Source organism: Rhinatrema bivittatum, chromosome 8 (assembly GCF_901001135.1).
Source record: "Rhinatrema bivittatum chromosome 8, aRhiBiv1.1, whole genome shotgun sequence".
In the NCBI taxonomy this organism is placed as follows: Eukaryota; Metazoa; Chordata; class Amphibia; order Gymnophiona; family Rhinatrematidae; genus Rhinatrema; species Rhinatrema bivittatum.
The window spans coordinates 135,282,972-135,340,656 of NC_042622.1; the positions used below are offsets into that span (position 1 = coordinate 135,282,972).

Here is a 57,685-nt window from a genome sequence, read left to right on the forward strand (position 1 = left end):
TTCCATTTACCCTGACTCATCCCCGATTTGTAATAGCCTTGATGATTAATTGATGATCCCTAAATGCCAATAAATTATGCGAGTTGTCTTAGCCTTCGTTTGTCAGCAAATGCCCCATGCAATAACCCAGAGAACCGGGGGGCACCGCTGTCCCAATCCGTAACCATTTTCTAGCAATAAATGAGGGAGGTCGCTGAGCTGGAAGGCGTCGCCCCCCACCAGACCCCCCAAAAAAAAAAAAGCCTGAAGTGGGTATCAAGTTCATTTACTATGGGGTGGCACCAACTGATGTGTAGGGGCCAATGGCCGAGAAGGCCAATTACCATAACTGCTCCCAAGCTGCGGTCTCCTCGGCAGGTGGGAGGGTCTCGCCCCCAGATAACCCCTAATCGCTTGGCAGAGGGACAGCTGCGGCCAGATTGGGGGGCACTTGAAGCGCAGGATGAGCTCTCTGGGCAGGTCGGCAGCCTGAGACTAGGCCCGGGGCCGCCTTTAGGAAACAATTATGGAACAGTTGGAAACGTGGCCTCATCCGATGTCTTCCTAAAGGTGCGATCGCCAAAGAAGGGGGCACAAGGGGGAGTCTCTCAAGCCAGGCTTCTTCTTGCAGAACCGGAGGTGCAAGAGATGGAAGGACGTTCCCAAGGGGTCTGAGATCTGCCAGCTTCGCTCTCTCTTGCCTCCTTCCATCTGTGTCTTCTCGCCGGGGGCTTGGAGTATCCCCCCCCCCCCAATCCCATCATGTACAACCCCGAAAGCCTGAGCAGCGGCCTCCTGCCGGACGGTGACTGCCAGTTCAGCTCCGCCGGCTACGGCGGGCTCGGCTACCCGCCCTCCTTCTTCGCCATCCCGGCCGTGAAAAGCGAGTACGGCCACCCGGATCCTCCGGCAGGCGGCGGCGGCGGCGACTGCTCCGTCCGTCCCAAGCCCTGGCATCCTTTCTGCGTCCCGGAGCAGGGCAGCCAGCTGGGCTGCTCCCCGGGCCCCCATCCCGGTGGCCACCGCAAGGCCCTGAAGGAGGAGCCCAGCCAAGACCAGGACTGCAGAGGGGGCTCTCCCGAAGCGAAGTATCCCCCCGGGCACCCGCCGGCACCCAGCCTGGCCCATGCGCCCTACTACGGGCCCGCCTGGAGCCCCACTTTCTGGCCCGCCCTGACCGCAGGGGGCCCCCCACCTCCCGGCGGTGCCCCCCCCGGCGCGGCTTTCCCGGGCATCGGGGTCTTTTCTTCGGCCCACGCCACCTACCCTAGCCCTGGGACGCAGCCCTCCAGCGGGGTGGCCAGCCTGGCCAGCAGCAGCAGCAGCTCCAGCGGGGCGGCCAGCGAGGGAGGCCAGTCCAGTGACAGCGGGGAAGAGGTAAGGGCAGCCCGCTGAGGCCTCGCCTCCCGGCTCGGTTTCAGTGACACTTTTTATTTAAAGTAACTTGTAAGCTTTAAAACGATGTTCAGGCTTCTTATTACTACTTAACGGCCCCCATAAATCTGTGGGGGCGAAAACTGGGAGGTGGTATAAAAAGGCTGGCGCCTCGGAAGTCTCTAGCGTTTGGTTCTTAACACATACGGTAGGTGTCTTAGGAGAGATCATAGTTATTAAACGAGAGAGCGCTGGTAAAGATTCTGAATGCTCCTGGCCCCACCCAGATTAAAACGGGTTGTCAGTAATAGCACATGGGTTGTGGCTTCAAAAGCTTCCTTTTTTTTATTATTTTTTTAAGGCCTTTCCTCGTTTAAAATATAACTTGTGTTCCACGATCTTGTATTTTCCTTATTATAAGCAAATCTCCCAGCCTTGGCTGATCTTCCACAGCAATAATTGGGTATGAACGTGTCTGACTCGGGGCACATCTGTACCAAGCAAGTCCAAGTTACTGTCTTCTGTTTTGGAGACAGAAGGAAGTACCTGAAGTAAGTCTCTTTACTGGCTAAAGCTTGCTTTGATTTGTTATACTTTTCAGGCACTGCAGGCTTTTCCCTATCCCCTGAGGCAATGGATTGACTTGCCCAAGGGCACAAGGAGCTGCAGTGCCATTTGAACCCTGGCTTCCCTGGTCTGTCTGTAGCCTGCTGCTCCTCCACTTGGGACAGTGTTATGGGGAAAAATAGATACTGTAGTACTAACTTCTTCTCAGTCTTAATTGGCCTGTTGGCTTGATTCTCGTCCTGCCCATCTCTTTACACAAGATGCCAGTTCACTAATGCATGCAATAGCTGTAGCTGATGCTGGCACAGGTAGGATTAAGTGCAATCTTATTACTACTTTCTGTGATGGGTCACAGGAGCTTTGGAAACAATGAGTGTTAAGGGACTATACTTGATCTAAGACTATCCTTTTAAAGTGGAAAATTAACTTTAGTCACTTCCTTTGTTTAAGTAATCAAACTTGGGTAGGTGCTAGTTTCAGCTTCTGAATTGAGGGAGATTCACATCTTTATTTTGAAGTCTTCATTCCTCTAGAATGACAGGGTTTGGCCTTTGTATTACTTTCTGTTTGACTGGTCACTTTCTTGGGGTATCACATATGGTGGGGGGGACTATAAACTTGATAAGTGGCAATAGGCCAGATTTAACAAAGCTTCGCCCAGCTTAAAAGCTGTTTGTTTGCCATCTTCAAGGATAGCACACTATACAGAAAAATAGTCTAACAAACTTCTTCATCTTGTACACACAATAGCAAAGCCTGGATGAATTTGGTCCCATATGACTTGCCTTCATGGATTTTAATTGTTGGTGGAATCAATTAGCTTTATGAAGAGTAAAGACACATCAATGAATTGGGCTTAAAGGTATAAATGCCCACATTTTGAATTGGAAGGTGTATACGGAGAGAGAATAAGTACTAAGACCCCATTGTCTGCTTAAAAGTAAGTGTACTACTAGCACTAATAGAGGAAAGGATAACTAATACCTCTTCTATGTCTCAATGTTCAAACTTAAGCTCAGGTAGTACTTTGGCTGCCTGGCCAGCTGATACTTGAGCTTCAGTTTGAAATACACTTCAAATGCCTGAAATCGGTACCTGAGCAAATGGAGGAAAAACAAACCAATTTCTGAAAACCTTTCTGTTCCTCTCTTCCTCTTAGTGGCTCTGCAGTATGGGAGAGGCTTGAGCCTATTCAAATATGGAAATAACTTGCCCAGGTCTTTGTTTTTAATTTGAGATCCAAATCACCTGGGTGCCTAAAATTCAGAAAAGCAAAAAGTTAAAGTAAACTAATTGTTAGTCTCTTTTTTTTTTTTTTTTAACACTTCCCCCTGCCCCCACTACCTATTTTCTAAACGTTTCTTTCCATAGAAGGAAAAGAGGGGGAATAGGGCTCTGACCTTGATCTAGTGAGTGAATATTTTTAGTTAATCACATATTCAGATATTGAATGTGGGGCTCTATCTGAACTAAAAGACCTTCTATATTTGCTTCATGGTATGAGAAGTGCAACTACCTCTCCTCTGGCTGCTTTCCAGTTATGAGTAACTTGGAGATGAGCACAGAGGCAATGACTGAGGCCAGTTGATGGGGTGGGGGTTCAGTTTTCTAGAACTGACCGCAGAGAGTGAATTGTCTTTTTCACAGGAAATGAGGCTTTTTAAAGCATCTGCAACAGGCTTTGTTTCTGCTCAGTAAGGAGCAGTTAGTCCTCTCAAGACAATGGCGAGAGCTGAAATGTGCAGCTACCTGTCAACCTCTTGTCCAGTGTGTGTGTGTGTGTATGTATGTATGTGTGTATATATATATATATATATATATATATATATATATATATATATATATATATAAAAAATATGAGACACTTTGGATATGCAGACCAATAAGATGAGCCATTGAGTCAGAATAGTATGCTATTTCTTGTATGTAGTTGAAAATTCATAAAAAAAAGTATGCTAATGTGGAACTCTTGCACAAGATTACAGGAATAGCATGTAGGTATAGGTAAAGCAGGTCTGTCCGAGCTACTAGAAATTGCATTTCTTAAATCCCCGTGTCACAACCTCACTTGGGCTACATGGATTAGCTGTGTGGAAATGGGCATGCCCCAAGAGTCATCTGCAGTACAAAAATACACAAAGGAAAGTTAGAAATCACTTTCCAGAGCCAATTTGATTAGCTATTGATGTACAGTTTTCTAGTAACTTATGTTCTGTTTGCTGCCTTGGCATTGGTGGGTGTACAAACAAGTAACTCTACAACTCTCTTGCTTTAGCCCTGAGATAGCAGGCATGCTACCTGTGCTCCTCCAACCTTGTACAGTCAGGAACAGAGCAAATACAACTAGGGGTATCCTTTAATTTTAAGGAAATTGCATTATTTCTTAATTTTGAGTCCAAACTCCTCCTCCCTGTTACCTAAACATACCAGCCCAAAAGGGACTCCATCCTTTCAGTTTACCCATATCCCATGGGGCAGGAAGACTCTACCAGTGACTCCTGCCCTGCCAGTGCTGTATTTTAAAATGGAGCCAAGAGAACCGCAAGCCTGCTGTGGCTTTAATTTTAGTTCAGAAGGGGAGGGGCCTGACCAGGTTAAAAAAAAAAAAATGCAATCACCCCTTACGGTTTAAAATTGCAGGGTTTTTTCCAGTGCTTGCGTATTCTGTATTTGTTAAGAGTAAAAGCTCTGCACCTTTGTGGCTGCCTTTATTTTATGTTGTAGTGAAATACTTACTTGGACAAGGTGTTGCAAGCTTTTGATGGGTCACCCAGCCTGGATTTAGGCATAGGTAACACAGACATGGGCCAAACTATGGAGGTGGTGAGTATCTCCCCCCCCTCCCCCCACTCTCTGCTTTCTAGGGGAAATAATGGGTGGGGGGCAGCCCTTTGCCTATAGATGTCGTCTTAAATCCAGACCTGTGGTCACCACAGCACCACCTTCTGTTACACCAGTAGTGGGGATGCTTTTAACATAGGATGATTCCGAGAGTAAGGATTTTCAGCCAGGTCCTTAGCCTACCTGGCTTGCCTGTGTTTCAAGATATCTGAAATTGAATGTTTGAGAGACTTATTGGTAGTGCTTCCATTATATGAAAGCAAATCATGCATATTCATTTTGGATATTCTGAGAATGAGGACTGGTTGAGAATTGCTGCTTCTAGAATAAAAACAAAACTTGATCTTAGCTCATTTAATTTAAACTTTTGGAGACATAGGGGTTTGTGGGTTTTTGTGTTTTGTTTTTTTTAACCCAAAAGATCTGCAGACATGTCACTTCTCTGATCACTATCTCATACACTTATACCAGTATCTAATAGAAGCTTTGCACGCAGCTCTGTCAATGCACTTCAGTCCTTGCCTACAATACCCCCTGCTATTCAGTATGGAGATCTGGATGCTAGTTTTAAAGAGAGAAAACCCATCAGTCGGAGTAACTACACAACCTGCGCTTGCTCCCTCATAAGGTTGTGTTCTGTAGTATCAGTAGAACTTGAACTTTATTTGAACATTTTTACTTTAATTTTATATTCTTTTTGACACTTCAAAGCAGATTACATTCAGGTACTATAGCATTTCCCTGTTCCCCAGCAAGCTTACAAGCTGAGGGCTACACTTAACTAAGTAGCAGTGGCATAGCCATGGGTGGGCAGCTGCCCACCCAACTGGAAGTGGAGCACGGACCTGCAAGGCCATCGCAGGATACCATCTCCGTGCGGCAAAGAGGAGGACCCAGGGCCAGCGCACCATTCCATGCATCTGCACGGCACACATGGGGAAGTGATCCTGTGGCCGTATGGCCCACCAATCTTCCTATTTTTTTTTTTTGGGGGGGGAGGGAGCCAGAAGCGCTGCACACAGCTTCCGCCCCCCCCCCCCCCAAAAGCAAGAAGATCAGTGGGCCGTACGACCCAAAAATAGGAGGCCGGTGGCAGCAGGAGAGGCCAACTGATTTTCCTGCTTGGGAGGGGGAGGAAGTGGAAGCTGTGTGTGTGACAAATTACTTAGCCATTCTAGGGTGCAGTATATGGCATTTATCAATAAGAAAACTAGGTCTCAGACCTGCATGCCTACAGCCCAACCATGTTAACCTTGTACCTGCCCAAAAAAAATCAATACTGCTAAGTAGTTTTCCATTAAACACAGAATGGGATAAAAGCCTTAGTAAATCAGGCCCGGAGTCTGTACCCGAGACAATGAAGGGTGATGCGACTTGCCCAAGGAGTATTTAGTAGGGAGCAGACAAACTAAATTGACAATTGTTCATGGATATCCATAATTTGTGTTGCCTCTGCATAGTAGATTTCAGCTCCTCTAATACCTGATTTAAAGTTCTGTTCTTTAAAGACGGTATTCTTTCTGAACTACATTACTACCTTCCATGAATATCCATGTCTCCACTCACTCCATTCAAGGTCACTGGTATGTGGCTTCGTTCACTAGTTCTAATGACCTTGTGCATGTTCTCTTTCTTGTACAGGACACTCTGACCACTGAAGACCTGGGACAGTTTGCCAAGGCATTGAAACACAAACGGATTACACTGGGATTCACCCAGGCTGATGTGGGCCTTGCTCTAGGAACTCTGTATGGTAGGAACTTTTATCTCCTAAAGCTTGTTTCAATATTGAAAGGGGGGAAGCCTTTTCATACATGCAGTGCATCCTGGCCTGGCAGAAGTGATGGTGGGGTGGTTGTACCAATTCATGCAGCCCTCCCCAAGGAGATGGTGGTCACCCTGGGCTTTTTGGAAGGGGGATGAAACCAATGCAGTACAATGGGGCCAAGGGAAGCTGCCCCAGTTTGTCCTGCTGACCCTCAGGGGCAGCTGTCTACTGGTGCCTTTCAGGAATCTGGGTAGTAAATGCAGTGCTGGCTCTATCATTAGGAAAACTAAGTTTAGAGCACCAAACTTAGGGGGAGGAGATGAAAATAGAATAAATAACTCAATGAGATTTCTGGGATTTTATTTTAATGTTGTGCCTCTGAAAATTCTTGTCCTCTATTTCCTCCCCCTCACCCCTTTACAGGCTCTTGTACACTGGCACACGGACTCTGTGGAGTCAGCACAGTGGAAGTGGCTCACCCACAGCAGCAGTGAGAGCTGTTGCAAATGCTTCCACCACTTATCTCTCTCAAACTAGGCCCCCTTAGGCAGTGCTGAAATCACTCTTCCAGGTTCATGGCTGCCGTTGAGGCTATGGGCCCTTCCCATGCTTCCTTTCTCTGCCCTCTTGCGCTTTCTATCATACAGGCCAATACAGTAAAGGTTGCAGGAGAGCACCTGCTCTCCCGGCACGTGATTCAGGGGGGGACAAACATGCAAATTAGGGACACTAGCGCCTCTTTTTTGACGGAAGCAGCGGCTGTCGGTGAGCTTGACAGCCGATGCTCAATTTTGCCAGCATCAGTTCTCAAACACGCTGACAGCCACGGGTTCGGAAACCGGACGCCGGCAAAATTGCGTGTCCAGTTTTCAAGCTGCTGGCCATTTTTTTTAATTAAACTTTTTTAGGACCTCCGACTTAATATCACCATGAGATTAAGTTGGAGGGTGCACAGAAAAGCAGTACACTTCCCTGGTGCCGGCAGAAATGAATGCCTACCTTTAGGTAGGTGCTAAATTTCTGAAAGTAAAATGTGCGGCTTGGCTGCACATTTTACTTAGTGAATCGCGCGGGAATAACTAATAGGGCCATCAACATGCATTTGCATGTTGCAGGTGCTATTAGTTTTGGGGGGTGGGGGGGGGTTGGACGTGCTTTTTCGACGCGCTATTACCCCTTACTGAATAAGGGTTACAGCTAGTGTGTCAAATGCAGGGTAACAGTGCACTCCACCGGCCTGATAATAGCCCACCTGAAACTGTAACACATGGCTGATAATGACAGGGGTTGTCAGCAATCATAAGGCTGCTACAACTGTGGATGCTGCCTCACTATCCAGCTCTCTAATGGCTCAAGCTCACTCCGGCTGCCACCAAAAACTTGGCCCCAGACTAAAGTGCTGGCAGTATTGGGTTGCTGGTGTGGGGCAAGAAGATGCTGTGTGGGTGAAGGTAATGTGCACGGCAAAGAGTAAAGTTTGGGGGGGTGTGAGAGGCAGGGCTGGCTTAATCATTAATCAAGCTAGATGGTTGTCTTGGGTGGCAGCTTCTGGGAGGCAGCAAAATAGTGCTGTACAGGTGTGGCAAGAGTCCTGTATATAATCTGAAGGGTGAGGGTGTTCTTAAACTTAGCGTGGGTTTTTTGTTTTTTTTTTACACATCACTAACTGCCTGTTTAAAATTATGAGAGGTCTAGAACGGGTAGATGTGAATCTGTTATTTACTCTTTCGTATAATAGAAAGACTAGGGGGCACTCCATGAAGTTAGCATGGGGCACATTTAAAACTAATCTGAGAGTTTTTTTACTCAACGCACAATTAAACTCTGGAATTTGTTGCCAGAGGATGTGGTCAGTGCAGTTAGTATAGCGGTGTTTAAAAAAGGATTGGATAAGTTCTTGGAGGAGAAGTCCATTACCTGCTATTAAGTTCACTTAGAGAATAGCCACTGCCATTAGCAATGGTTACATGGAATAGACTTAGTTTTTGGGTTCTTATGGCCTGGATTGGCCACTGTTGGAAACAGGATGCTGGGCTTGATGGACCCTTGGTCTGACACAGTATGGCATTTTCTTATGATATGAGAATTTGACTTTTTTTTTTTTTAATACGAGTAGTACTAAAACATTTCTACAGCACTACATGACACATGCAGTGCTGCACAAAAAACAGGAGTAAGAGGAAACATCCTGATTCGGTCCCGCTATTTCAGGGATTACCTTTAAACAGTGTGGAATAGACCTCTTTATTTGCAGTTTCCACCAAAAATCACAAATGATACATTTGTTGGACACTGTGACATGGTTTCTAAAACTTTTTATATAAATTTAATATTTCCTAGTGTGTATAGCCAGATGGACTCAGGACCAGTGGGTATTGTGCTCTCCTGATAGCAGATGGGAGACGGAATCAGATTTCAAAGCAGACATCAGCCTACATATACCCATGCAGCGTGCTTAGCTCTTCAGTATTTCTCAGTCTCCATAGTAGATGCAGACACTATCCCAAACAAGAATAGTGTTAACATTTACAGCAAGAAAGAAGAGAGAATTTACCTTGAGAGCACCTCTCTTCTCCTGCGGTGAAACCTAACTGTCCCTCCCACAGTTGAGACTTTCCTGAGGTGATTCGATATCCCTCAGAGGTGAGCCTTGGTCAGATTCCTGGCATGGACTTAGCCACCATGGTGGCTAAAAGGCAGCAGGAGCAGAATCGAGCCCAGCGGTGAAGGTATTCCCCCCCCCCCCCCCCTTCCCTCCGCAGCTGGAGACTGCCCGGCACGCGACTGGTCGGTGCCGAGTAAGGTAGAAACCTTAACTTTTTAAGTCTCTGGTCTCCAAGGCTCGAATAGACGTACCAATCTTTCTTCCGAAGAGTTTTAAAATCGGGTTGAGCAGCCCTCCTTGGGCTAGGCCCTGATTCGGTGCGAGGCTCCACACACGTGACAACCCTCCCGGGGGGGGGGGAAGTGTTTGCCATCAGGGTCGTCTGCGCCATTTCCCCCCTCTACCAATGGTGTGCGAGGGGCATGCTGGAGGCCAGAGGCACCTAACTTGAGAACACCAGTAAGGACTTGCGCTTAACTGACGCACATCTGGGTTGTGTGCACAGCAGCACGCACAACTATGCCTATAACTGCCATGCCACAAAATCAGTTGTCCACACACACAACTTGTGTGCACATCATGTGCATAACCTCTGCACATCCATGAGCATATCTCCACACACGGACGAGTTCTTAAGCCCTACACACGCATAATCAATGGCACCACCATCCAAGAAAGCCAAGGAACCCTTCCTTTGCCCAGCCTGCCACTTAAGAGCCACGGAGCCTGAATTGAAATTCCTCCTGTGCCTACAGTGTGAGCAGACTCGGAGAACCTAAACAGCCAGGAGAGGGATCTGGAACTACAGATGGCACCCTGGACCTAAGCCATTTCCAACTTGGCATCCCCACAGTTAAGGATCTCCGGGGCCCCCACTACAGTCCCTCCTGGGATCAACATGGACCCAGGAACCTTCTCCTGGGTGGAATTTTTTAAAGGACTGCAAACCTTTATCTAGGCACAACCAGCCCCTACTGCTCAAGCCCTTCCCAGCCTCTCCTAACAAAGAGCATCCCTGATGAACATCCAGACACCTCAGATGAGGAAACTTGACTCCCTGGAAGGAGGAGAAATTCTCCCAGGAATGGAGCCATACTGGACCATGCTCCAATCCTTCCACAAGGACAAATTACCAGCCCTCGTGTCCCAGACTATGAAGACACTGGGTCTTCCAGGCACGGAGCCTATATCGGAACCAAAGAACCCCATGTTGGTGTACCTTTTGTAAGACCTCATACTACTTTCCTATGTTGGAGTCCATAAAGGAACTGATTGACCTGGAATGGAATGCTCCAGAGGGCGGGCCATAGAGGCCTTATACCCGCTGGAACCTACAGCTAAGGAACTCCTACGCTTCCCTAAAGTGGACTGCTATGATCTGTGCAGTCTCAAAACATATTACGATCCCTGTGGAGGGAGGAGTGGCACTGAAGGACACCAGGACAGAAGGCTGGAAGCCGTCCTTTGATGTATTAGCAATGACGCTACAGATTGCTTCCTGCTGTGCATTGGTGGCACATTCCTGCTTGATTCTCCCCAGACACAACCATGCCCAGAGAAGAGATGGCACCTCCTTCCTTATCGATGCTACCACAGACCTCGTGCTGCAGTGGCAGCCAGAAGACCATTATGGCTCCAGAATTGGTCAGCTGACGTGACTTCCAAAGCGAACCTCACAAAAATGCTGGAGAAGTTAGCCAACTAATTGAGTGAATCCCCAGCATCCCGATTACCTGAAGACAGGAACAAAAGAACATATCAGCGTTCCTCCCCTGGAAGAACGAAGGGTAGAGGATCGCAGCACTTTAAACCTTACAGGAATACAGTCCCAAGCACCTTGCCCTTCAGGAAGGTCTCATTCCTTTTTCAGACCAAGCATATTAAGAGGGGCAGGCTCAGGCTGTATCCCACAATGAGAACACAGACCCATCTACAGGAAGAAGACATAGAGGGTAGGCTTGCCCTCTTCTACCAAAGATGGGTTGAGATAACATTGGACAAGGGGGTACTATCTGGAATTCCAAAGCCTACCTCCAGACAAATTTGATATCACCTTGCCACTCCCATGCCAAGAGACTGGCAGTGGAAACCACACTGCAAGACTACTCAGCCTGAAGGCAATAGCCCTGGTGCCTAAACTTCAACAAAATACTGGCCACTATTCTATTTTTTATCTTTCCCAAGAAAGAAGGAACATTTCAGCCCATCCTGGACCTCAAGGCTGTCAACCGTTACCTGAAGGTACCACACTTCCACATGGAAACCCTACACTCCATTATAATGGCGGTACAACCGGGAGAATTCCTAACCTCCCTGGACCTATCCGAAGCCTAACTTCACATCCCAGTCCATCAGGACCACCACGACTTCCTGCGCTTTACGATAAAGGGCCAGCACTATCATTTCCGAGCGTTATTTCCACCACTCCCAGAACCTTCACCAAAATTATGGTGGTAGTGGCAGCAGCACTGAGGAAAAGTCCTGGTACATCCTTAGACTATTGGCTGATCAGGGCAAAGTCTCCGGAGGAGAGTCGCCACATGACCACCAGAGTCAGGAACCTACTGCAAGAACTCGGGTGGATCGTGAACACAGCCAAGAGCTGTCTACAGCACTCCCAGTCACTAGAATACCTGGGAGTCCGGTTTGATACCAGAACAGTCTACCCCCCCCTGCCCCCTCCGAGGAGAAGGAAGTTGATGGGTCAATTACAAAAACTGTTGACCTTGGTTCGCCCCAAGGTATGGGACTACCTCAAAGTCTTTGGCCTCATGACATCAACTCTGCAAGGGTGGGGAGCACAGGGTCAATGGAACAAACCGCCTGGAAGCTCAAGCGGTTAGACTAGACTGCTTACAACTCGACCAAAGACTCTGAGGCAAGTCTGTCAGTCATGACAGACAATGTGACAACCACCAGGGAGGAACCAAGAGCCAGCAGGTGTCTCTGGAAATAGACCCCCTCATGGAGTGGGCGGAATTAAACCTGCAAGGGATTTCAGCCTCCCACATTGCAGGAACAGACATCTCAGCAGACTACCTCATAGAGATGTGGTTCGTTTTTTTCTGCCGGGTTGTTTTTTGACTCGGACCCCCAGGGATTATTGGCAAGCCTTGGGGGGGTCACCTGACCCCCCCAAGGCTTGCCAATAATCCCTGGGGTCCAGCGGGGGTCCGAAAGCGATTTCGTTGGCTGCCAGTAATCAAAATGGCGCCGATAGCCTTTGCCCATACTATGTCACAGAGGCTTTCGGCGCCATTGGTCAGCTCCAGTCACATGACAGGAGCACAAGATGGCGCCGATGGCCATGTGACAGGGGCTGACCAATGGTGCCGGTAGCCCCTGTGACATGGTAGTTCAGAGGCTATTCGGCACGGCTTGAATTAGCACGGGCACGGAGGGCAAATGGAACCTGGGGACCTCGCTGGACCACCAGGGATGTACTTAGTAAGTCTTGGGGAGGGATCGGGATCAGGGGGGGTGTTGTATGATAGTTTATTTAAATGTTTGGGGTGGTTTTTAATTTAAAAAAAAAAAAAGTGTCCCTCTCCCCATGCAAACCCGAAAAACGAAATTTCCCCGAAATTCGGGGAAAATTCTTTTCGCGTTTCGGGGTCTCCGAAACCACAACGAATTAGGAAATTTAGTTGTGGTTTCCTAATTCTGGTGATAAACGAACCACATGTTTACTACCTTAGCAGAGAGCCTAGACCTGGGGGAATGGTCGCTGGTGGACACAGCCTTCCAGCTGATAGTATATCGATGGGGTCTCCCAGTTATGGACCTACTGGCAACTCGTCTCAATGCCTAAGTTCCCAGGTTCTTCAGCTGCAGACGAGAACTACAATCTCAGGGAATTGACACTCTTGGCCAGAGGAAGACCTCCTGTAAGCCTTCCCACCCTGGCCACTACTGGGCAGGATCATCCACAAGATTGCCCCGGATTGGCTAAGAAGACCATGGTACGTGGACATGCAAAGACTACTGGCGGGGAATCCTCTACATCTACCGCCATGCAGGGACCAATCTCCCATGAAGACCCGGCTCGATTCTCTTACCATATGGCCCTTGAGAGGACTAGCCTAAAGAAGTGCAGCTACTCAAAAGCCGTGATTGACACCCTGCTCCAGGCACAAGTTCTCCATATCTGTCTTTCATATACAGATCTGGAGAGTATTTGAAGCCTGGTGTGAAGACCGTGGTCTCCTCCCGAGGATGGCATGAAGGGGTTCTCTCAACTCCCTCAAGGTCCAAGTTGCAGCACTTGCATGCTTCAGGTCAGACGATCAACTCATCCTGATGTGTCTTGCTTCCTGAAAGGAGTTAAACAACTCAGACCACCCCTGAAATGGCCAGTACCCTTATGGAACCTCAACCTAGTACTCTAGCAGAGAGTTCCTTCAGACCAACATGCGGCCTGTCTCTGTCTCCTGACCTTAAAGACAGCATTTTTTTGTCACAATATGTTCGGCTTGGCGCATCTCTGAACTTCAAGCACTATCCTGTCAGGAACCATTTCTTAGGTTCACCTCTGGCACCATACAACTGTGTGCAGTACCATCCTTCCTACCAAAAGTGGTTTCCCAGTTCCATATGAACCAAACCATATCCTTACCATCTCCAGATGAGCACAAGGATTCTGAAGACTCATGCCGCCTTCGCCACATGAATGTCTGCAGAATCCTAGTCAGATACCTCAAGATCAGATCACCTGTTTTGTTCTTCACAAGGGGAAGCAGCATCGCGGGCGACCATAGCCCGCTGGATCAAAGTAGCAATCAAGGCGCATTCTACAAGGGCCCAGGCAGTCTCCTGGGCTGAAACCAAGCTGCTTTCACCGGTCGAGATCTGTCGGGCAGCAACATGGTCCTCCCTATACACCTTCTCCAGGTTCTACCACCTGGATGTTCAGGCTAGGGAGGATACAGGTTTCACAAGGGCAGTACTAAGTGGGCCACGGGCAGCCTCCCACCTGTAGGAGAGTAGCTTTTGTACATCCCATTGGTCCTGAGTCCATCTGGCTACATGCTAGGAAATGGAGAAATTACTTACCTGATTTAATTTTCCTTAGTCTAGACAGATGGACTCAGCATCCCACCCACAGCTGCTACAGAAATCAAGAACCTCTGATACCAAATCTCAAGACTGAGCAAGTACGGGTAAGCCATGGCCTACCTCTAGTTCAAGACACCCACATTTGCCCAGGTGTCGGCATTTGTTTGAGTGCACTGGCGGTCTCAGTTCCAAAGTGTATGTTTACTTGCCTGAATTTCGTTTCCCTTAGTGTAGACGGATGGACTCAGGACCAATGGGTATTGTGCTCTCCTGATAGGAGACTGAGTCAGATTTCAAAGCTGATGTCAAGCCTACATATACCCGTACAGCGTGCTCAGCTCTTCAGTATTCTTTGAAAAGCCAGTGGTAACCAGTTCAAGGTTAAAGTGTAATCAAGTATTAAGCAATCCACACTGGCTTTTCAAAGAATACTGAAGAGCTGAGCACGCTGTACGGGTATATGTAGGCTTGACATCAGCTTTGAAATCTGACTCAGTCTCCTATCAGAAGAGCACAATACCCATTGGTCCTGAGTCCATCTGTCTACACTAAGGGAAACGAAATTCAGGCAAGTAATTTCTCCATTATAAATGTTTTGTCAACATTTTTACAGCCTCATTCTTAGAAGGGTGCCAGTGAGACTATCATGTTTGAGTTTAAATTATCAAAATCTCAAGGAGGGGGGGTTAAGGTCCTGAAAGTTAATGGGGTGGGGCTTCAGGAGTACAAGGCTGAAGGTTAGACTGCATCAGCCCTGGAGAGAGGGAGATGAAGAGGTGCTGTGCCCTATGGGCAGGTAGTAAAGAAGTGAGATGCTGTACCAGAGTGCTTGAGCTGCTGCCGGTGGGGACAAGGATGCAAGACTTGAGTCTTACCTAGGGTGCCGAACACTCTGGATGCTTAGGACCAGTACAAAACACCTGACCACACAGGCTATTTTTCCAAATAGGTTTCTCTGCAAGATAGACTATTTTCAAAACACGTTATGCAGGTAAAATGTTGTCTGCATTAACTGACTTTCTAAAAATTGCCTTCCCTGAATTTGACATTTTTACTTCTAGCTGTCATGAGACAAGGCATTGCTGGGGGCATATTTAGTTTGAGAGAGGGAAATAAATGCTACATACTGTATATTACAAAACAAAAAGGGGCTAAGATGCCTAACAGGCAGTCTCTGGTATCATACAGTGTGATCTTAGGCAACAGAATGGCTGCAACCACCAAATCGTAATCTCCATACCAGAGTGTTAGGTTTTGTTTTTTTTTTAAGATTCTTAATGTTCACATTTTTCTTAATGCAAGTAAAAACACTTAAAACATCTTAATATTCTCCCATTTTCAAGAACCAGCAGCAAGTTTAATATGAAATTTAAAGATCCTTTCTCAGAACTGAGAGAACTTAGTTTTGGCTCCTTGACTTCAGTTGCTAAGGTGAAGCAGGTAGAGGAACTCTGTGGAGTCATGACCCTGCTGTTGTGCTTTGGAAAAAGGCAGGCAGAATAAGGATGTATCATACACCTATGGTTGTGTGAGATGTATGGCAATGCTGTGCTGCTGTCGAGATATTAGAAGTTCCATCTTCTCAAGTGAGATGTAAATGTGCAATTAGAGTGCTTGTTTTCAACTGCTGGCCCAGTTATCTGGAATTCTCTTCCCCATAGAGATTTGTCAGTGTGACTCAGTTAAGAAATTAGAAGGCTTCTTAAGACTCTTTTGTTTAAGCTTTGCTACCATTAATTTTACATCTTATTTTGTGTGTTTGACTTTTTTACTTGGATTTTTATTATGATCATATTGATATCTTTAGTGGGTTTTTTTGTTTTTGATTTTTGCAATTTGTGTTTGTCAATTGCCTAGACCAAATCTTGTTAGGCAATTCACAAATTTCAGTAAATGTGGTATATAAAGCTGCTGAATGTGCTTTCAGGTCCCGGTGGTGGTAGGGATGTGACAGGCCCCAATGCTGATCGGGATGTGACTGGTGGATGTAAGCTGATTCCGACCCCAGTCTTGTCAGACATGTCAAGAGGCAAAAGAATCTGACAGACCCTAGTGTTGAGAACATGTCAGGAGGCAACAGAATGGCACGGACCTCAGTGTTGTTGATGGGGACTCAGGCAGCAGGATGGATGCATCGGTGTATGTTAGCCCCAGTGCCCTTTGTAAGGCCAAGCAATAGCATAGCTATGGGTGGGCCATGGACCACCCAATTGGGAGTCAAGCAGGGATGGGCTAAGGGGCAGGCCAATAAGGTGCTGAATTGAAAAATGGCATGCACTCAGGTACTCAACTTTCTTTTTTCCTTCAGCCACAGGTAGTAGGCATCATGCTGTGCTGTCAGGGTTCCCATTCCTCTCCACCAGTGAAGTCTCTGCACAGCAGTGCTTGGTTGTGATGCACTGGTGGGGTTCCCATCCCCATTAGAGGCCTCATGTGGCAGCACTTGATGCCCAGCAGTGTCCTACTGGCAGGAAGAAGTGTTATATGGCAGCGGACTGAGGGGAGGGGGTAACTGATGGAAGGGGGTTTGTGCACTGAAAGATGGAGGGAGTGGGAAGGGTGCAAGTGACAAAGGTAAGACAGGGAGGGGATGAGTTGAGGGAAGGATATGAACAACTGAGGCTAGATAAAATTTTATAAGTGACACATTCATACACATGAGGCAAAAGTTTGTCGTCCCCCACCTCTCTACTAATCATGACAATATAAGGGTTACTGGAAATAAAGTTCCCAGGTATTCAGTGGGTGAATCTTTTTTATCCTTAGTTTTTTCTTATTGCATGTTTGTCCACTGTTTTGAAACATTTAATTGATTTCGGGGAAACATTCAAAGGTTTTTATCCTTATTTTCGGTATTCATTTGTTTTGAAATTGTATGGCTTACTATTATGATTTTATATCATTTTGAGGAGTGATTGTTTTTGCATTATTACAGTGAGTCTGGCTGAAAGGGTAGTGGACTGGGAGGCATAGGAGAGAGAAGTACTCCTGTTTCTCTAAGATGGGAATAACTTGATATTTTTGGAAATGTACATCTCAATATTTCTTTTTTTTTGCAGTATAGGGAAATGAAATCACTTTTATTTGTCTGGTGTTCTGCAGGAAGTCTGGCTTATTTGGTTTCCAGTTCAGTGTTTGTTTCCATGTTTCTCTTAATTTGTGGTCAATTCTGTATCTGAGGGTCTATTTGAGTTTTGCATGTAGGACAGAGGTGTCTTGCTAGCATGTAATTTGTCAGGATCTGTAGTCTTTCAGCTTTTTATCAATCTACCTTCTAGTAAAAAAAAAAAAAAAAAAGGTATTGTAGATGGGTGGGCGTGCGAGCCTGAGAGTTCCCATGTATGGAGAACAGGGACATTCTCTAATCCTTTTAGTTTTAATTATTGGCTGTTTATGTGCTGTTTTGAAATATTGGTACTTGGAGAAAATAAGAAAAAATCGGTTTTTCAAATTATTGGATGCTCTATTGTCAGCTATTTTGAAATATTCTTAAAATTTAAAGAAAGTAGTAATGCTATTCTGAAGGATATATGCTAAATTATAAATCTTTTGTCATAATAGGTGTAGTTTTAGAATACTTTGCAGGATGTGATGTCTTTAACTATACCTGTGTCTAGTGGTCATTAAATTGTGGGGAATTGTTTCCTGAGGCAATTTTAAAAATACCTGAATTTTCATAAGTGTATGACATGAGTTAAAATATTAGTGTCCTTCATGATGCATGACATGTTACAGGCTATTTAGACATCTATTGTCGGGTGCACTCTAAGGTGTTTTATTGATAACGAGTAAAACTAGCAGGGTTCAGACTTGTATGCCTAGTGCCCACCCATGTTAACCTTGGGACCTTCCAAAAAAAATTTAGTTCTGGCTACACCACTGAAGGCAAGGTAGTCAGATGTCAGTGCATGTTGGCCCTAGTGGCAGGAGAAAGCAGGATGTCTGGCCCAAGTGGCGGTGCTGATGTCACAGCAGGCAGATAAGTCACTGGATGTAGGCCTAGGCTCCACTGCTGGTATTGAGGCATGTCAGGCAGAGCAGCTACAGGACCTTCAAATTCCTTTCACTTGTCTTACTACTTGCATAGCAAATCCAGACACCCAAGCAAAGGCAAATTGATTTTGAGGAACACTAGCTTTTCCATAAAGTGTGGTGACAGTCTGGAGCGATAAGGGCTTAGTGTCCCCTGTCATCACTTTCGCTGAGCACATTCGTTAGGGAAAAGAGTGCTGAGCCACTCTCACTGGGTCTGGCTAGACACTGGACTTGTGGGACCAATGTGTCAGCACGTCTGTGTCCTCCAGTGGGCTCTGCAAGAGCTAGTCACTGAGATTTGAGCTGCTGTGTCCTTTGCATGTGTTTGGACATGTCTGTCTTCCTAGCTACTTTTGCAGTTGGCTGGGACAGAAGTGAGGAATGTTTGTTTTACAGTGGTGGATGGAGTGCTAGGTGTCTGACAGGGTGCTGCTATGACTTGCACTAATGTCTGACCTGACCAATAATGGTGGCTCTTCCTGTGCTGCATCCCTCTTCTGTTAGCATGCTCTTCATGTGTGTCAGATTGCTGGTCTGCAGTGCAAGGCTCCTTTCACACATGGATCAGATAATGTAGCAAGCATGTATGTGAGGTTTCTGGTCATAGGTCCTAGCCTTTGTCACCTGCTTTTCCAAGGATGCCAGACAGCACAGCACCTCCAGCAATTCATTCCCTCCAACATTTCTAACAGGATGTTTATTATGGGGATATCTCCCAAGGTGGCACTTGTGACACTTAGTGCCTCTGTGGCATCCTTAAAGGACTTCAGGATTTTCACAAGTTCTCATTACTGAGAAATGATGCCCTAGGGAAGGTTGCATGCCTATCGCCATTTCCCGAGACAGATCATGCAGGGGTGTCTCCTGCTCCACTAGCCTCTGCAGCAGCATGTAGGTAGAATTCCAGTGGGAGCCCACATCTTGAATGAGATGCTTGTGAGGCATCTGTAATTCCTCCTGCTCTTCATGGGGAAGCTTTCCTGTCTTCACACTTCAGTGGAAGTGCCCAGTTATTTTCTTATAGTTCTCTAGTAAACCATGCAGGTTAAATATGCTCTGGGTCTCTGGACCCCAGCCTCCTTCACTGCTAGGTGCAGGGTGTGAGCAAAGCATTGTACATACTGATGTCCGCCTTTACCATATTAGCCATTGTCAGTGACGAAGAACTTAGACTTCTGGCTCTCATATCCAGCTGCCAGCATTTCTTGAATGGCTCCTAAAATGTTCGTCCCCCAAGCCAAAACCCCGCTAGGGAACAGGGCTTTTTCCACTGCAAGCCCTTCTCTTTGGAACTCACTTCCACATGACCTCAGACAAGACCCCAGCCACCAGTCATTTAAGAAAAAACTGAAAACTTGGCTCTTCAGCCAAGCATTTCCTTGATTACTCCCAAGCCACTTCCACATGCATACATGTCTCTGTTCTGCTCTAACTGTAACTCCACCACCCTACCCTCCATCTTTCTCGACCCTCCCCCCTTCCCTCCATCCACGTTGTCCTCACTATGCTTATCCTCCCCTGCACCCCAGCCCTACTTCATCCGATACCTCCTCATGTTTAGTTAAGGTTTTTTCATTAGCCTCTTACAAGGCATCTGTATAATAGGATTATTTCCTAATCACCATGTTAATTATTGTTCTTACATGTTTCTTATATTTATTGGTTATTTAATAGTTCTTCGTTATATGTAATGCTTTCAAGCAAGTTAAAATGTTCTCTGTAAACCAATTTGATTTGCATACTATGTAAGAAGATCGGTATATAAAAAAACCTAAAATAAAATATTGGCAGACATATGAGCACTATCTGCCAGGTGAGTGTGGAGCAAAACCCACCTGTGCCCTGTTGCTCTGGCTCGTGTGGTGCTGCTGCTGCTTGCCCCTACCTCAGCCAGGTCCCACCAATGTGCTGTCAGAGGAAGAAGTGTTTGTGGATGTCCAGATGTCACTTGTAAAGCGCATACTGCTCTCCCCTGTACCTTCGTGGCAATGATTGTAGAAACTAGGGGTGACCTTTCTCCTGAAAATGGTCCTGGAGGGCACTTGAGTTTGGTGCTAACACCTGCAGAAAATGCTTAAATCTAGTGTTCTCCACTACCTGCAGGGGCAGATGATCTAAAAGCAATCATCTTGCCAACACTCCTGGTCACCACTTTGGATCCTGCCTCTTTCCCCATCACAGGGCTACCAAACACACCCCATTTCCACCATTGTGTGCTGTCACTTCTTAGGTATAGCTGGAGGCTGCTGGCCTGCCACCTGAGTGGTAGAAGCTTGGAAGCAGCTTAAATACTCATCTTCTCTGGCTTGCAGAAAGGGGTACCACTAACCATCCCCAGCTGCCTATTGAAGGGGCATGCTGCTGCTGCTGCTACTGCTTCAGGTGAGCCTCCATCCCAGAATTAAATGGCCCAGTTGCTTCCCTTGGCTAATCTTTCGTGCAATAGTTATGAGCAAAGTAGGGTCCTCCCTCATTTGTAAGTGACTCCAGATTGCAGATTTTTCATGATCCCTTGCCTCTGCCTGCATCTTTGGGGGGGGGGGGGGGGGGTGGCTGACACTAGCACTGAAATGGCAGTGGAGACAGATGGACCCTGAGAGAAACTGGCAGAGGATTCACTCATTCTCTGTTCCTGCTCTCCCTCACCAGCACTAGCTTCTGCGCCTCTCCTATCACTGAAGTGGCAGCTAGCACTAATTAACTCTTCTGATGCAAGGTCTTCAGGTGAAACCTCTTCCACTTCTGCTTCAGGAGATTCTTCTAGCTCTGATTCAGAGGAGGAAGATGACAAACTGTGTGTCTTTGTTTTTTTTGTTTGCAGCCTGTGCTACACCAAGCATTGCTGGTGCTTTAGGTCTTACCACTTACACCTCTATTTCCAAAGGCACTGGAGGTTGTATCCTGTGCCTGCCCTTTCCCTCTTCTGACAGAACAGGGCCTATCTGAGACACAGCTGGGGGCTGACACATCCTCCCCAAATTTTCAATTTCTTACGGCTTGACATGCCTGCCTCCCTGATCTGAAAAAGCCCCTCATTCTGGTTGGAAGACTGTTTTTGTGAAAAAATAATCCACTAGCAACTGCAGGCTTGCCATGGCCTCTAGTACTTTTGCCTGACCTGATGGGATTTTAGCAGGTGCAGTGCCTCCTTACTGGGGGTTTAAATGATTGACAAAAGGATGTTTTCTTATTTTCCATGAAGTGTATGTGACACTGACTAAAGTGATCATATTGAGTCATAGGCATTAGGGCTTGTTGCTATGGAAACTCCCACATGACTAGCCTGAGCCGCAGGCAGGCAAGGTCTGTTCTTATAATGTAGCCAATGATTTTCTATGGGAAACATAAACGAAGGAAACATGTTTTTATTTGTGGGAAGTACCTGTCTGCTTTCAGGGCCCACAAATAAAACAAGGGCATATTCACATTAAACGAATGCATTCCTATAAGCTATCCTCTTTATGTTTAGGAGGGCATCTCAGATAAACACTTAAGCCACGGAAAACTTACACAGCAAAGATGACAAATTTTAAGGCCATTATAGAAGCCACAGCATTGCCTGAAGTCATGCCACCATCTTGTCATTGACTCCCTCTTTCTTGCAGTGTTTACTAACACTATAAATCTGAGGCAGAGCCGCACTTAATGTATATTCTAAGAAGCAAATTATAGTCTGTGTAGAAAGGAAAGTGAAAACTTGTAACTCATGAGCAACCTTCCCCTGGCAATCATGTTGTAAGAAAAAGATGGTTTCTTTGGAACATTTCTCAGGAATAACCTACTGAAACTTTAATTGCTATAGAAATCGAGCTGAAACCTTCCTGTCCTTCTGGTTTTGGTGGCGAATTCGAACCAACTTCAGAGGTACCTCTTCTAAAGTAAGTCTCTTGTCTCTTCCCCCTCAGGAAAAATGTTCAGCCAGACCACAATTTGCCGATTTGAGGCTCTGCAACTGAGCTTTAAGAATATGTGTAAACTGAAGCCTTTGTTACAGCGCTGGCTTGATGAGGCAGACAACAGTGACAATCTACCTGAGGTAAGTCAGGAGGGTAGGGAGTCTGAAATGGCATAGGAAAAGACTATAAAGGAGCATGTAGGGATGGGGAAAGAATCTTGTGGAAAGAGTCCAGAACCTGTTACCACTCAAGTTTTGTGTTGGGGTTTTTTTTATAGCTTGAAGGGTTTTTGGCTCTCCCTGCCTTTAGCTAGTGATAGTTGGTTTTACTACTAAACTTCTCCCTTCCTCCCCCCCCCAAACCATTGCTTCCAGGAGTGGAGGAATAGCCTAGTGGTTAGAGCAGTGGGCTACAAACCAGGAGACCAAGGTTAGATTCCCACTGTCTCTCCTTGTGACCTTGGGCAAGTCGCTTAACCTTCCATTGCCTCAGGTATAAACTTAATTATAAACGCTCTGGGGATAGAGAAATACCTACAGTACCTGAATGTAATCCACTTTGAAGTGCTGTGAAAAGGGGAATATAAATCTTTAGTTTAGGTCTAATGTATCTTCATGACTTGACATGAAACATTAATTTTTACACATTCTTGCTGTGCATTAAATAGCACTTTTGCTACATACGACACTGTGTTTAAGGGGTGGCAGCAAGTCAGTACATGCTTGCTTGTTGGCTGGCATGTGCCAGACTACTCAGTAAATCACCCCAATCGAGAGTCTTAATTTTTAGTATTTTCTTACACATAAAACAAAAGGCAAGCCTGTCCCTTACAGGCCATATTTTTGGAACACCTACATAGTGGGGAACACTGCAAAATCCCTTCACAGTGTAAGTGCTGACAAATCTCGAGCAATTAAAGCTGGAGTCATGTCAGTGTTGCTTTGGCAACTTTATTGTCTTATTTAGAGGAAGGGCTATTTAATACACACTTTATTTACGAACTACCTTTTTTGGATTTACAATTGAGCTAGTGGCAGCTGTCTCCTTGAGTGCCTTTTTTAATGACAGGATGTTTAGTGGGGGAGGGTATCTTAAATTCTGTACCGCCCCTTTTTTATGCATAATTTTACCCACAAACTCACCAGCATGTCAAAAAACATCCTAAGCTTTTTGTGCACACTTTTTCAATTGGGTCTTTGCAGACTGCATCACCCACTAATTTACAAACATTTTGTAGTGGCTTTTAACATACCTTTTTCCCTTTAAAAGAAATGACCACTATGTGTCTTTAGGATTTGGGTCTCCTGGAAGGACCTCATTCTGAACCCTTGCTTATTGAGCTATGTACTGTACTCTGCTTCAGGAATCAGTTATTCACATCTCTGTTCCTGTTTCATTACTATTGAGAACTGTAAAACTTTCATTGTAGGGGGTTCACATAGCCAGGAACACTGCAATTCCAGGGATATCAACTTTTTGCCATGCTTTTAACATATGTGATAATAGCATTCATTTGTTTAGATGTGTAATATGGAGAAGGTTCTGGCCCAGGCTCGCAACAGGAAACGGAGAACAAGCATCGAGAACAATGTAAAGGGCACACTGGAGGCCTATTACATGAAATGTTCCAAACCAGGTGCCAACGAAATCTCCCAGATAGCAGAGGACCTCAATCTGGAGAAAGATGTAAGTTGTACCACGGACTACTTAGAAGAAAAAAATGAATTCCCTTTGAGCCTCTTTTCAGAAAGTGGCCTGAACTGGGGACAAGGCCATATTCATTTATTTAGTGGGTTTTTTGTTTTATATTCATGGGGTTACAAGGGTTTTAAGTCAATACCTGAAACAGTGTAAACTCAGGTCATTGGGGGTTTATATCTAAATAGATCTGGATGTGGATCAGAGGTGCTACCACAGTAAATCTCCTCTGAGACTGAAGTTGAAAATATGCTACTAATAGTGCAGCATTCTGTTTTTTGTCTTCATATAAAATTTTCCAGTCCTATATCCAGAGAAGATTTGCATCACTTAAATATGGATTTTAAGGAAGAAAGCCAAAATGGTGATTCATATGTGACATCTATGAAGACTTAGATGTTCTGGATTTGTGAGGCTTTCATTCTGAGTGCAGCACAACTGGTTTAGACTGACTGATTTGGCATAAAAGTTTGAATGTTTTGAAGGCACATGATCACTACACATTAGAGATGTGCAGGAGAAAAATTTGTTCGAGGATTTTTCCCACAAGTTTTTAGTGGATTGTTTGATTTTTCATAGGTGGGGGGAGGGGAACAAATCAAACAAGCCTTTTATGGGCCAGCCGCCTGCCTGAAAAATGCCAGGGCCGGGATCCCCCGCCCCCATTAACCAGTTCTTTGGGGATCCACTGGCTTCGGCCTTGCATAGACCGAGGGTGCAGTAAACTTTCACGACCTGACCCAGAGGCTGGGTCCTGACACAGAGACCTTGGCCCAGGGCCTTGGAACTGCCTCTTACACTTTTTTTTTTTTTTTCTTTTGCACTTGCAAGCCAAATGACAATCTGCTGGGGTTGACCAGAATTAACTAACTCTGGTCAACCCCAGCCACTGGGTCAGGTCACGTAAGCTTACTGCACCCTCTGCCAGTGCAAGGCACAATCCCAGCAGATGGAGTCATTTGGCTTGCAAGTACCAAAGGAAGAAGAGGCTGAGGCCTGGACCTGACCCTTGGCCCGGGCATTGGGACCTGGTGTTGGGTCTGGGCCTAGGCCTCACTGTTGGGTCCTGGCTTCATCAGATACCTGATACATAAGGCACTGGCATTGCACTGGGCAGACCACAGCTTCTACTTCGAGCCACAGCCTTTGCCCTAGGTGAGGCCTGGCTTCAGGTCTAGGCCCAAATCATTAGTTTAAAATGAAACACAATTTTTTTTTTTTTCTAGGGTCCTTGAATGAAAATAATTGGCCTTATTTGCATTTTGTTGTCTCATTTTAAACTAAAGCACATACCTACTACATTTCTTTCCTAAGGAAGAGAATAATTAAGACCCATGTGCACTACTCCCTGCATGGATCCACTGATTTTTATAACATGCGTGCGTCAGCATGAGCATATTATAAAATACAGGTCCCATGTGCACACGCATGCTGAATTTTCATGTGTGGGCAGGTGGCCCACCCTGGGAGGGGGGAATTCTAGAAAAATACATGTAACTCAATTGGGCCTCCCCCAGTTCCCTCTCAGTTCGCTCCAATTAAGGAGTGGACTGGGAGGGAATCTTCCTATCCCTAACTTTCCTTCTGATCTCTTCCCCTCTCCTCCCTGCCCCCTAAACTTACCCTAACTATCTCCAATTTTTTATTTTGCTACTTTCTGCTCCTCTGGAGCAGAATTAATCTCCATGCACCGGCTGGCTGCAAACACTCACTTCCCCAGGACAGTGCCAAATGGTGCTTTCGCGACCTAGCGCATTGGAGCATAACAGGGGTGTTAGGCACAGGGCAGGCCCTTTCAAAAATGCACACACAGTGACCTGGCCACATGCATAACTTTTTTTTTTGTGTGCATATTTTAAAATCTGGCCATAAATGAGCAAATTGCAAGGGGAATCTAAATGTACCAGTATCCCCTGTTAAATGTTATTTACTCTGATTTATTTAAATTACACAGGCTTTGATACTACCCCTATTAGATTATAATGCATTGTGTATTGGTCTGTCATCCCAGCCTTTGCAAATGTTGCAAAATGCCAGTGCAAGATTGATTTCAGGCCACTCAATGTAAGATCACATCTCTCCCATTCTCGCCCTTACTCAGAGGTACATTGGTTATCAATTCACTTGAGTTATGTACAAAGTTTCTCCTGCTAGTCCATAATCTTCTTGCTCAAGATTCCTTTCTCTGTCAATATGCTTTATGGGCTTATAACCCTTGCTGGGCTCTACAATTATCAGAGGGCTGCTGGATATACCATTTGTTTGCTAGGTTCAGCTTTCAGAGAATTGAGGAAGCTTGCTCTCAATCGCTGCCCTGAATCTTTGGAATTCCCTTCCTATGATATTGCACCTTACCTTTTAAAGGAACACTGAACATATTTATTTGACAGTGCTTTTAGTTGACATAGCAGTTTATTATAGCAAGATCATGCCTTGCTAATTTTATATTACTTATTTTTATCTTGATTTCATTGTGCATGTCATACTATGTACAGTGCTCTGTGAACTGCCTTGGGCCTTTGTATATGGCAGTATACAAATCTTAAAGATAAGGCAATTTACCAAGATCAGGCCCATGGTTGCAGTTTTGGGTAGCCCTTTCTTCATTTCTAAAATATTCAAGACATATCAATCAGTCCTCCAATGAATAGGTGCTTTTAGTAGAGGCTCATGGCTTGTTACAGTGCTGTATAGATTATCAAATCTAATTCCTTGCCAGAGAATAAGAACTATTTTTTTCATACCGCCCCCAGTTATTATCCTGTCTCTGTGCTCGTGTACTTGTCTGGCTACTGTGACTTGTCTACAATTAGCCATGTAACTCCCTTTTCCTCTTCTACAATGTAGGGGCACGTTAGAGTGCTTCAGTGTATTGGCCTGCTTGCTGAAGCCCCCCGGGGCTCTTCAGTGGTAAGACAAAAGCTTATGGGGCCCACAGGCTAGGAACCAGTCTACACCAGCGAGTGGTGATCCAAAATTGAAGTTTTATTGAAATATTTGAGTAGTAATAGGCAAAAATCTAAGTTTCGGTGTTCAATATGTAACAGTAATCCAAACTCATAGTTTCCAAGGTACAGGGGCATGCTCTGATTTCCAAAACCACTAAGAGGATACTCCTTGAGTCCCCTCAGGGTTGGTTATAAGGGGTTTAGTCTTATATGGTTTATCTGATGCTTTGAGTCTTTATAAAATAAATCAAAGCTCAAGTAAAGAGAACAGAATGCGGACACCTAGAGGTGGATGATAAAACTTCAATGCAGTAGCATTGGTCTTATAATATTATTTTGATTTAAGAGGTTAAATCACTGTTACAAAGATTATGAAGTAGACCTTATATTTAGCTCAGGTAACTTGCACTTCTCAAACATTGCCAGTAATTAGCCAGTTATCCTACCCTGTCTAGGTGTGCATGGAGATATTGACTGTCTGAGCTCTTCCTTATCTGCTGCATTTTGGGTCATCCTTCTGGAGAATTGGGGTCCTGTCTTAGCATGGAGGGCAGCCAGCTGAACCTCTGGGCAAATGGCAGGTTAATAACACAGCCGAGGGACAATAGACCCAGAACATAGACACCTCTCTAAGCTGTGCAAATTGGAGTACTTGGCAAGCTCATCCTTGCTAAGCTAAAGTCAATGGAGCAGGCCTGGGCTGAGCAGGGAGCTCTGTCTCGACACTGAAGCTTATGCTTAATTTAAAAAAACAAAAACAGAGGTGCCAAGTTCATGAATATGGAGTTACATGTACAGCAGTAAGCAGCTTGGCACAATAGTGCCTTGCAGTCTGGAATCTGCAAGTCCAAATTCTCTCTCAGGACTTCATCCATGTGCATTTCATCCAAAAACTTAATATTGATTGGATTTTTATCACAATTCACTAGCATAGGATTGATGGGCTTCTGATATTACTTCATCTTAGTTCATATTTACTCTATATTCATGTTCTCTCGAAGATGCTGGCATGCATTAAGACACCTGTCAGTCAATACTGAACCTCCATTTTTAAATACAAAGTTTGGTCAAGGCCACAGACTTGGCAAGTTGAGTCGCGAAGTAATGGGGGAAAAGACCAGAAGATATGTAGAATAAATGTCAGCAGAGAAAGGAGAACAGGATAGACTTGGGACCAGTCAGGAGGAAAGCTATGTAAGGGGAGAAGTTTGGGTTTTTTTCTTAATTTCCTTTTCTACATATCAATCCCTCATAACAGGCTCAAACCTGTTATGAGGGAAAAACCAGTATTTTCAAAAAAATTGACTTTGTAGACTATGTACTGCTATATGCAGATGTTCCCTGTTGCAAAATGAAGTTGAGCTGCTGCATGAGACTAAAATATGTTGGTAGTCTCAGAACTACAAGTCGGGCAAGATAGAAGTTAAGACCATCTCAGAAGGGTCACAAGTCTTTACAGAATGATTTTAGAGCAGGCTTCAAATCCATTGCTGCTTCTTGAGGCAATGGGCATGTCATTTCATCCTCCATTGTCTTGGATACAAAATTTCAGGGGGGGGGGGGGCTTTTTACTAAAGCCTTTATCAAAACTTTGTCTATAGGTTTCCTATTTGGCTAGCCATGGAACAGCCCCACAACCAGCCGTATCACTCGCGATGCCACCACATCACCACCATGCTGTCTCCCTCTTGGCCCTCACCTAGGTGCATGTTTCTTGAGGACTCTAGTAGGAAACAGGTCACTAGCACTCAGTGATGTTCATGCAGCTGGGATATTTTAAACCTCAGCCACACTCCATACCTTCCTCAGCAACAGATCCTCCTGCCTTGCCGTGCATTTTGTTTCCTCTGTGCCTTTCCGGCCTGCTTTGGTCCTGCTGTACCTCCTTGCCTTTCTGTTGTCCTGACTTCTGCTATGGGTCTGTGGTCAGGTTCTTTCCTCTGCTGTGGCTGAACTATTCCTCTAGACTTCTGCATAGATGTGGACCATACCTATTCACTGCCAGCTTGACCTCTGCCTGTAAACGGTCTGATCTCTCCTTACTCACCTAAACCCTGCTGGCACTTGGAACCCAAGGGCTCAATTTGTGGAGAAAGGGGCTGATATACTGTAGGTGACATCCCAGCTCCAGTAGGTTCACCTACTAGGCCATGTCAACCACACCACAGCCCAAGGGCTCACATCTGACCGTTTGAGGCCATGAGCTTAGTGGCCTTGTTCCCTGTTCAGGTTCTCTCAGGTTGGCTCTTCAGGTCCAGCTTAACATGACCAGCATTCTTCAAAGCCTGGTGGCCTGAATGGAATCTATGCAGGCTTTATGCCCATGCACTGGCACCTCCTCCAGCTCTGCAATTGGGACCCATGCTGCATCTCCTGCCTCTGCCCGGGTATGAAGGTGACCCCCTAATGGCTGAGGTTTCATCAACCAGTGCAGAATGCACATTGAACTACAGGCCCTAGCTTTCTCTCAGATCATACATGTGGGTAACAGTGACAGGAAAATGTGGGAGAGAAGTTCTGAAGCCACATTTAGGGTTTTAGGTAGAAAACTTGACATCCAGAACATAAGAAATTGTCATGCTGGGTCAGACCAAGGGTCCATTGAACAGAGGCCAAACCTGGCAGCTACCCAATCACTAAGAAGATCCCATGCTACTGATGCAATTAATAGCAGTGGCTATCACTAAGTAAACTTGATAGCTGTTAATGGACTTCTCCTCCAAGAACTTATCCAAACCTTTTTTGAACCCAGCTATACTAACTGCACTAACCACATCCTCTGGCACCAAATTCCAGAGCTTTGTGTGTTGAGTGAAAAAATTTTCTCCGATTAGTCTTAAATGTGCTACTTACTAACTTCATGGAATGCCCCCTAGTCCTTCTATTGTTTGAAAGTGTAAATAAGTCACATCTACTCGTTCAAGACCTCTATCATATCCCCCCTCAGCAGTCTCTTCTCAAAGCTGAACAGCCCTAACCTCTTCAGCCTTTCCTCAAAGGGGAGCTGTTCCATCCCCTTTATCATTTTGGTTGTCCTTCTCTGTACCTTCTCCATTGCAACTATATCTTTTTTGAGATGTGGTGACCAGACTTGTACACAGTATTCAAGGTGTGGTCTCACCATGGAGTGATACAGAGGCATTGACACTTTCTGTTCTATTAACCATTCCCTTCCTAATTCCTAACGTTCTCCAGGCTGGCATTCTCTAAAATGCTTCCTGTTCTACGTGCAGGTCCCTAGAGGCAGGCAGAGCTCCAGAGTTTCAATGCGTGGATGAGACAATGGTGCAAGGAAGAGGGATTCACTTTTTTGTAAGGAACTGGGGAATTTTTGGGGAAGGGAGAGTTTTCCAAAAGGATGGGCTCCACTTTAACCAGAGTGGAACAAGCTGCTCTATCTCCTCTTTAAAACTAGAACAAGGGGGAAAGCTGACTGTCACTCAGCAGTGCATGGTGCAGAGGAATGTATCCTTGAAGGATACTAATGAAACAGGGCATCCCAACAGAGGTGCCAATAAAAGCAAACGTAGACTTATGTGCCTATATGTAAAAAATCACCTGAGCTAAAGACTTCCCAATTATCCCTATCAACTGAAAAGCAGGTTTAATACAAACAAACACACTTTGAAATGTCTGTATGCCAGAAGTCTAAGAATTAAGATGGGAGCGTTAGTGTATAGCAGTAAATGAGATTAACATAAGTGGTATCACAGAGACCTGGTGGAAGAAGGATAACCAATGGGACAGCTAAATCAGGGTACAAACTTATATTGCAATAGGGAGGATCAACTTGGTGGAGGTGTGGCACTTTATGTCCAGGAGGGTATAGAGTCCAACAGGATAAAGATCATACAAGACTAAATGCTCAGTAGGATCTGTATAGGTAGAAACATGTTGGGTAAGAGTATAGTGATAGGAGTATACTACCATCCACCTGGACAAAATGGTCAGACAAAGATGAAATGCTAAGAGAAATCAGGGAAGCTAACCAATTTGGCAGTGCAGTAATAATGGGAGATTTCAATTACCAAATACAAAAATTCTCTTAATAGAAAATCCCACAATTGAAATGAACTAAATTGAAACATGTGGTATTTAGAAATTTGAAAAAATCACAACGCTGTGCATATCAATATTTTCATATGGATTTAAGGACCATCATACCACCCCCAGTGCTCACAAGTTAAACTTGCATTTCATGCACTTCATTGGGGTCACGTTTAATCAATTGGTCCAAGTAGCTAGCATCCAAGACAACAAAGTTCAATTTTTCTGTGTTTTACTATATATTTAAAAAGTATCAACTTCCCTTATTCATGGGTTATCGGGGTCACTCATCCCGTCGACCGACAGCTATGGGATCCCACTGGCACTTCACTGGTGCCAAAGTTCCAGCAGCCTCTGGTTACCACAATAGATGCCTTGCCTGCTCCTCAACAAAAGCCCAAGCAACTCTGCATATCCCATCTCAACAAGGAAGAAAAACAGATGTACACAGCTCAGTCTGCCTGTAGTATGCAGCTCTGGGACACTTTGCCAGCCATTGTCCTGAAGAGGTGGGAAACTTCCGAGCTTAGGGTTAGTCAGTGACAACCCTAGCCTGGCCCTCATCCCTTTCATTTGCTTGTACCAGTTTGCTGCCTCTCTGAGTACTGAGGTACAAGCAGAAGCCTTCTTGGATTCAGGAGCTGGAGGCAACTTCATGGAAGCCTTGGGAGGTTGTAGCAGTAGACCTACAATTATCCTAGACAAGGCAGCTACTGTAATCTTCTGTGTATGGCAAACCCCTGCCCGTGGTCACCCTACCTATGACACTCCAAACAGGGCTCTTATATAAGAGTATATTGTTCTAAATCTTATCCAATGCCATTAAATCCATCATTCTTGGCTCATGCTTTATCTGCCCATAGATTGAGGGGTTCTGTAGATTCCCTGCTAGAGGCCCTCCTGCCAACAACTTTCTCTCATAGGTCATCCCACTGGTAATCTTAGCCCAGATGCAGATCCCAGGCCACCTGGGCCTTCCCTGTGAGGAATGTCTGTATATAAAAGTTCAAAATAAAATAAATAAATGACCTTTGATGCTTTTAGTATACAGCAAACAGATCGTGCTGCCTCGCAGGTCTTTAGAACTGTCCAGTTGACCTGCGCTCTGGTAAGATGCCCTCTAGGGGAAGGATCTATACTCTCAGCCTCTGAAACTGCAGCCATATCCACCTACATCTAAGCTGAAAAACTGGAGCAGGGCTTTTTGTCCTAGTCTCATGTGGGGGATGGATGGCGCTCAGGCTGTGCATTTTATTGTAGGGGTCTCTATGCCATAACCCGCTAGAATAGATATCCATTACCTCCTGTTACCAAACTAATCAACCACCTGCTGGGGGCCATGCAAATTTTTCTTTACGTTGGATCTCAGAGGAGCCTAGAATCTCATGGATACAAAAGGTGATGAGTGGAAAATGGCATTCAACACTAGGGATGGTTGTCATGACTGGTCATGCTATTTGGCCTTTGCAATGCCCCTGCCATCTTCCAGCATGTGGTCAATGAGATCTTCAGGAACTTCCTGTACTCATGTTGTGGTATATCTGGATGACATTTTCATCTATTCATGCTCGCTAGTACAGCATCATGAGCATGTGAAACAAGTATTACAGAGACTGAGAGTATCACTTATATGCTCAACTTGTACTTTTGAGCAGGAAGAACTGCTGTTTCTGGGCTACATAATCTCCTAATGTGGTCTGCACATGTACCCATAAAGTGAAAGCCATTCAAAACTGGCCCCAACCTGTTGGGCTCAAGGCCTTGCGATTTCTTGGCTCTGCCAACTAGACAGTATGGGTGCTCCCCTCTGGTTGCCCTTACAAAGAAGGGTGCCAAAACAAGACGATGGTCTGAAGAGGTGATCCAGGCTTCCTGTCATTTTAAACAAGCATTCCTCAGACCCCTGTCTCAAACACCCAGATCCATAGAGACCCTTTATCATGGAGAAAGATGCCTCTGCCACTGGAGTAGGGGATTGTGCTTGCTCAACACAATGATAAATGGGCCCTCATACTTTGCTGCTTTTCAAAGAAGCTCGCTTCCAAGAAAAGGAACTATACCATTGGACAGAGCTTTTAACTGTGAAGCTGGCTCCAGAGGAGTGGTGCCATCTATTGGTGGGGGCTAGACATCCCATCACAATCTTCACAGATCATAAGAACCTGCATATCTCCAACAGGCCCAGCATCTAAACCCATAGCAGGCTCTCTGGTCTTTTTATTTTTCAACCGCTTCAACTTTAGAATTCAAATTCAGGTACTGTCTGGCAGAGAAGAACCAGCAGACTTCGAGAGAATTCCATGGAACCAGCTCGCCACATCCATTGATCCGGCAAGTACCTGCCCCACCTGGGAAAAAGGTGGTCCCAAAAGCCTGCGGGAGAGAGTACTAAAATGGGCCCATGATTCCTGCCTGGCAGGCCACCTTAGGATCTCTAAGACTTAGAACTGCTTCACCATTGCTGGGGGGAATGGCAGCCCTATGCAAAAGCTCTGTCCCAGTGTGCAGTTAAGAGCGTACTGTTTTGGTTTGGGACGTATGCTATATTGTAATTCAGTTCACTCATGGCTTTCTGATGGGGAAGTCCACACACCACATAGGTGACAATAGGCCTAATACTATATGGGTTCCAAGTGTCTTGCAGGGTTTTCAAGTTTGCACTATAGCAGTACATATAAATATAACACACATAACAGGAATTTCATGGAAAAAGACATTCAAAGTGCAGTCTGCTGAAGTAAATATAACTGCATAACCTTTAGTTGTGTGGCAAGGAGCCCTGCAAGGCTGAAAGCTTACCTAGTGAACCTAATATTCTTACACTGGCTCTGTGGTGCTAAATAAAGTTAAAAAAAAAAACAAAAAACAGGGAAACTGGTGTTGGGTTCCATGTAGAAATTTTGTATGCTCAAGACTACCCAAAGGTCAAGAATCTTGACTGGGCCATCTGTATCTTAGTATATGTGACTGATCTCTGGCTCATGGGATAAGCAACACACAGTAATGAGGCAAAATAGATTTAATAGCTTGTGTGACCTGATATGCATTATTTCTGAAGAAGAATCAAATACTTGTTTCCTAATGATGGGTGTTGCAGTAAAGTAATTGTGGTTTTCCTGACTGCTCTAATGGCATGTCTGTCTGTATGAGTGGGGGTTTGTTTTTTTTTGGGGGGGGGGGTGTTTAAATTTGTAATCATTTGGTTGTAAGTTGCTTTGTACACAGTTGCCTAATGAGAAATAATACATTTTAAAATAGTCATGGAAGGACATTAGGCTCTGGGTCCAAGTGTTTGGAATTTTCAAAATTGAAAGCTGGCAATCCTAGTGAGCGGGAGTAGCCACTTGGGGCAGAAAGATGGTTGAAATGTGTGTGTAGTTTAGATTTCTATTGTAGTTTTCTTATTTTACTAACTTGGTAGTTTACAAGAAAGTACAAGCACATCATCAGTCATGTACAAATCCACATACACTACACAAGTGTGGCTCTTCTATCTGGGAGGAAGGAAAAAGAATTGGGTATCAAGAGTGGTGGGAGACAAGCAGAGATTAGGATGGAGTTAAGGTGCACAAGTCCTGGGTGTTAAAAGGTCTATGGCTCTGCATGAAAAGATTGGAGGTGGTGCACCAGAATTCTTTTATTATATATTTTGGCAACTTGCTATTTCTTGTATTTGTTTGTTTTTTTTTTTACCCAGGTAGTTCGTGTGTGGTTCTGTAACAGACGTCAAAAAGGCAAGAGGGGATTGCTACCCAATGTGGAGGAGAATGAGGGAGTGATGTACAACATGAATCCATCCTTGGCATCCTCATCGGCTACCTTCACCCTGCCCACAGTGGTGACCTCTCAAGCCTATTCTACAACCCCACTGATGCCTCAGCCCACAATCTACATGCCAGCCTTTCACAAGGGAGAGCTGTTCCCTCAGACCCTGCATCCGGGAGTCTCCATGGGGAGCCAGAGCAACTGAGCCAGCCACCCCTCATGCAAGAGAGCACGTGCTGTGATCCTTTTGGGTCAGAACTTCAGGCAGCAGTGCAACTGGACATAACTGACTGACTTCTGAACAGATTTCTGGATTGGTGCAGAAATGATTTTGCCCCATCTGAGTTCCTCTAGCCAGGGATTCTGTTCTACAACAGTGATTTTTATGGGATTTTGATGTTTGCATCCTATTGGTGGCTGCCTTTAGGGAGCAGGCAGTTTTTTAGGTTCTTAACTGGATGGGTCAGGCATGGGGGGCAGTCTTTATGTTTAAGGAGGGTTCTGTCCATGACTGGGATAGTTGGGAGGTATCACGTGCAGATTTTAATTGGGTGGGAGGAATATGGGTTTTTAATTCGACTCTGCAGGGATTACAGTTCTGACCTCCCCATTGCAGGCTTTAGTTATGAGTTTCTAGAGAGCAAAGATCCCTGTTGGACTCTTCTATTGATTAGAGGAGGGGGAAGAAGTGTGGTTCAGGGTATGTTGGGGGTTTTTTGGGTGGTGGTAGGCTGGAGCTCTTTTAAGTGTGTACTTTTTGGTTATTAAACTAGCCTGTGCCACTTTTAAATGTAGTAGAAATGTTTCAGTGATGCCTTTAATCTGGGTGTGGGGAATGACATTTTAGGGTCCCAGCGTCTATTCTGGCAGAGTGCTACTCTTTTTTTATTCTTTGGTGTAATTGGGTTAACAGTCTTGGGCCCGTGGCTAGTTGAAGGTGGGATTTTTTTTTTTTCCTAAGCTCTTGCTCTGAAGAGCTGCAAGGGTCCTGAGCCCCACATTGGCTGTTAGGACTAGTGGGAGTTAGCTTGTTTCACTTGAAGGGAATAGGTGCAGAGACTTGTGTTTCATTGTTTTTGTAAATTTAACATCCATGTCTGTGTGGAGTTGTCTTGTGGCTACAGCTAATATATTTTTAGAAAAAGATTTAAAAATGCAGTCCTCTTCAGAGCAGTGTATGATGTCCAGATTTCCTGCTGAATATCTAAATATGGTGTGTGTGCTTTTTTTTTTTTTTTTCTTCCTCCTGGGTGGGTTGGAGAGGGTGCATGGGATTTATTAAAGGTGTTGGGATTAAACTATAATCTTAAGGGGTTTATAAACTTTTTTTTTGTCTCGGTTTGACCTAATTCTGCTGCTTGGGAGGGAGAGAAGCTGCAAAACTTTCATTAACATTAGCTATAAAAATTTAAGTGCAGGTAGAGGGATAGAAAATATTTTGCCCTAGCATTGAAATTGGCTTTGCAGCCGTGGTGAATCAAACATTCTCTCTCCCCTGTCTGGGTATAGTGCATTAGTGTGTCAGGGGGGGGACGGTTTCTTTTTACATTTTACACACTTGTAATGGGCTTTTTTTTAAAAATTCAGATTAGTTTTGTAATAAACCCTACAATAATGAACCATAAGAACTGGATGACTTGTAAAGTGAATTTTCATGCCAAATGTTCTAGTTTCAGGTAAGGAGTTACTTCATTAGCACCTTCCTGGGTTTGACGCAGGACCAGTTGAGGGAGAGTGGCAATCTGACTCATCAGACGAAAACTGAATCAATAGGGATGTGGTGGGTGGGGTTTTTTTTTAGCTTCATTGTGCCTTTTGTATAAAGTCAATGGTGGAGAAACAAAAAGAAGAGGCAGGTTGTGTGATTATAGACTACATAACTTCTGGATTTTTAGCTTGCCTTTCTGAATGCTCGAGCTGGTATACAGTCTTAATATTCAAGTTGCTGCCTCAAAGTTTACAATAAAACAGGCCAATACAGAAAGCTGAGCATTTAAAACTGACTTTCGGTGCACTGGTTGTTTTTTCTAATATACAAGAGGTGTGTATGAGGCTTTTTTTTAAAATTTATTCCTGATGCTGTAAGCTACTAACGCATGGGAAGCTAAAATGTGTTCTTAGCCCAGGCTGAACACACACTTTAAACTTGGGGGCGGTATCCTTAAAGCCTTCAAATGAATAGGATTTCAGCAGAGGTGGCTGAGCCCTGGGGAGGCTACAGGTGGCCAGGGCTCCATGGCTTAGTGGGCTTCTTCATCCTCTCCCTTCCTTCCCCTCTATCTGGGCACTTGTGACTGAGCCCTTTCTAGCACTGATTACCTCACCCAAAGGTCATACCAGCCTGCAGTAACTCTTCGGAGCAAGGCACTTTCCCTTTACTCTCTAGCATGACAGAACCAAGGTCCTCTGTTTCCATTTGAACCTCTAAGACCTCCCCGAACAACCAGGAAAGGTTAGGGAAATTGGATAAACTCATCTGTCACCCAGATTTTCCCTCCCAATGGGGACAGTCTCTACCAGAATGCTGCCACAGTCGGGGGTTCATTTGTGAAGAGCCAGTACAAAAATACTGAAACTAGTTTAAAAAACAAAACTCACTTCTGACCAGAAGTAAAGTTTCCTGTGCTAAGGAAATCTGGGTTAGGCCAGTACACTATCTACATGGGGGGAGAATACCCTTATTTGCATGGGATTTCCAGGTGGGGGCACCAAGCAGGAGACACATCTTGCATGCATAAAGCTCCTTACTGCATTGGCAGTAGGGTTTACATGCACAACTATAGATAAAACTACATTCTGCTGAATGCAGCTTATTGCATTGGCCTATGAGTGGGTACCTAAGTCAACAAGAATTAGTGACTTGTTCAGTCACAAGGAGTGTGGGTGGAGGAAGTGGTATTTGAACCCTTCTCAACTCATTGCTTTAACTAGGCCACTCGTTGATCCTCAGCTGCCTTGATTTAATGTATTGTGTGTGCAGGAGCTTTTTATTTTCTCTCTTAAAGAGGCTTTCTCTGTCTAAAGAACAACCTCTTTTCATAACGTGCTTCCTACAAGAAAAGCATGGGCTGACCCTTTTTAATGGTTATCAGTTACCATGAAGCCAGTGTTAAGTCTAGTTTGTTGCATGGAAAGTGCCTTCTGGTTGTACACTGGAGCTTGCTGATATGGGATGGATGGCTAGCTGGCTGCGATGTGTAACCAACCTGTACCACTCCATGAAGCCTAGCTATTTCTGAGAAGGTAGCACTGGTGTGGGGAAAAATGCCATGGGCCAGGTCATCTATGTGCCTAAACAGCTGTAATTGGCTGAAAGTGGAGAGGAGCCTCTGGGGCTGTTGCTGGGTTCCAGCACAGGGAAGATGCTGATGGAGAAAACAGCATAGAATTCTTATTTTTTATTACTTCTCCCCCCCCCCCCCCCCCCCCCCCAGTGTTACTGGCTCAGTTATGCCCAACATTCTTCTAAACATTTTCTACCTCTAGCAGCAGGAGGGGGATGGGGAACATGAATTATTTCAAATCCCTGTAATTCTTATTTAATTTGTGATGGAACCTCAGGGTAGGCCGAGTGGCACTACAGTACTGCCCTCCCCACGTCTCCAAGGGCAAGGCTTTGCTGATGTTTTATGGGGTTACAAATGCGTGGTGGGAATGGAAGGGTCGCTATTTAGACCATGAATACATAGAGAAATTCCTTCATGTTCATCGCTATCCAACTAGTTTGCAAGCAGATGCCCCTCAAACTTTGTGTGGCATGTCTGGTACACAAGATACTACCAGAGAATACATGACAGCCATAACCTGTGAATTTCCTGCAAAGTGGAAAGCTGGGCAAACTATTTCTGAATATCTGGTTGAAAGTTTCCCTTTAAGACAAGGTACTGATGCAAGCAGTTACCCTGACATTACAGTAGAACATAAGGACTCATTTGCAAATGAGATAGCAGAAGATGGTCAGAGTATAAAATAGCTGTCACATAGTGAATATAATGTAGAAATATTAGAACAGCCACCGTGTGAGCCAAAAATGGATGACCCTTCCAAACATCTGACACTAACTGCAAAAAAACTTCCATGCACTAGTCCATGTGTTGGAGATGATGGAAAAATCTGTCTGATACTGTGCTCAAAGGTATCTGGAGTGTCACATTACAGATGACAAATGTTATATATGATGTGTACACTTTGTAAATTACCAAGTGTATCCTTCAAGTAAGAATGGGAAGAGACTTTTCTAGATGGAAGTGTTCAAAAGCTTGGTGGAGCAAGATCTAGTGTAGCCACAAGGAGGCTGGAGTGGCTAGAGTGCCTCTCACGCCTTCCTCCCTTGAGAGTCCCTGCAAACTCAGATAAGGAATTTATCTCGAAGCAAGTTGGGAGCGCCACGGTCCATGGGGCCTAAGAGTAGTGCAGTCCTGAAGGGCCAAAGCTTGTACAGCTGTAGATCCTGTTCCTGTGCCCTAAGGCGTAGTCAGGTGATATCCTGGAAGGATGCTGCTGCCTGGCACAGGAGGAAAGTGATTTATGGCAAATAAGTGACCAAAGATGATTTTACAATGGGGGGGGGGAGTTATAAGGGGAGTGTGAAATACCCTTCTCTTCCATTCTGTGGAATGGGATGAGAGGAGTACAGTAAATTGTAGAAAAAATGTGAGTGCAAGATTTTGAAGAAAGTTTTGGTGCTGCTGCTGCCTAGTGGAAATGTGAACCCTGCTTAAACTGATCCTTTTGTGTAAATTGTGTACAATGACTGCTGGGTTCATGTGAATTCCTAATAAATAGATTGAAGATTGATCTGGTGTGAGTTCCTCCTTCAGCCAAGGTATTTATTTAACAGTTTTTTATATAGTTAGTGAACCATCACATCAGTTTACAAAACATACAATTTAAAATTTTTAAAATCATATTACATACATCAATCCAATAAGCAATAACTTATCTAACATTATAAAATTACCAAGGCACAACAATGAATGAACTTAGGTAAGATAACTCTTCTATGCGTAGCTTCTGCATTAGGATTATCTAAATAAATCTCTTAGCTTGGGCTAGTGTTATATGCCTGATTAGATACGTTTTCAATGCTTTTCTAAAGGCTTTTAAGCTGGACTTGAGTCTTATTTGTTCTGGCAGGGAGTTCCATAGTTTGGGCCCAGCTAGTGACAGGGCTCCATCTCTCACTGGTGTTAGTTTAGCTGATGTTAAGGGATGGGATGGATAACAGTCCCTTACTTGCTGACCTCAGATTGCAGGATGAGTTTCTTAGTGTACTTAATAGGAACTAGGAAGAAATAAGGGTGCTGGCACAATTTACTTATTCAATACACATCCTAGGAGTGGGGATGTGGAAAAACTAGATATTGCACAGGAGGAAAGAATACATGAATGATGATGGTCAGTTCCCTTGATAGTTTTTCCCTACTTCCATCTAAAAGCTATCCCAGCCTATAACACACATTTTGTATATTCATTATGAAAAATTGAGTTCTAGTATTGGCCCAAAGCGATGTGTGTATCTTTTTAAAAAAAAAAAAAAAAAAAAAAGTTTGGTAAATCTCAAAAAGAGGTTACTAGCCTGTTGGGAATGCACAAGTGATGAGAAGGTTCAGTCATTTTCTTCACTGTCTAGTTGTGGAAGATTTGAAAATCAAACCTACTGGTGGGGAAAGCAGTAATTTTTTCTAAATTTTAAAAAGGGACCAGATCAGTGCCAGCAGCAGCCTTAATCCTTCACTTTTTCCTAATTGAGGAAAAGGAAGTAAGTTTTAAAAAAAAAAAAAATTCCAGATTGGTGATCTAGCAAAAAACCACTACTGGGGTTAAGACTATCATCGTGCAGAGTTGGTGATTCTGAAAACAGGTAATCCTCTCCTATGACAAACTCAATCCAGAAGGTACAGTAGAAATCCCATAGTCTTGTCTGGTTTCCATTTTGCTTTGTTCATAAACATATGAGCTCCTTAGGGTTTGTCAGCCGATGCTCAATTTTGCCACCTTCTGTTCTCGAATCCACTGACAGACACTGGCTTGGAAAACGGATGCCGGCATAATTGAGCATCCGTCTTCCAACACACAGGCCGCGGGCAGATTTTTTTTTATTTTTTTTATTTTTGGGGCCTCAGACTTAATATCGCTATGATATTAAGTTGGAGGATGTACAGAAAAGCAGTTTTTTCTGCTTTTCTGTACCCTTCCCCGGTGCTGGCCTTTGGCAGGCATTAATTTCTGAGAGTAAAATGTGCAGCTTGACTGCACATTTTACTTTCTGAATCGCTTGGGAATAACTAATAGGCCCATCAACATGCATTTGCATGTTGCGGGTGCTATTAGTTTCGGGGGGGGGGTTGGTTGAGCGTTTTCCACACGTTAAAGCACCAAAAGCAGGTATTTTCGGCTGGCACCGGGGAAGTGTACAGAAAAGCAGAAAAAACTGCTTTTCTGTACACCCTCCGACTTAATATCATAGCGATATTAAGTCAGAGGCTCCAAAAATTAAAAAAAAAAAAAAAATCGGCCTGCGGGTTGGAAGACGGATGCTCAATTATGCCGGCGTCCGTTTTCCGAACCCGTGGCTGTCAGCGGGTTCGAGAACCGGCAGTAAAACTGAGCATCGGCTGACAAACCCGCTGACAGCCACCACTTCTGTCAAAAAGGAGGCGCCAGGGACATGCTAGTGTCCCTAGCGCCTCCTTTTACTGCAGGCCCTCATTTGCATTTTTTGTTTTTCTGAATTGTGCACCTGTGGGTTTTTCTGTATCAGCCTGTAAATAAGAGTCGGAGAGCCATGGGTACTTGAGGGTTTAAAGTCGCAGGGGCCCCAAATGTTGACAGGGTCTATGGTAGAAAACTTTTCTGTGACCTTTTTATAGTTGAATAAATGAGATCTCCAGTTAGTTTAGAAGGAGGCAAGATGCTGGAATACCTTTTTCCAACTTCATGGGCAAAGGTGGTCGGGCCCTTTTTTTTGTAAAGCTCTTTGCATCACACAACATGCTGTTGGTGATACTAATCAGGCCAATGCAATACTGTGTGCTGGCCGTGATTAGACATGTGTTTTGGACACGCATCCATAACCCCACGCATCCATAACCCCCAATGCACGCCCAACTGAGCTCGTAGCTAACAGCGCTCATCACATGTAAATCCATGTTGATGAGGCTATTAGCTATTTCCCCCGCTGCACAAAAATAAAAGTGTGCCCAATGCGCACATTTTTACTCTCAAAAACTAACGCCTGCCCTAGAGCAGGCGTTACTTTTCGGGCTCCTCAAGAATTATCTCCTCTTGGTACTCTTTGAGTTTGTCTGCTGGACTTGCCCTGACTGCTTTGTTTTGCTGGCAAATTTTACTCTCTTCTTGTAATAATAGGCTGACCATATGTGCATAACTACTGTCCAACAGCATAGTGCTAACCACTAGGGTTCTTTTATTTTTGCTTATCTAGACAGTGCTTGGACATAGGGAAGTTGGGTATCACCCATGTTTCCTCCTTTGCTCAGTTTCATTATCTCTTGCAGATGCACAAGTTCTTTCTCGTGGTTCAATGTCCAAAACTTTATATGGGACTAAGGCAAAGGCTGTACTATGTGCAGAAGGACAGCTTGCTATTATGGCCTTGTATAGTACCCAGTATTTCTTGCAGTTTGCTTGTCTCCACTCCAGAGGCACAATTCTGTTTGTAGGAGGGAGGGTCTAACACTTAACTGATACTATCACCTTTTTTTTTTTAATTGAAGCTGACAGCTCAATCCACCTTAGCCATAAATTATGGCAGAGAAAGTGGAGCAATTCTTTCTTGTGGCTTTATTAAGTGCTATCATCCTCTGTTTCAAGGAGTTTCCTTTCCCCTCTCTACTCTAGTCCCCTGGCCTCATCTTAGCTTACATTGACTAGAATGATCTCTTAGATTAAATATTTGTCCTATTGGACTGCTTCTGCCCTCCAAGGAAGTGTCTTTTGTCATCTCCTTCTCGTGTCCAATAAGAGTTCTATAAATATAAGGTAGGATATGAAAACAGTGGTCTAGTATTGGTTTACGCAGACTTCTAGGGTAAGGTATTAAAATGTCTGCTTATGATAAAGAAGCAATAAGCTGGTGTGATAGTGAAAAAAATAATGCTGCTCTTCCATAACTTATACCCTGTACAGGGCTGATAAAGATTTTATGCCTACTATACTTCTGGTGCATCTCTACCTGATCAGTAGCAGGGCCTGCTGAAAGCAGTGTGTTAGATGGGTTTATACTAAATTGTTGGAAGGGTGAATACACTACATGTTACACTCTTAATTTGTCATACTTTCTTTTGTTTATTAAATAAAAAATTTAACATGGCTTATAGGTGGAGTATCAAAATTGAATAAAACCCATCCTACAGTATATTTATCAATACTTAAGTCCTACAGCAAGACTCAGGTGCTGAGCTTATTAAGGATGAATGTAAATAAATAAAACCTTGCTGAAATCGAGCAAATTTAGGACAGGCAACCACAGCAGCTTTAATTTTTACTCAGGTAAACACAGCATTTCCCACCCCTAACCTTCAGGGTCAATTTTACCCTCTCAGGACTAAGGTACCTTATCACCAATCGCAACTTCCACCAGCTGTTAGTGCCACTGCCAGCCAGCCGGTTTACTTTTCCAAAATAAAGCAAGAGTGAGTCCTGCTGTGACCAAAATCAGTCTGTAAGCCAAAGCTTCCTTTACGTGTGAGCCAGTACCCATTTTTTGTATAGTTAATAATTTCTAATTCATGGCCTGGTCAGGGAAGTGGGAGTGCCCTGGGGGTGGGGACAATCCACAGGTGCCTTCACCAGGCTCCAGCCTGTCTGTGTCGCTGAAGCCAAAAAGACAATTGGAGAGCCGGAGGAGAGGGCAGCTGTGAGCAGGCACCAGCACTGAAGAAATACAGCAGGGAGCCAGAGAAGGTGTAAAGTATATCCGAGCAGACGTAAGAGGCAAGAGTCTGAACAATGGGCAAGAAGAAAGGGACAGATTATCACCAGCAAGCAACTATGTACCATTTCACTGCAGGGCTCAACCTTCTTTTACTTTGCTTTAAAGATTTTTAGTACACTTTTGTGAGGGATTTTAAAGCTGAATTTCAACATAAGATGTGGTAAAACAGGTGCTCATCTCGAGCACCCCCTCTTCCTAAAGTGTACACATCCACCTCTCCTGGGTGCCCGATCCAATAGTAAAACAAGCTGCTCTGCTAAAAAGGACAGGCTAGGCATAAATTGTGCATCCCCAGTGCTAAAATGCATCGGGCGTGCAGGAGAGCTGGAGGAAATGTTTCTGGCTCTTCAGGACAGAAAAATCAGGATTCCGGGATTCGTGTTTTCAGCGTTTGCTTTAAAGACCTGGCTCGAGTATATTTTTTGGTACCATTAAACTTCTTCCGCTATGCTGTGGCAGGTCGGATGAGGCTAGATGGAATTTCATTCCCCGGTCCCCAAGTTATTTCTTTTGTCACTCCATTTAAAGTGCAGGAAGGGTTACCTGCATGGGGCCTTGACAAGCTTTCCCCGGGTTTGGCGTGACTCCTACCATGCGATATCAAAGAGTTGATCAGAGGAAAGCAGGGAGAGGCCTTGCGGGGCAGGGCTGCTGACGTGACGTGAGCCCTGCTCGTTCTGGTTAGAGCCAGCAGCAGCCACCGGCACTCAGGAGCTGCCATGAGCCCTTGACTCGCGGAATGTCGTAAGGCCAGCCCCACAGCTGGTGTTAAGATTTTCACGTTTAACAAGTGTGTGATGGGCACCGGGGGATTTTCTGCAGCGGGGTTAATAGCCTTAACTATATGGAATTTACACGTCATGAGCACTCACCTAAGCAGTTGTTTTGGGCATGCATTTTGGGTGCGCTAATCCACTTATTGCATCATGCGCTAAGCTAATGTGTCCAAAATGTGCGGCCAACCCAAGGTAAACCTGTGCGCTAGGCTGGGCACACTTTATTGCATGGGCCCCAGAAGTAGCTATTTTTTGAGGCTATCCCCATTCTGAGGCCGTACACCTAACTTTGGGTCTGTTTTTCAAAGGAGAACGAGAACCCTGCTCTGAGTTGTGAAGAATATACCAAAGACACTTGCAGCGACAGTGAGAGGTGTGTGTCCAGTATCCTTCCTATGCTAATCTGTGTGAAAAGGAGAGGCATTACTAGATTTAAAGAAAACCAAAAAGGGAGGGGGTTCCCTAGATGCAATGGCCTTGGGCCTCCCCTTCAGCAATCCTGTAATTATAGAATGGTGAGGAGATGGGAGTCGTGGGTCCCCCCAACATAAACATTGTCCCAGTGCTCATTGAAGGTGCAGGGCACTCAGCTCCTCCCCTCCCCTCAATCCTGCTTCCAACCCTGCAGCAATAGCCTTATTGAAAATAACAGGGTGGTGCCTGGTAGCCCCACCCCCCATCCTGTATCGGCTTCTTGTTACCATGGAAACCCACAGGAGGAGCAGGGTTCCATTGGGCCTGGTATCTCTCACCCACTAACATTTCTCCAAGGGATTGCTATTGCTGCTCTGCAAGACAAGTAGCACCACAGCAGAGGCCGGCCCCAGATCGCAGCATGGTGCTACTCTAGTGCCTATGAACATTTGGCACCAGAGGCACTTGCCTAGCCCTAAAACTGGGCCTGGGGAGAGCTGCTCATTTCATGTGCTGGTCAAAGCACATATTCAAGTATTTTGAAAACAGTAAGGGTCTGATAGAGTCGGGACCTTAACCCCAGTCCATAGGAGCCTCAATTATGGGAAAGGAAGAGAGGGGAACAGGGGTAGATGTGAAAAAACCCCCCAAGAAATCTCCCCTTTTTTTTTTTGCTAAGTCTGTACTTATTTGTGGGTCATCACACTGAAAGACTTATAATTATAGCTTTGTTGATTTAAAGAAGTTTCCAGTAAAGACTTCTATCTTGGAGCATCAAAGCTATCTGAAACATCTCCTTGGTACTGTTCCCAGCCATCTCTGCCCCTTCCCATCATAGCATCCACACCAGAGTTTGCAAGTATCCAGCAGAACTTACCCCTGGCCTCTAGAGCTGTGCTGGAAGGAGGGGTACAATTAGGGGTAGACTTTAAAAGGAGCACACAAGCATCCATGTGCGCATGGTTCATGGCGCATGCACCTGGACGCGCCGGTTTTATAACGTGCACGCGCATGTTATAAAATCCGTTGGCCACGCACACGTGCGCCAGATTTTAAAATCCACGCGTGCAAGTACGGGCGGCATGCGCAGGGGGGTGAATTTTAGTAAATTACACACAATGACACAAGCGGGCCTTTCCCAGTTCTCTCCCAGTCCGCTCAAATTAAGGATTGGACTGGGAGGGAACTTTCTTATCCCTAACTCTACTCTTCTTCTCTCTACCCCGATCCCTACCCTAACCTTAACTGTTCCCGTTTTTTGGGGGGTTTTTTATTTACTGCTCTTTTGGAGCAGAAGCAACTTCCACGTGCCGGCCGGCTTCCGTCCAGCCTCTTTTTAAGGGCCCGGCTCTTGTACACATATCGGGAGTTACGTGCGTGGCCGGGCCCTTTTGAAAATATGCACGGCGCACGCAGGGCCTGGCCTCATGCATAAATCCCGATTTTTACATGCTTGGCCCTTTGAAAATTCGCCCGTTAGTCTTTATTCACAGTATCCTGAGTTGGCCAGGACTCACAACGTCAGCAGAAACAGGATACATAGAGACCGATACAAGGCCCTCATCTGATCCCTAGTTACTAATGCAAGTTTCTTTCTGCCACCATGTTTTCATTTTTTGAGGTTCTACTTACCTAGTTTGCATGTTTCTTCTCTTCTTCCTCCTCTGTTCTGCCATACTTAGTTTTCTGGTCTTCTCAAAGGTGCTCTCATCTTTAAATGAGATGGTAACTATATAACTAATCATGCTAATTAGTAGAGGGAACCCTAGCCTCTAACGCTCTGTTGGGGTTATGTGTTCATGCACCTTTTGTCCCCTTGAACCAGTGTCAATGAATAGTGATCTCTGTGCATCATGTTACCGCCAGGATCCTGAATGAGCCTGGTCACTAACCAGCAGAGTGCACAAATGAGTTTTAAACGGCATGTGCCTTTTGTTTTTAATCTAGAAAGGATTGCAAATAAAAATTCAGGGAGAGCTAGAGATGTTCCTTAGCTCTGTGCCACCCTTCCTCTCCTCTCTCTCCCCCTCCTCTCCAAATGTCTGGGCATTGTCAGGGCCCGTTCTTCCATTATAGAAACTAGGAGGTCACCTAGGGTGTCACATTTGTGTGTGTTGGGGGGGGGGGGGGGGGAGAGAGAGCAGGGTCAGATTTCCCATAAGGCCAACCTAAGTCATGGCCTAGGGCGCAGCAGTCAGGGGGGCCTATATACAGCAGAAATAACAATCAAACATTTACAAATTTTTCAGTATTATTTTGAAAAGGCCATATAAAATGCTGTTTTTAAAATTTACATCCATGTACTTTAAATACATTGAGCGGTACATTTACATTGCCCATCTCTACAGTTTGCGCTATCTTGCTCAGTCACAGGCAAAAAGCATTTGCTATTTCTCTCTCACACACTCAGCGTAAACCACGTGTTAAAGGAAAATTCCAGATTTGGTGTTACAATAGTGATTCCAAGTGATTTATTAAGCTCATATCGCTTGTCTTCTACATATCTACTGATAATAGGAACGTACAATATATCGTTACTACTTTTATATACTGTTTTGTTAACTCAGGGCTGAAAGCAGAAAAAGTTGACGGGGGTGTTCGCCAAATTATAAGGGGGCTGCGATTTTTATTACAAAACATGAAACATACACAACTTATGGCTTGTTTATGCAGCATCATTTAATGTGGTGTAATGTAAGTTTGACACAAAAAGCAAAACATTTCAATAAAATTCTATAATGTCAGATGAGAATCGATGTAAATCTTCAGCATTTTATGTCAATTTTATTCGCTGTTTTTTGTATCGAATACGCCATCTGATAAATTATTTGAACTAACCAAAGAAGTAATCGTCGTACCTCGTATGGGTTATATAGGCAGACGTCTGCATTTTGCGGGCTGGCCTGACCCGAACCTGCGGGCTGGGTCGGGTTCAAAATATTTCAATGCGGGTCGGACAGAAGAACTTCCGCAGGGCGATGCGGGTCCCGCGAGCTGAAAATTTGTTTTACTGGTTTGGTCTGTTTTATTTTGCTTCTGGGTTCATTCATCACAAGTTTAAAAACATTTCAAAAATAAACTATTACATATTAAATTGAAAATTATAAATCAACTTTTGAGGGGGAGGGGGCGCAGAATTGTGCTTAGGCCTAGGGCGTAGAAATGTGTAAATCCGGCCCTGGTGGAGAGGGGGGGTTAGCAAACGGCGCCACAAGAAAGAAGAGAATGGATGCTGGGTCGAGGGAGGAGTTGTGGAGAGAGGTGCTGGGCGCGAGGGGTCGGGTAAAGAAAGAAGATGCTAGGCAGTGCCAAAAGGGGGTAAAGGGTTTGGAGTGATGCGGGTGTGCTGAGCAGAGAGAAAGAGGAGGAGGCTGAGAGGAAGTAGAAGAGAGGAGAGGCATTGGGCACAGAACAGGAGCCAAAAGGAGGGGATGCAGTACTTGAAGGGGGAAAAAAAGGAGAGTGAGAGGGGATGTACCAGAGCTCCTGCTGATGGGCAGGTATGGAAGGGAGAGGTTGCAAGACTGAAGGTTCGATAGGGCACTTAATACCCTTGCACCAGCCCTGGGTACTGTAAAGATTGGGCCTGTAGTGACAACAGCATGTCTGGATTGACTGTGAACAAGGGATGGGAGGGGACGTAGTCATTCCAAAAGCAGCCTCTCACCAACTGTGCCAAACCACTGCACTTTCAGAATGACTTGTTAGTTCTGCACAGCTGTGATTCATTCATGAACAGTAATTTCACTCCTTCCTAATAAGCTGCTGAGAATGACTCCAGTCTGCCAGAGTCTGGTCTATCTGCTTCATGTTTATATATATATATATATATATATATATATATATATATATATATATAGGGAACAACATAATAGGCTTTTTTCTAGAATATTATACTCAGTACTAACAATGTCTCCAATATGCATCAATTTAACACCATGCTACATCATATTTCTTAATATTTCTCAATTTTATGTATTCAATGTAGCATACAAATACATAAATTACAAAAAGTAGTACATATATGTTTTTTACACCAACTACTATAAGCTTTTATATAATGGACATGACAGTGATGCTCAAAGGCATTTTCTTAAAACATACCCCACAAGTATTCTACCCACATTCCCACAACACACACTCCCCACCCAACATAAAATATCTCTAGTGCACCCTTTTACAATCCCAGGAGATTCAATCTACAAAATTATCCCTTCTCCCCCTTATCTCCACTTTTTTATATATTTATTTAATATTCACAAATCCTCTTCAATGAGCTTTTTCAATGTTTTCTCGCTGGAACCCTTTTTCCAATGTTCCCAACAAGGCTCCTTGTTTCGCGTAAGCTTCTTCAGGGGACAACTTGCACACAGATCATTTACAAATTGACATCTCCAGACTCCCCGAATACCACAATACACAAAAATAATGTTAAAAACATCTTAAAACTCCCTAAAAGAGAGAGACTCACTTTCTCCATGCTTTCAAAATCTATTCATGTCCATTTCCATTAACTTTTAATCGTCCTACAACATGAAATAAGCACTGTAAAGATATTATTCTGATATTCAATGCTACTCAAATCACCAGTAATATTCATCTTACTCATAATTTTATACATATCCAACCTTAAAATTCCTCCTGCACTCTTAACATTATCTTCAAATGATTAGAAAAACTCCAACCAATTCCGGATTCACCATGTACCTGTTTAAGAAAAAGGTACACACATATACCATCACAACTCATATATAATTGCCTATTCCTCCTATCTCTAGCTGACATCAATTGGCACTAATATTGAATCTTACCTTCAAAGGCACACCACCACTTACAAAAAGTATCTTTAAATCGCTTTGGGGGAGTGATGGACAGAACCAGTTTCCACCAGCCAGCAAAGTGAGAGACACCGGCATCATGTGTTCCTGCCAGCTGTCACCATGAGATCATTTTTAAAACTTGTGGGCCGATGGGCTGGGCTAATCAGACCTGAGGGAAGTTATCATTGCTGAGGAGCCGAGTGAAGAAGTTGCTGAAGCCCTGGTTAGAGGAGAAGATGCCATCAGTGCTTCCAGCCTGGAAAAAGAGGAAGTGATTCTGAATTGCAGGGAAGGTGGGGGAGAGAGACCGGAGGGAGGAGAAGGATCAGGGGCAAGATGCTTCTTCTGGTCCACACTGCTTGAAGAGAAGTGAGCTGCGTGTTAGGAGTGAAAGAGGACTGAAGGAGAGCTATGGAGCCCTGGGTGATCAAAGAGGGATTGTGGGGCCAGATGGAGCACTGGGAAGTTTATTTATTTTTGGTGGGAGGGGGGAGGAGAGGTGAATTGAGAAATCAGATCACTAGGAAGGGGGGAAGAGGGAGTGCTAGGAGAGAGAGAGAGAGAAGAAGAGTTGGGAAATGGGGAAAGAAGGTCACTGAAGGAGAAAGAAGAAATAGGGGCACTGGGAGAGGGGAAGAAGAATAGTGGGGAAAAAAAGGGAGGTGTACAAATCGGTAGGAGAGGGCAGATGTAGGTGAAAGGATCAGGACTGAGTGGGGGGCAGAGAAGGGATTCTGTAAAATTTGTTTTAGTGTTGCTCGAAGATTGAGCAAACTTGAGGGACTGCCATTAATTTAAAAAGGTTGAGAAGCACTACCATACTGGGTCAGACCAAAGGTCCATCATGCCCAGCATTTTGTCTCTGATAGTGGTCAATTCAGATCACAAGCACCAGCAGGATCACAATGAAGACAGCCAATCCTTCTTGCTCATAACCAGGAAGAAGCAGTGGTCAAAGTCTGGAATGATGGTATACAAACAAACACCTGTAAATACATGGCTAATACTAGTGATGTGCAAAGCCCGAACCTTTTGGTTTGGGCTTTGTTTTTGGCCTGCTGCGAGCACTAACTCTAAAACGAATTTTTCCCGAAAGTTTGGGAAAAATTCGTTCGAGATTCGTTGTCCCCGAAACAAGACGAATGCACATCCCTACCTAATACTGGTTTATGGACTTTTCCTCTGGGAACTGTTGCGCGCCTCATCCACGCTCGGCCTGCGCACCGGTCTGCTCACCTTTCCAACTCCACTGCAGGTCCTGGGTCGGCCTCCCCAGCAGTTGCTGCGAGCTCCTCCAGGCATCGGCATCCCGCGGTGATGATCGCCGGGCCTTCCTCAGCGCTACAGGCCTCATGACGGAGCTTGGCGTCCTCCATGGCATCGGCCCCGCCCCTAAGCATGTGCACATGGACCGCTCGGTCCCTTATAGGGCCAGGGGTGGATCCAAGGTCCGTGGCGCGCCCTGATTGATCGTACTACTAAAGGAAGTACCTGCCTGCACTTCCTTGCCTTGGCAATCGGGTCGACACTGTGTGTGTACTGAATTTGCCGCCATGTCTCATAGCCTGTTCCAGTCTTGTTCCAACCTTGCTCCAGCATCCTTGTGTTCCAGCGTCCTTGTGTTCCTGCGTTCCCCCAGGTAGTACCTCTTGGACTGACTCTCTTGTACTGACCTTTACCTGTCTCCTTGACCATGCTGATCACTGCCCGGATTCTGACCTTTGCCTGTCTCCTTGACCACGTCTGACCTCTGGAACCTGACTCCTGCTTTGGCTGACTACTCTCGGACTGATCCTTGGAATTTGACCCCTGCTTTGGCTGACCTCTCTCGGACTGATCTTTGAAACTCGACCCCGGCTATCCTTGACCACATCTCCTTGATTCTGGCCCTGCTCCTAGCCTTGTCATCGCAGACACTGTACTGGCCTTCCTTGATTCCTCAGGCCTTCAGTCAAGACATCGACCATGCACCCTTGATCCTGGTGGGCACACCTTTACACTTCCTATCAGGGAGACCCTGAGAGGCCCACCTAAGTCCAAGCGGCCTGGGTCCCCAAGGGCTCCATCCGGGGGGACCAGGGGCTTCCAGTGGTGAAGCTCTAGCTAGCCTCTGTCTCCTCCTGTGCTCCGCCACATGGTGGCAGGTGCTTCCTGGGTCCGACCAGGGAGCCGTTCTCCACTGCTCCAGGACATGGGGCCACCTCCAAGCGCAACAGGTTGCCAAAGCCATGGTCTCGGTGAAGTCTCCCTCCTCCCAGGCCCTACCAGGGTTGGCTGCAACAGTCCAAGAGCATCGACAAGCCTTGGAATCATTAGACTCTTCGGTTGAAGAGCTCCGTTCACAGCTGCGAAATACAACTCTGGCCAATCCCGAAATCGGAGCGGCCTTGGAGGGAACTTTCCTTCAGCCCCCCCCCCCTTCCCCTCCCTTCCCCTATCTAACCCGTCCCCCCCCACCCAGCCCTACCTAAATCCCCCCCTACCATTATTTTGTAAGTTACGCTTGCCTCTGGCAGGCATAACTTGCGCCAGCCGGCTACCGGCGCGCAATCCCCCGGCTTTGCTGCTGTGCGGGAGGCCTCGGCCCCGCCCATGGACCGCCCTGTCCCACTCACACCCCGCCCCTTTTTTCCCGGGGTTTTGCACGCATCGCCGGGCCTATACAAAATAGGCTCGGTATGCGTAACCCCCCTATACGCATAAATCCAGCTGGATTTATGCACGTAAGGCTTTTAAAATCTGCCCCCAAATTCAATTATATGCGGACAATATTCAGTTTTTCTTCCCTTTGAAATCTACTTGGGATCAAACCCCCAAATTTACTTCACGCTGTATGTCTTCAATTCAAGACTGGCTTTGTTTCAAGAAGCTTTCACTTAACCTCAATAAAACTAAAATGTTAATACTCGGTTTCCTTCTTCCTCTTTTCCTTCAGTAGTCAGAATCAACAATTGCCTAATACCTATTTCCGACACAGTGCGCAAGCTAGATGTTTTGATAGATCCCTCTCTCTGTATATGCATGCCCATGTTAAGACTTTGTCTTACTCTCTATATTTCAAACTCTGCCTGCTTAGACATTTTGTTGGAACCTGCTGATTTCCATATACTTCTCCAGTCTCATTTTTTCAAGTTTGGATTATTGTAATTCATTACACCATAGGCCATTTCAAATTCTACAAAACTCTGCTGCTCATCTATTAACTAATACACTCATTTGAGAACATATTCTACCTGTCTTACAATCATTGCATTGGCTTCTAGTTTCCTACCACATTCAATACAAAATAGCAATTACTGTATATAATCTACTGAATAATTTTGCCTCTCTGTGGGTTCCTCAACTTTGAAGTTTTGCAGTCCATCTCAGTCATTGAGATCCTCCAATCAAGGACTCCTTGAAATACCTTCTGTGAAGCTTGTCCACCTGTTGGTCCAACCCTCTGGAACTCTCTTCCAACACATTTAAGAAGCCTAAAAGACACAAAGTCCTTTTAATAAGCCCTAAAAATTCATTTTTTTAAAGTGGAATTTGACATTTCTCAGCCAATAAGTCCCTTGCAGTTTTGAACTCTTTGTTTTCTGTTTTTGTTGCCTACCTCATTGCAAATTATCAGGCCGATACAGTACAGTGCACTTCAGTGGAGCGCACTGTTAACCCGCATTTGGACGCGCGTTTTTGACGCACTAGCTTTACCCGTCGAAAACGCGTGTCCAACCCCCCCGAAACTAATAGCGCCTGCAACATGCAAATGCATGTTGATGGCCCTATTAGTTATTCCCGCGTGATACAGAAAGTAAAATGTGCAGCCAAGCCGCACATTTTACTTTCAGAAATTAACGCCTGCCCAAAGGCTGGCGTTAATTTCTGCCGGCGCCGGGGAAGGGCACAGAAAAGCAGTAAAAACTGCTTTTCTATGCACTCTCCGACTTAATATCATGGCTGTCAGCGGGTTTGAGAACCGACGCCGGCAAAATTGAGCGTCAGCTGTCAAACCCGCTGACAGCCACCACTCCTTTTACCGCGGGCCCTAATTTGCATAGGCCACCCTCCTGAATCGCACGCCCAGGAGAGTGGCCTGTGCGTGCGATTCTAAGGATCTTCACGGGTTGGGACTGTGTTTTAAGAAAAACATGAAAAGTTTATAGATTATGGACATTAAAAAAGAAAAAATACATTTAAATAAAAGTGGACCAAAAGGTTATACAACTTATCAGTTGGTTTAAAGTTGTTCCCATGAAGGTCCTACAAAAATAGTTGATACAGAATACAGCTGATTGAATGTGATAAAATTATACTGAGGAACAGTGTGGTGTGTTTTTTGACTTTGTTATAGTTACCTCAGACTTCTGAGTTTTTTTGAGGGGCTTGGTTTGTGGATTTTTGATTTATCTAAATAATCCCAGTATTATTAGGCGGATCAGCTCCTAATTCACTCCTTGAATTCAGGAAAAGTTCAAGTTGGTCTAGCTCCATAAATACATATCTATTATTTTCTATATTAAGAATACATTTACAAGGAAACATTATCATTATTTTTGCACCTAATTGGCGAGCTCTAGTGCATGGAGAAAAACATTTTTTCCTTCGCAATTGCGTTGATCTAATAATGTCCAGATATATCCATATTTTCCCTCAAGTTAGAGCTTATTCCTATTGCGGAAAAAACTCTTTAGAACCATGTCCCTTTCAGCAGGTAGTAAGGACTTCACCAGCAAAACACCTCTCTTTTCAATTTGTTCCTCCTGGGTAGTCTCAAGAAATCCAGACAGGTTATCAAGTGGGGATGGTGAATCTGGATGTTCCCTTCGATCTCCATTGTCCTCTGTCTCTCCTCCACTTCTTTGTACTGGCCCAAATAAATAGTAAGCTTTCAAAATCGTAGGCATTTCACCACTGGAGTTATTCAGTATATCCTGAAAATACTTTTTAAACTGATCCTTGGGGGAGATTGTTTACATTTAGGAAAGTTAATTATTCTCAGATTATTATATCTGAGATTGTTTTCCAGTCTCTTATCTAACCTAGAGTCCCCCTGAATCAGGCCTGTTTGTATTTCTTTAATCTGGTTTATTTGTAAATCCATTTCCTGAATTTTAGTTGAATTTGCAAGAGCCACCGGGTTCACCAGGTTAAGTTGCCCTTGAGAGGCCTTAATAGTTATCGTCAAGGAAATTATTGCTTTTACCAATATAGATATACCGTGCCATAAAGCATCTAAAGTAACTACTTCAGGCTTATTTAACAATTTTAATTCTGGTAAATTTATCGGTGTAATCAGACGGATCAGAGAGACTCTCCGGGTCTCTCTGATCCGTCTGGCTCCTTCCCAGGGCGGTAGTAAATGGCAGCGAACTGCCAACACCGCTCATTACACTGATGTTCAGATCCCTCAAGGCAGTTAAGGTCCCCTCGCCTTGGGTTTGCCCCGTCGCGCCTGCAACTGAGCCTGCCTCGACCGCTTCCTCCACTTGGTGCAACTTTGGTATCAGGGATTCCACCGGCTCGTGCACTCCAACATAGGCAGGAGGAGAAGGAGTCTCCGGCGCTCCAGGGCTCAAAGATGTTTCATCAAAAAGCACGGAGGTTTGCTCCTCCTCCCGTGCTACAGCCGACTCTCCTAGAGAATCCCCCGTTGCGGAGAAAAACTCCCAAATCTTCGTTTGAACTGGGGTAGGCTTAAGGGGTGGTCGAGGTTCCCTCCTTTACCTTCCCCTTTCTTTTTGTATGAGGCATTTCAAAGTATAGGCAATCAGAAAAAACCAAAGACTATCCGGGAGCTCGTCTCTTCATGATGCCATTTTTCCCCCCCTTGCAAGCAGATTTACCTGGGCAAAAAAGGGGTGGTTTAGGGGCATTTTGGGATGGGGGCCAAGAAGTACACACAGAAATAGCTATTTTATAAGAGCTTTATGTAAATACATCAGCCAATTTTACACCTGCTAATAATCTAGCACAACTTGTCTATCACTGGTCGGGTGGGAGGTCTGGATGGTCTAGGGGGAAGGTCAGGCTGAAGACCTAGGAGGGTCTCAATGATCTGGTGAAGCAGTGGGTGAACTGGTGGAGGTTTTGGCAAACTGGTGGTTTCAATTAGGCATGCACGTTTTAAAATATACCGACTTCTGCTTATAAATCAGGGTTTTACACCAGCAAGTTATATAATTTTAAGCGTGTAAACTATATGCATTCATGTTTATAAAATAGGTAATAAAGGTACATGCTTTCAATGCATTGCAGGTATGCACACGTAACTAAACATACATGAATATGTTGGGGGAAGCAACACGTGGATTTTATAATCTAGGCATATTTCTGTGCGGCCATATACACACTTATATGGGGCCACGCAGAGTTGTTTGTAAGTTATCCATTCAGTGCAGAGGTGGCCATCTCTGGTCCTTGAAAGCCAAGAACAGGCCAGGTTTATCCATACTGAATACGCATGAGATAGATTTGATTGCACTGCCTCCATTCTATGCAAATACATCTCTTGTATATTCATTGTGGATATCCTGAAAACCTGGCCTGTCTGTAGCTCTCAAGGACCGGAATTGGCCACCCCTGTTTTAGTATATTGAATGGTAATGTCTAATAAGACCATTACCGTGCTATTCTAATGTTTTGCATATGTGTGCATATTAAAATTGAATGCACCACCATTTGCACTTAATAAAAAATGTTTTGCCCCATGTTTGGAGCTTAGTAAATAGCATGTTAATGAACGCACACACTAAGTTGTCAGCATGCATGTTAAGTGTAACACATATTTACATAGGGCTCAAAACACAGCTACATGCAGGGGCAGATCCTGTGTTATAACAAACCTATACTTTGTGAACTATTTTGTTTTGTTTGCTTTTAAATAAACTATAAAGCACCATTCAGTAGTGTCATGCATATATTCTGGTAGAGATTGGGTGAATGCACTGCCAGCCAGCGCTGTCATGTGGTGTGCCGAGCTGCTGGTTACGAATTGGCTTTCACATTCACATTATTCTAAATAATGAAACTCTTCAATTTAATGCAAACAGTATGATTTAAGTAGTGCCAACTGCAATATGGCATGTGCAGTAGATCAAGCAGAATCCTTTCAGCATTTACTGTCTGCTGTGACTAGCTCATAAACTCTGCAGGAGCATTTTCTAGTATTTATCTTGACAAATAATATTGCATTCGCATCTACCTCGCTGGGTTACAGTCTGACTAATAATTCAGTAGGCCAGAGGTTAGTGGGTAAGTTAGGTGGACAATTCTTTGAATGCATACTTCTGGGCATAGACTGTGTCAAAGCTGCTGTTCAATGTTCCATGTTCCTCATGGAAAGAAAGTTTTGAGGGAGCTAAACTGGTGAACAAAAAAGTGTTACACTGTGAAATGGGAGGAGTTTTGTCTATACTAGATGATTTCTTTTTGCGAGGAGTTCAGTTAGACTGTAGGATAGACCATGTTTGGTGGCTGCTGACTATTTGAACTTATTGCTTGTGGGCTTGTGTGCAAGTTTGGAAAGTAAATTCTGGTTGCTTGTAGGAGCTGATTGTATAAACCCTTCCCTTCTTCCTATCCCACCTACCCCAGACTCTAATCTCAATGTTATGTTCCATATTAGGAGTTACCACCCAGGAAAACGATCTGAGCATCATAGTGGACAATACATTGAAATTGTCGGCTCAGTGTGCTGCAGCTTTCAAAAAAGAAAATAGAATGTTAGGAATTATTAGGAAAGGAATGGAAAATAAAACGAAGAATGTCATAATGTCTCTGTATTGCTCTTTGGTGAGACTGCACCTTGAGTACTATGTGCAATTCTGGTTGCCTCATCACAAAAAAAGATATAATTGCACTAGAAAAGGTACAGAGAAGGGTGACCAAAATGATAAAGGGGATGGCTAAAGTGGTTATGGCTATTCAGCTTGGAGAAGAGCCTGCGGGGGGGGGGGGGGGGGGGGGATATGATAGAGATATATAAAATCATGAGAGTACTAGAATGGGTAAACATGAATCGATTATTTATTCTCTCAGATAACACATGAAGTTAGCAAGTAGCACATTTAAAACAAATTGGAGAACATTATTTTTATTTCAACACACAATTAAGTTCTGTAATTTATTGCCAGAAGATGTGATAAAGACAATTA

The 57,685-nt window shown here is 44.7% G+C and overlaps 1 protein-coding gene across 1 annotated transcript; it reads left to right on the forward strand.

Moving 5' to 3' along the window:
* Window positions 1-413: 413 nt before the first annotated feature.
* On the forward strand, window positions 414-36,894 carry LOC115097506 (POU domain, class 5, transcription factor 3-like). Its single transcript, XM_029613421.1, has 5 exons — window positions 414-1,356; window positions 6,403-6,514; window positions 22,130-22,260; window positions 23,642-23,806; window positions 34,511-36,894. Exons 1-5 carry the CDS (start codon window positions 742-744, stop codon window positions 34,781-34,783), a joined length of 1,296 nt encoding a protein of 431 aa, XP_029469281.1. The 5' UTR covers window positions 414-741; the 3' UTR covers window positions 34,784-36,894.
* Window positions 36,895-57,685: the final 20,791 nt, after the last annotated feature.

Coding starts and splice junctions, on each gene's coding strand:
- LOC115097506 (XM_029613421.1), top strand. CDS start 742: ATGTACAACCCCGAAAGCCTGAGCAGCGGCCTCCTGCCGGACGGTGAC. Junction 1,357..6,402: donor CCAGTGACAGCGGGGAAGAG/GTAAGGGCAGCC, acceptor TTTCTTGTACAG/GACACTCTGACCACTGAAGA. Junction 6,515..22,129: donor TGCTCTAGGAACTCTGTATG/GTAGGAACTTTT, acceptor CTTCCCCCTCAG/GAAAAATGTTCAGCCAGACC.